General features: G+C 36.0%; 3 protein-coding genes and 1 pseudogene across 3 annotated transcripts; all 4 read left to right on the top strand.

Moving 5' to 3' along the window:
* The first annotated feature begins 17,167 nt into the window (after window positions 1-17,167).
* LOC124982805 (taste receptor type 2 member 125-like) lies at window positions 17,168-18,097 on the top strand. Its single transcript, XM_047549722.1, is given in 1 exon segment — window positions 17,168-18,097. A coding segment is annotated over 1 exon segment (930 nt).
* Window positions 18,098-36,837: 18,740 nt separating this feature from the next.
* On the top strand, window positions 36,838-37,758 carry LOC124982804 (taste receptor type 2 member 140-like). Its single transcript, XM_047549721.1, has one exon. It carries the CDS (start codon window positions 36,838-36,840, stop codon window positions 37,756-37,758), a length of 921 nt encoding a protein of 306 aa, XP_047405677.1.
* An 848-nt stretch (window positions 37,759-38,606) lies between these two features.
* LOC124982802 (putative taste receptor type 2 member 36) lies at window positions 38,607-53,221 on the top strand. The gene is made up of 3 exons (XM_047549720.1): window positions 38,607-38,643; window positions 52,682-52,840; window positions 53,004-53,221. Exons 1-3 carry the CDS (start codon window positions 38,607-38,609, stop codon window positions 53,219-53,221), a joined length of 414 nt encoding a protein of 137 aa, XP_047405676.1.
* Window positions 53,222-57,084: 3,863 nt separating this feature from the next.
* LOC124982801 (taste receptor type 2 member 140-like) lies at window positions 57,085-68,899 on the top strand (annotated as a pseudogene).
* Window positions 68,900-72,089: the final 3,190 nt, after the last annotated feature.

Here is a 72,089-nt window from a genome sequence, read left to right as displayed (position 1 = left end):
CATTTTTATGTGTAAAATTTTACTTGTTTCCTTAGCTTCTTAATATGAATTTGAATTCTGAACTAATATTCCAAACAAGTAAAAGTTGGTGGAACAATACTATTATCAAATGAAATACTCTCTAAGATGAAATGTATCAATACTGAAAGAGAGATATTTAAGTAACTCTAGGGAAAGAATAATAAACAAGACACAATAATTAGGACCATAGTTCTTTAAAAAATATAGTACCAGAATAAATTAATGAAATCATTAAAAATCAACAAAGTACTAAATCAATGCATAGTAAATATTTCACAAACTGACAGATCAAGCAAAATTAGTAATTATAAAGAGGATGTGAATAAACTAATATGCTTAATCAAATAGATAAATGTAGAGTCCTTTACAAACATGGAATATATGATCATTTCAATAGAATATTTAACTTTTGCAAACAAAGACCTTTAATAAGTCACAAAATTCTTAATTTATGTCAAAGAATGACTATTATAATTTATTTTATTATCATCACAATTCAAATAATACTTCAATGAAATAATAAGAGTAATGCTATTTCATGAGTTTGGAAAGTAAATTGCACTTTTATTCAATCATAGACAAAATTTTAAAAAATCACATTAAATCAATTCCCAAATTATAACTGAATAATAGTGATAATGAAAAGATAGAAAAAGCCTGCACTTGTGTAAATATGAGGCTTTTCCCAAATTGCCCTCAACCCCTCAGAAAAGTCGCAAAGTATTTTCGTCCTTTATTTTGTCTGTAAAGGCCAGGTGGCCCACCACCCTTCCCCTAGCGGTCAGGCTGACCCAAAAGCAAACTTTGCTGATACAAAAGCAAACTTAAAAATAACGACTACCCTCGTCTCGGTGGTCAGAGTGACCTAGAACTTAAGATAACATACTTTGTATGCAATTTTATATGTTAACCAATCAAAAAGAGCACTGTAAAACTGCTTACCTTTAAAAATCCTGCTAAACATGGGCTCTGGGCCTCTTAGTGTTACCAGTTACCGAGTGCACGGAGGACCAGGCTCGAGCTTGCTAATAAATGACTCTTTGTTGCTTGCATTGATCGTGGTCTCTGGTGGTTTTTGTGGGGTCTCGAAACACTGGGCACAACAATAACACTTCTTGAATTGATGTTTGAAAATTCAGCCAAATCTGGAAAATTATTGCCCCTGAGAGTATTTAGTGAAAAACATGTTTAGAGATGAATATTTAACACGAGCAGAGAGAAGTGGATGACAAAGTAATTTTTTTTTTTGTACCAGGGATTGAACTCATGGACACTCAGCCACTGAGTCACATCCCCAGCCCTATTTTGTATTTTATTTAGAGACAGGGTCTCATTGAGTTGCTCAGTTTCTCACTGCTGCTAATGCTGGTTTTGAACTCGTGATCCTCCTACTTCCTGCCTCAGTCTCCTGAGCCGCTGGGATTACAGGCAAGCACCACAGTGCCTGTCTCAAAGTAATCTTTAAAAAATTAGAAAGAAAGAAGTTAGGAAGGAGTAGAAAAATGTTTACTTAGTTTTATTGTACATAGACTAGTATACTCAGGGTTTCGTATGTATTATAATGTTTAACCCTGAAAACAATGACATAGTTTTTGTTATATAAAAACCAAAGCAAAAACACAACAGGTAAAATAGGTTAGGTACCTTTTGCAAGATCCCATAGCTAGAAAACAGAAAAAATCAAATGTTAGTCCAAGTCTCTCTACTAAACTTAACTACTGTGTGCTCTGCATACACAGCCATCCCTTGGTATCTGTGCAGTTTGATTCCAATACTCTCCACGGTGTCCCAAAATCTGTGGAAGCTTAAGTGCCTTATAAAAAAGGCAGCATTTGCGTATAAACTGTGGGTATCTTTCTGTACACGTTAAATCGTGTCTCAATTACTTGTGATTCCTAGTAAATATAAATAAAATGTAAATAGTTTTTATAATGTATTATTTAGGGAATAGTAGTAAGAAAAAGTTGCATATGTTCAGTAGTGCCGATAATTTTTTTTCTAATTATTTTTTATCTGCAGTTGCTTCACAGAGGAGGAGCTAGTGGCTATGGAAGGCTGACTGTAATAATAAAAGAAGAAATTAATGGTATAGAAAATGAAGTAAAATGTAGGTGAGGATAAAAGCAAAGATTTCTTGGTAAAAATCAAACAGACAACAAGCAAAATATAAATAACATTAGAAACACAATAATAGTCCATAAATAAAAGTATTTTGAACACCATTTTTCAACAAAATGCACAAAATTCAAATAAATCAAACATTTTTAATGCTTGTATTGGTGGCATGGGCAGCTTCTCTGTGCTAAGCTCCTGAAGTGCCCAGTGGACCACAGCATCCTGCTGTCAGCAGCTTTTCCCAACAAACCTCAAATAGTTTCACGCAGAGCAGCTCTGGCAAGATGTGTCTGTGAGCAACTTTCCCAACATGCACAAGGTGGAATTCTGAAAAGTGGATTTCCAGCCATTTCTGGTGACGCAACTGGATGAGCCATGGCTGGTTTTAATGGGGTCCTGTTCTTATTCTTGGATGGTGTGTGTGTGTGTGTGTGTGTGTGTGTGTGTGTTTGCATGTTTGTAAAGACTCCTTTTTGGTGTCATGTCTTTGTTTTAGGTATAACAGTTGTCCTTATATCTGCTATTTTGATATTCAATCCCTCATTATTCTACCCACTATTATAGTCAATAATTCTTTTTTTTTATTGTAAACAAATGGGATACATGTTTTTTCTCTGTCTGTACATGTAAAGGCATACCAATTGTGTAATCATAAATTACATAGGGTAATGTTGTTTGATTCATTCTGCCATTTTTTCCCTTCCCCCCCTCCCCTCCCACCCTTCCCCTCCATCTATACAGTCCTTCCTTCCTCCATTCCTGCCCCCCTCCCTAAACCCAAAACCCAACTCCAACCCCAACACTAACCCTTCCCACCCCCCATTATGTGTCATCATCCACTTATTAGCGATATCATTCTTCCTTTGGTTTTTTGAGATTGGCTTATCTCACTTAGCATGATATTCTCCAGTTTCCTCCATTTGCCTGCAAATGCCATAATTTTATCGTTCTTTATAGCTGAGTAATATTCCATTGTATATATATACCACATTTTCTTTATCCATTCATCAATTGAAGGACATCTAGGTTGGTTCCACAATCTGGCTATTGTGAACTGAGCAGCTATGAACATTGATGTGGCTGTATCTCTGTAATATGCTGATTTTAAGTCCTTTGGGTATAGGCCAAGGAGTGGGATAGCTGGGTCAAATGGTGTTTCCATTCCAAGTTTTCTAAGGAATCGCCACACTGCTTTCCAGAGTGGCTGCACTAATTTGCAGCCCCACCAGCAATGTATGAGTGTACCTTTCTCCCCACATCCTCGCCAACACCTGTTGTTGCTTGTATTCTTGATAATTGCCATTCTAATTGGGGTGAGATGGAATCTTAGGGTGGTTTTGATTTGCATTTCTCTTATTACTAGAGATGTTGAACATTTTTCCATATGTTTGTTGATTGCTTGTATATCTTCTTCTGTGAAGTGTCTATTCATTTCCTTAGCCCATTTGTCAGTTGGATTATTTACATTCTTGGTGTAGAGTTTTTTGAGTTCTTTATAGATTCTGGAGATTAGCGCTCTATCTGAAGTATGATTGGCAAAGATTTTCTCCCACTCTGTAGGCTTTCTTCGCATTACTGATAGTTTCCTTTGCTGAGAGAAAGCTTTTTAGTTTGAATCTATCCCAGTTATTAATTCTTGCTTTTATTTCTTGTGCTATGGGAGTCCTGTTGAGGAAGTCTGGTCCTAAGTCGACATGTTGAAGCTCTGGACCTACTTTTTCTTCTATAAGATGCAAGGTCTCTGGTCTGATTCTGAGATCCTTAATCCATTTTGAGTTTAGTTTCGTGCATGGTGAGAGATATGGGTTTAGTTTCATTCTGTTGCATATGGATTTCCAATTCTCCCAGCACCATTTGTTGAAGAGGCTATCTTTTCTCCATTGCATATTTTTGGCCCCTTTGTCTAGTATGAGAAAATTGTATTTATTTGGGTTTGTGTCCGTGTCCTCTATTCTGTACCATTGATCCACCTTTCTATTTTGGTACCAATACCATGCCGTTTTTGTTACTATTGCTTTGTAGTAGAGTTGAAGATCTGGTATTGCGATACCCCCTGCTTCACTCTTTCTGCCAAGGATTGCTTTAGCTATTCTGGGTTTTTTATTCTTCCAGATGAATTTCATAATTGCTTGCTCTATTTCTGTAAGGTACATCATTGGGATTTTAATTGGAATTGCATTGAATCTGTATAGCACTTTTGGTAGTATGGCCATTTTGACAATATTAATTCTTCCTATCCAAGAACATGGGAGATCTTTCCATCTTCTAAGGTTTTCTTGAATTTCTTTCTTCAGTGTTCTGTAGTTCTCATTGTAGAGGTCTTTCACCTCTTTTGTGAGATTGATTCCCAAATACTTTATTTTTTTCGAAGCTATTGTGAATGGGGTAGTTTTTCTAATTTCTCTTTCTGAAGATTCATTGCTTATATATAAAAATGCCTTAGATTTATGTGCATTGATCTTATATCCCGCTACTTTACTGAATTCACTTATGAGATCTAAAAGTTTTCTGGTGGAATTTCCTGGTTCCTCTAAGCATACCATCATATCATCAGCAAATAGGGATAGTTTGAGTTCTTCTTTTCCTATTCGTATCCCTTTAATTTCTTTGGTCTGTCTAATTGCTCTGGCTAGAGTTTCAAGGACGATATTGAATAGAAATGGTGAAAGAGGGCATCCCTGCCTTGTTCCAGTTTTTAGAGGGAATGCTTTCAGTTTTTCACCATTTAGAATGATATTAGCCATGGGTTTAGCGTAGATGGCCTTTACAATGTTAAGGAATGTTCCCACTATCCCTATTTTTTCTAGTGTTTTGAGTATGAAGGGGTGCTGTATTTTATCAAAGGCTTTTTCTGCATCTATCGAAATAATCATGTGATTCTTGACTTTAAGTCTATTGATATGGTGAATGACATTTATTGATTTTCTGATGTTGAACCAACCTTGCATCCCTGGGATGAAACCCACTTGATCATGGTGCACTATCTTTTTAATATGTTTTTGTATGCGATTTGCTAAAATTTTGTTGAGAATTTTTGCGTCGATGTTCATTAAGGATATTGGTCTGAAATTTTCTTTCCTCGATGTGTCTCTGTCTGGTTTAGGAATCAGGGTAATATTGGCTTCATAGAATGAGTTTGGGAGAGTTCCTTCCTCTTCTATTTTCTGGAATACTTTGAGAAGTATTGGAATGAGTTCTTCTTTAAAAGTTTTGTAGAACTCGGCTGAGAACCCATCTGGTCCTGGACTTTTCTTTGTTGGAAGGCTTTTGATGACTTCTTCTATTTCATTACTTGAAATTGGTCTATTTAAATTGTGTATGTCCTCCTCGTTCAGTTTAGGCAATTCATATGTCTCTAGAAACCTGTTGATGTCTTCCAAATTTTCTATTTTGTTGGAGTATAGATTTTCAAAATAGCTTCTAATTATGTTTTGTATTTCAGTCGTGTCTGTTGTGATATTTCCTTGTTCATTCCGAATTTTAGTGATTTGGGTTTTCTCTCGTCTTCTCTTTGTTAGTGTGGCTAAAGATTTATCAATTTTGTTTATTTTTTCGAAGAACCAACTATTTATTTTGTCAATTTTTTGTATTGTTTCTTTCGTTTCAATTTCGTTGATTTCAGCTCTCAGTTTAACTATTTCCTGTCTTCTACTACTTTTGGTGTTGGTCTGTTCTTCTTTTTCTAGGGCTTTGAGCTGTAGTGTTAGGTCATTTATTTTTTGAGTTTTACTTCTTTTATTAAATGCGCTCCATGAAATAAATCTTCCTCTAAGTACCGCTTTCATAGTGTCCCAGAGATTTTGATATGATGTTTCTTTGTTCTCATTTACCTCTAAGAATTTTTTAATTTCCTTCCTAATATCTTCTGTTATCCATTCATCATATAGTAGCATATTGTTTAATCTCCAGGTGTTGGAGTAGTTTCTGTTTTTTACTCTTTCATTAATTTGTAACTTCAATCCATTATGATCTGATAGAATGCAAGGTAGTGTCTCTATCTTCTTGTATTTGCTGACATTAGCTTTGTGGCATAATATATGGTCTATTTTAGAGAAGGATCCATGTGCTGCTGAGAAGAAAGTGTATTCGCTCTTGGTTGGATGGTATATTCTATAAATGTCTGTTAAGTCTAAATTATTGATTGTGTTATTGAGATCTATGGTTTCTTTGTTCAATTTTTGTTTGGAAGATCTGTCCAGTGGTGAAAGAGGCGTGTTAAAATCACCTAGTATTATTGTGTTATGGTCTATTTGGTTTCTAAAATTGAGAAGGATTTGTTTCACATACATGAATGAGCCACTGTTTGGGGCATAGATGTTTATGATTGTTATATCTTGCTGATTTATGCTTCCCTTAAGCAGTATGAAATGTCCTTCTTTATCCCTTCTGACTAATTTTGGCTTGAAGTCCACATTATCTGAAATGAGGATGGATACTCCAGCCTTTTTGCTGAGCCCATGTGCATGGTATGTTTTTCCCCATCCTTTCACCTTTAGTCTATGGGTATCTCTTTCTATGAGGTGAGTCTCTTGCAGGCAACATATTGTTGGATCTTTCTTTTTAATCCAATCTGCCAGTCTATGTCTTTTGATTGATGAATTCAGGCCATTAACATTCAGGGTTATTATTGAGATATGATTTGTATTCCCGTTCATTTGGTTCATATTTAAAAAAATTTTTGACACATCTTGGTTCCTCCTTTATTTGACAGTTCCTTTAGGATAATTCCTCCCTTTGCTGATTTGCTTCTTTGTTTTTTATCTCTTCCTCATGAAATATTTTGCTGAGAATGTTCTGTAATGCTGGCTTTCTTTTTGTAAATTCTTTTAGCTTTTGTTTATCATGGAATGATCTTATTTCATCGTCAAATTTGAAGGTAAGTTTTGCTGGGTATAAGATTCTTGGTTGGCATCCATTTTCTTTCAGAGCTTGAAAAATGTTGTTCCAGGCCCTTCTAGCCTTTAGGGTCTGGATTGAAAAATCTGCTGATATCCGTATTGGCTTCCCCCTGAATGTAATTTGGTTCTTTTCTCTCACAGCCTTTAAAATTCTGTCTTTATTTTGTATGTTAGGTATTTTCATTATAATGTGCCTTGGTGTGGGTCTGTTGTAATTTTGTGTATTTGGAGTCCTATAAGCCTCTTGGACTTGATCTTCCATTTCATTCTTCAGATTTGGGAAATTTTCTGATATTATTTCATTGAATAGATTGTTCATTCCTTTGGTTTGTTTCTCTAAGCCTTCTTCAATCCCAATAATTCTCAAATTTGGCCTTTTCATGATATCCCATAGTTCTTGGAGATTCTGTTCATGATTTCTCACCATCTTCTCTGTTTGTTCAACTTTGTTTTCGAGGTTAAATATTTTGTCTTCAATATCTGAAGTTCTGTATTCCAGCTGTTCTATCCTATTGGTTATGCTTTCTATGGAGTTCTTAATTTGGTTTATTGTTTCCTTCATTTCAAGGATTTCTGTTTGGTTTTTTTTCAATATCTCTAACTCTTTATTGAAATGATCTTTTGCTTCCTGAATTTGCTCTGTTAACTGTCGATTGGTGCGATCGTTCAATGCCTGCATTTGCTCTTTCATCTCATCGTTTGCTTCCCTAATCATTTTAATTATGTACATTCTGAACTCCCTTTCTGTCATTTCTTCTGCCATGCTGTCGTTGGATTTTATTGATGTAACATCTAGATTTGTTTGGGGCATTTTCTTCCCTTGTTTTCTCATATTGTTCAGGGATCAGTGGGTCATTAAGATGTTGCAGATTTCCTCTATCAACTTATAATGTCCCTGAAGATTGCTAGTATATCCCCTCTTATCCTTCAGTAGCCTGAAGTCTTGGAGGAGGTTGATAATGCAGAGCTCCACGAAGAAGCTGCCTCTCTAGGTGTGGTAACCCTCAGGTGGCGTATATTCCCTGCTAGTGGGCGGAGGTGCCTCCACTTGTTGACCAATGGTCATCCAATGGGGAACTAGACTGTGGGCTGAGGCAAGGCCTGTTTGTGCCTATGTCTCTGGCTTTACCGTCCCTGTGGGAAAACCTCCCCCGGCCGGGAAGAGTCACTCGGTGGGGATGTCTCGCTGGTCAGTTGCCCTCCTAGAGGTTCCCCTCAATCTACAACTACCACCAGGGCTGGGCTGTCTTCCTCTGCAACGATCCCAGGGGCCCGGACCTACGTCCTGGGCCTGGGAGCCTCACCCTTCGCAGGCGAGTCTCCTTAGGTTGCCTCTCCCAGAGAATCTGCCCGCCGCCCTGGAAACTTCGCTCCGCCCCTAGGCGTGTCTCTGTGCGGCTCTTCCAGCAAGAAGCCACCTAGCTCCTGGGACCCTGCTCTGCACCAATCGCCTGGCTATGCAGCCCCTCCCCTGAGCCACCTCCTGGAGCCCCGTACAATAGCTCCGAGACCCAGAGACCCGCCACACACCTCCTCCTCCGGACAGCCGCCCGGTTTCCGACGCAGTCACTAGGAGTCCACACAACTCACTTCAGGTCTCCTCCTCCCGCCAACCACCCGTAGCCCTAGGCAGTCACTCCAAGTCCAAGTGACCCTCCCTGTTCCTCCTCCTCCTCCTTGGGGTAGCCCCCCGGGTGTTCAGGAGCGGTGGCTCCGAGACCAGGTGACTCACCACGCTCCTCCTCCAGGCAGGCCACCGGTGTTCAGGAGCGGTCGCTTTTAGTCCAATCAACTCACCACTCGCCTCCTCCTCTGGCAACCGCCTGTGGTTCTGATGCAGTCACTCCCAGACCAAGCGTCCCGCCGTGCTCCTCCTCTTCCTCCGGGCAACCCCCCGGTGTTCAGAAGCGGTTGTTCTGGGTCCAAACAGCTCGCCACGCAGCTCCTCCCCAGGCAGCCGCCCGGAGCCCCAGCGGCTGCTTGAGTCCAAGCGCTGTGCTGAGCCGCCTCCTCTACGATGATCCCAGTTGTCCGTGTTTACCGCTCCAGCGGGGGGAGGGGCGTCTCGCCGAGCAACTCCACTTCACAAATTCCCTGCGTTCCGGGGCTACCGCCCCATCCGGGACGCCTCCCCAACAGGAGAGACTCATCCGGCAGCTTTGAGTTGGTCCCAAGTCTCTCACTATCTCCTCTTTTGAATCTTGCATCCTGGAGCAGCGTGAAATGCAGCTGACCTCTAGTCCGCCATCTTGGCCCGCCAATAATTCTTTATGTTAAATGTTTCTTGCCAAAATTCTCGTGTGGTTTGTCTCCTGATTGAACCCTGACCATTAACAAATGTTGAAACGTCATTTAATTAAAATTTCAGTGAACCAATACATGTGGAAGAAGGACAACAAACCAACAAAATACGTGAACTGAACAAATACAGAAACACTATGAATAATGGTGAAATGTGGAATATTGAGAGGCTTTGTATTAGAGTTATCAGACAGTTGCTAACACAGACAAAAGAAAAAAACTATAAAAATTGGATGAAGATGACAAAGTAATTTGTCATCTTCAGACAGAGTTTTGCCTAGGTATAATCCAGTAGAATCCACTAAGAAGTGGGCAGTGAGTGTATCAAATATAATCAGTAAGTATGACAACATTGCCAAATATGATATTAAGGTATGACTATTCACCAGTAAAGACAACTTAGAATATGACATTTGAAGCTGGACTTTTTCCACAGCACCAGCAAAAGCCAGAAGTGGCATGGAAAAAAGTCTCATACACCATCTTTTATTGAGATAGTTATTAAATTGTATAGAAGAAGACAAAAAAGATCTACATAAATGTATATATGCACCATGTCCTTGAGTTTTAGATTAATCACATCAATGTCCTAATGTGATTCTTGTGCCCAAATCCTCAGGTTCAATACAATTCCAATGAAAATCACAATGAATTTCAGAAATATCTGTGAAATTCCTGAATCTTTTCATGAACAGTGAATATTTAAATATTAAGTAGGGTTAGGAGAGAAACCTTTGTAAAGATGTAAGCATGGAGACTTATTATGGGCTAAGAAACTTGAGTGTGAAAGAAGGGATATAGGGCTTGGGGTGTGACTCAGTGGAAGAGTTCTTGTCTGGCCTGTGTAAGGTTCTGGGTTCAAATTTTCAGAACCCCTCTCCCCACTGAGGATTTAAATTTCAAGTTCTCTGAGTTCTCATTTTGAAAATTGCAAGATAAAATGTTTTCTTGTTGCTTAGAATGTTTTTCAGAAACCAAATGGAACATTGGTTGGTGGTGAATGTGTGTCTGTTTATGGCTTGGAAACAATGCAGCTATATGTCAATACTTGCTATCAATAGCTAATTGTAGGGTGGTTTGGCTTTCCTGGGAGTTCCTAGAAAAAAAACTAGGAAAGAGGAAAACCTACAAATCACTTCCTTTAAGCCTTTCTATGTGGATCCAATGTTTTCCTTAGAATAAATCCTCTGTGATAATAGGCCATTCAGGTCATCTCCACATGACTAGGTTTCATCTATCAATTTAGATATATCTGATATATTCTATGTATTAGGTTTTAAAATTTTACTAGCTGATATCCAAACCTGAGAAATGCAAATTATAGACAAGGCAAAAAACTTGAAAGAGAATATGTCTTAATTTGCATGCTAGCAAATGGGAATTCAGCTTTCACCCTACACCTGCTATGAAAGAACCCAGCTGGTGGCATGGAAATAAGTGAGGTGATATTTTGAGCTATTTAGGAATAACAATGATTTCTATAAAAACATCATTGAGTTATCCTTTAGTACACTGTCTGCTTACTGTTTGACCTTGGCCACAGAATGTAAAAGAAATCAAGATCTGTAGTGTACATCCATAAAAGTGGGACTAGTAGAACATTAGGTCAGGAGTATAAATCACCACTAGGATATTAAGCATAGATCCCCCTCCCTGAGAGATGTGATAGATTACTATGGAGCACCATTTCCATCTAAGAAATGGCAGAATTTGTCCTTAGAAACTTTGTCCCTGTCTTCATAGCACTGGTGAACTGCAGTGACTTGGGCAGGAGACTAAGTACTCCTTTAACTGATGGAATTCTCTCCCTGCTTTGGTCGTTCACAGAGTTGTTTTGCTTTGGGAAAGTTAATACACTGAAATGAAACTATGATTATCCAGGTATGTACAGTGGACAAGTAAGAATTATTGTTCTTATTGACTGAGAAGCAACCAACCATTTTAGTCACCTGGCTTACTTCTAGCTTCAGCACATTTTATTTGCTTAAGATAGCCTTTCTCCAACATCATTTTGCTTCACCTAAGGAGGAGAGAGAAGAGTGTCATTCTAGTGTCATTATTGTTGGGAATTTTTGTCATTTTGTTTTTTATTTTGCCATGGCAAGCATAAGTGAGATCATGCAAGTCTAAGAATACGAAGAACTGTGATGTGGAAGAGCAAATTGAGCAACATTGTACCCCTCCAATACACACTCTAGAGAAATACCTACTCTGTTACATCCCTAAGCTGTTTCTTCCTGGGTAATGGCCAGAAGGATGGACCAAGCCAGAAGGATAACCAGTTCTTTCAGCATTCTATCGAACTCTGAGGAACATGTAGCTCTATGACAAAGGATCCCAAGCACCAAGTTTTACATGAAGGCATTGTAAGCGTTGGTCTCTTTTCTCTTGTTATTTACTATGTCCTCTCTGCCTTTAATTGAATCGGTGGGCGTTCTAATAGAATGCTGAAAGAACTGGCCATTTTCTTGCCAGGTTACTGACTTGGTCTATCCTTTGGACCATTTGTTTGTCCTTATTTGGGGAAACAAAAGCAGAAATAGACCTTTCTATTGTTCCCATGGCCAAGAAAAATTGGAAATCTTCAAGTCCAATAACAATCAGATGGAATCAGCAACATTTTATGCTTCTTTTTGCAGATAAGAAGTATGTGTATGTTTTTGAGTAATTTTTAGGCAATTTTCTATAAAGTCTGCTACATAAGCTAATTAAGTATATACATGTGAGTATGTTTCTGTGCATGTACAGAAAATGAGAAAGATTGACCATAACATACAAACATTGTTTTTTGATTTAAACAATCTAATTATACAAAGTGTGGTAGGGTGTTTTCCAGATATATTTATGATCAGTAGTTATGCATTGTGTATGGTTATCTTAGGAAATTAATACTATTGTCCCCTGTACTTTATACTTTACTTAAAGTGCCACAGTGTGTTTAGATTTCATTTTTGAATTTCCAACATTTTGGATTGCACTGACATTCAATTATCCCCGCTGGAGTACTAGGGATTGAAACCAGGTCTTCATTCTTATTAGGTAAGTACACTACCATTGAGTTATATCCCCAGTTCATGGGTGTCGGGGTCTTAAGCCCCCTTGCTCTTCTGGACCAGCAACAAGGGAAGGGGACACTCCTCAACAAGGTCAGACCAGGATAGGTAGGGCCGACTGACCACCCGCTCCCAGCCCTCCGGGCAGAGGACAATCAGACGTGTTAGGGAGACCCGTCACAGCAGGAACTCGTTTATTGAGGAAATCATACAGCTTTTATGTAGGGTGGAGTCTAGGCGGGAACCAATCAGCTTAAAGGTCAGCAAGGGATAGGGGGGGTTCACGCAGGTGAGAGTCCCATAGGACTATATGGCAAGCACGAGTTGATCATGTTTGCGAAACTGTTGTTAACCAATCCCTGATGGTGGTCCGATTTATCGTCATTAACTTTTGAAACCGCCTTTGGGGCCTTGATCTTGCTCCCTCGCCAGGGAGTAAGGAGTCAGCCTGAGTAAGTTAAGGTGTCATTAGTCCCAAAACATGGGCATTCAATTTTAAATCACAGGTAGAGCAGTCACACAGTGGTGTTTGCCTGAAATCCCAGTGAGGCTGAGGGAGAAGATTATAAATTCCAGGCCAGCCTTAGCAACCTAGTCAGACCTATCTCATAGTAAAAAAAAATAAATAAATAAAAAATAAAAAGACCAAGGGATATAACTCAGGGATAGAGTGCCCCCCTAGGTTCAATCGGAATACTGCAAAGAAAAAAACTGTCCAGTCATATATCAAAGATGCATATTTGAAGTAGATCTTATGTCATGCTTAATAGAAATAACCAAATTGTTAGAATAAAACATGCACATAATAAAATTCAACAGTGACAAACAAATATACTGTAAATGTAGTATGTGACTACCACTAATAGTACTGAAAAATAATAGATGGAAAGATTTTTAAAAAAGCAGATGAAAAAGGAAGAACTGTGGTCATGATCTGATTTCAATGCTACTTAAGTTTCCACATGTAGCTAGAAAATTCATTTTTTAATACTTTTTGAACAATGAAGACTTTTTTTCGCAGTTGGGATCTGATTTTAAATATTTCCATTTTTTCCCCCTAAACTACATCTGTGCTCTTGAATTTCCCCAAATCTCATTCATTTTCCAGTTTCAAATACCCTTTAAATTATGATGTGAAGTTTCTAATCTTTCCAATGCTAAGAAAAAAAATGCCACAGAAAAATAATATAGAAATCGTTCTCCATAATTCAGTGAATATTTCTGCAACCATTAAAATTGCACCTATGAAATCCATATAATAATTGCAGGGAGTTTCCAATATACCTGTTTTATTATAATCTTGTGTAAAATGTGGAAGTGAGAGAAAATGTGTAGTTATCATGTATCCCCTCCAGTATAGTATAAGCCCTAAATAAAACTGAGATCATATCTGTCTTGTTTGTTGTCTACTTCTAGCACCTTGATTTTAGCACAAAGAATATTTGGTGAAAAATGATGTTTTATTAGTAAATGCAACAATGAGGTATATTAGGACCGGCAAATCAATGAAAATGGAGCCCACCATCAAATCTACAGGTTACACAGATTTCCTGCTTTTGGTTTCATGTTGAGGTTACAGGCTTACTCAACTAGAAGCATTTCTCAGAGTGAAAGCCTGATTCTTCTATACTTCTAGGTAAAATGTCATTAGAATATAGCCTTGATTCAACTATATCAGGAGTGGGAATTGAAGAGAGGTGAAACACCAAAAGCAGATGGTATTCATCACGATGTGGTATTTAAAAATATGTAATAGGTTTTTAAAATTTACTTATGTATTTTTATTTTGAGTGATAGATTATCATTATTTTTCTAGCTGGTTATTTAATACACAAAAGTGTCATTTGACTTTTTGAAATTTAGCTACTAACCAGCTTCCTTCCTAAAACATTAGTTTAGTGTAATATTTTTCCAATATTTTCTAAATAAACTTTTAAAATCACCATATTGTAAATTCATAGAGAAGTGAACAAATAATAATCATGCAATTCAATGAATGTTTTAGCTTGGGGGTTTCTAAAATCAGAGTCATTCCTGGTTTAAAGTGAGGGCATTTATTTGAGAAGGCAAATCAGTGCAGAACGGTGGAGGGCACGTGGAAATGGAGGCAAAGGAAGATATGAAACAAGGTGATGTGATGCCATTCTGCTGGTGACCACTTTACAACGAAGTGAGGAAACCACAGTGCTCAGCATGTGTGGGAACTTGGCCACCATGACTTTTCTAGGATAGTCCAAGGGGAACCAGATTGAGCATTAATCCATGGAAGAGAGGAGTGACTATTTATCTCAGCTCTCTTCTGTCTTCTAATGCATTGGTCAGAGTTTACCCAAGGGACAACCAAAGTCTCTGTTTTTTTTTTTTTTTTTTTTTTTTTCTTTTTTTTAAACCTTTTATTGTACTGCTCCCTGGTGGTCATTTACAGAGTCAAATCTTATACTCACAAAATGGAGTTCTGCAAAATAAAAGGATAACCTGGATCACACAAGATGTTGATCAAGAGAACAGGAGATAGTCAGGATATCTGAGAATATACACAAATTTGTGTCCAATACAGTCCACCCCTTGAGCACTCAGGTGTACTCCAGTCCTCCAACGGTGACTGACTTTGTAAATGTATGACTTGTGTAGTTGTTGAGGGCCCTGTACTTAGAGGGACCTTATGCTTGTTTTAATTATCTGCTCTTACCATTTTATTTCTCAGACACAGTGTACTCCTCGGCTGAAATGGGGAAGCCCTCATCCTAATTCGGTAGGTGGTTGGTTATCCCTTTTCCTACGAGTTGTGTCAGAGACATACACAGCATCCTTGCCCACTACAAACACTTCTATTAGCTTTGATCTGCTGAATCATCTGGCGGAGTAATGGGCAGAGCAGATTGGATATCATTCTGCACTAGCCGTACAACTGTCTCTTGCTTTTGGTCCTCTTGAAACCAGCAAATTTTAGGGAAATTCCATAAATGGTTCAGTGCAATATCCTCAAATGTAATATACTTTGACTTCAAAGCACAACATGTACTATGGAACCTTTTTAGTGATAGGAAATAGAAGATAGCACAACATGCTGTTTACTTTAGTAAGGATGTTTGCACATATAGATCAGACCACTGGACCCCTTAAACAACACTGAAGATGGAGGTCCCTAAATCCTTGTTTGTTCTCTTTCCTTGTAGTGTTTTCCTCTTCTCCACTGTTATGATATTTTACAATATTTCAGGAACTTGCCACTTACTGCTTATGGGTACTAATTAATAGAACATGACTAATATGTTATATTTAATGAGCACAAGGTTTGGAAAATGTTAATGAAACTGGAAGCAGAAGAAGTGATGTAATTCTGACATACCACTGTGAGGTGTGCTATAGCAATGTTATAAACAAATGTTAGATTATTTGATTTTTCCCCAAAACGGCTATAGATGGAAAATTATTCACCAGGTCAATACCCTGAAACCAAGCGTCAAAGGTGATTTTCTGCTCAGTTAAGATTCAGCTCTGAATGCATCTGGCTACGGCAGAGTCAGTATTGGTTAATTTAAAATAGTGGCATGAGAAGGAACACCACTTCTATAATTTCCAATGTTTTGATGATGGCAGGAATTAATTTTATTCCCTAGAGAATGCAGTTGTATTATCTTACTTATTATATTGTCTAACAGTGAGAAGAATTTCAGAGTCTTCCCCGTGGTCCTTCTATAACAATGTCCCTTACATGTCCCTGTAGTGAGGGTCATGGAGCAGATGTTGGTGGGAGGTGAGGGCAGGTGGCTAAGATCCGAAGGTCTCTATTGCTGATGGAGAAACGGTCCCTACAGGGCAAGGGAAAGACAGAAAATGAAGAGAATTCTTGTTCTTGGATGAACTCATTCGCTGCAGTGACTGCTTCAAGGAACCCGAGAGATTTCCACTGCTTTTCACATGCACAGAGTTAATAGTCCTAAGTATTACATTAATGCTGCATCAATTATACTTGAAAACATTTTTTGTCTTAACATCTATCATAGTACTATGTATGAGTCAGATGTATAATAAATGTTGAATAAACAAAAATTTTGAATTATTGAAGTGGACAGTAACTGGGATTTGAATCCAAATAGTGTTTACATGTGAATTTGTGTGTGTGTGTGTGTGTGTGTGTGTGTGTGTGTGTATGCATGACTTTGTACAAAGTAGAATAATAACTGAATACTTTAGGAATAATAATCTCCATGAGATCATTAGATAACTCTGGTAATTTATAGAAAAGCTTTGTACGAAGTGTGCATAGGTCCTTGTAGAGAGCAAATTTTCAAGTGGTTCAAGAACCTCAGTGCTTGGGAAGTTCCATACATCATTGAAATTCTCATTGTCTTTTATACACATCAGAATATTGTAATGCTGCTTGCCCAGAAGTCAAGTAACCAGATTAAAATATGTAGATAAGATAGAAAGAGCAAATCAATGCAAATAAATGTATCTTTATTTCCATGTTAGCACTTGAGATTTTAGTGCTTCCTTCTTCCTCAACTACCATAGACTCCCATCTACTGTGTGTGAGGCACAGTATTCATTGGATTGAAGCTCAACTGGTCTGTCTTGGAAAATGTAAGCTTTTCATGAAGAAAACTCTGAACTGGTTATTGACAAATCTTGATGTTGGCTTATTATTGTAGATGGGAATTTTAAAAAGTGAGAATGTTATGAACATTGACGAGTCAGATATACCTGGCATTTTAAATAAATGTGTTAAAAAAATCTTCAGCATATACTAGAAATTGGAGCATTCTTTTACAGACAATGAGTAGTGTTATACAGAACATATTTGGAATCATTTTAAATGTGGAATTTTTAATTGGGATTTTAGGAAATGGATTCATAGCACTGGTGAACTGTGTGGACTGGGTCAAGAGAAGAAAGATCTCTTTAGTTGATCAAATCCTCACTGGTTTGGCACTCTCCAGAATTGGTATGCTGTGGTCAAACATCATATATTTACTGATACCTGTACTGTACCCAGGTTTAATGATAAATGGAAACATGGTAAGAATCATTTATAATCCATGGATGGTAACCAACCATTTTAGCCTCTGGCTTGCTACAAGTCTCAGCATCTTTTATTTTCTCAAGATAGCTAATTTTTCTCATTCTCTTTTTCTTTATCTAAGGTGGAGAGTTACAATAGTTATTTCAGGAACACTGCTGGTATCTCTGGTTCTCTTGTTTTTAAATATTGTACTTACAAACACAGAAATTGATGTCTGGAATAGTGGATATAAAGGAAACCTGTCATACAGTTCCAGTTTGAGCAACGTTGCACATCTTTTCAATCTTCTTTTAATCATAAACACTATGTTCATGCTCCCGCCCTTTATTGTGTCCCTGATGACGTTTCTCCTGCTAATCTTCTCCCTGTGGAAACACCTGAAGAGGATGCAGCACAATGCCAGAGGGTCCAGAGATGCCAGCACCACGGCCCACGTGAAAGCCTTGCAAACTGTGATCGCCTTCCTGCTGCTGTATGCTGTTTACTTTCTGTCGCATTTTGTACAAGTTTGGATGTATATAGAGGGATCTCTGATTTCATTTGTCTGGGCTATTGGAACAGCTTTTCCTTCCGGCCACTCATTTATCCTGATTCTGGGAAATAGTAAGTTGAGACAAGTCTCTCAGTCAGTGCTGTGGTGGCTGAGGTGCAGGTCCTAAGATGTGGAACCAGTGGGTCCCTAAAACATTTTGAGGATTATCTTGTGTATTCTAAAGGAAAATTTGATCATAAGAAATTCTTATATTTATGAATTTATACTTTGTGATTTTTTTTGTTGTATGCAACTTTATCAAATTTACAAAATATGTTTGGATTAAGTAGTATTTAAGCATTTAACAACTTTAGTAAAATATATACAAGTATGTGTTTTAGAATACTTATAAAAGAAGGATATAAATATATCCTTTGCTTAAATATAAGAACTCTTCATAGTAACATTATGTAATTTCTTGTCACTCACTATCCTTAATACTTTAAAATTATTAACCTATAACATATATGTGCATGCGAGACATATAAAAAAGTAAAAGTTTATAATTGTACACACATAAAGATAATTTCCCAATCTGGAACATGTGCCTACAATTTCAGATAAGAAATGAAGAATAACATATGGACTTGGAAATTGGTTGCACTAATACGATGTTTTAAATATAAAACCCAATTTAGAAAAGTGTTTTAGAAATTTCTCAGAATCGTGAGGCTATTTTATTTCAATTACCTTACCTATATTATTAGTTTCATAATTAAGAATTCTTGGAACATATTAAACATTAACATTATTAAAAATATGTAATTTCTATTTGGAAATAAATATTTCCAAATATATTTTTCTGTGAATTTAGGAGTATCTCACAATCCATTTTAATTTGAATGCATGAGAATAGCAGGTCATGGCTAAAGATAACCTTGTAATTAAATGCCACACTGGAAAATTAGTTTTTTTGTTACACTTTGTATGATCACATATTTGTATTTTACCTATGTTTTACTAGAGTGGAAGATATTCAGGTTGTCTTAGGAACAAAAATTGAGAGTAAGGTATGAATAACTAACATATGATTAACATGGACTTTTGTTATGTATGTATGTTGTTAATATTGATTATATGGCAAAAAGGTAAACAAAATTGCATAAGTTTAATGAAATAGGTGAAAAACTTACAATAAATTAAGAAGGGAGGTAAAGAGAAGGCAACTTGGTCATGTGCCATGTGTTCAATACTGTTAAATTTTCAATAAGAAAATTCTATACATTTTTAGAAATGAATTCTTTGTGGTTTATTTTCATAACAAATTCCTTCAGTCTGCTGGGTTTGTGTATAAAATTTTTTTTCTCTATTGCAGTCCATTTAATTATTTTTTTCATTGAACAAATATACATAGAACACATTTTCTATGTTTTTTTTTTTTTAGGTATTTTACTAAGAAACAGATGGTATAAAAAGTGGATATGTAAAACAGGCAGACACTAAAAAAGAAAATGTTATACATGTGGCAGGTAATTTGTATATTTCATACCTTGTTAGTATTATGCACATATTTGTAATACTGAATGTTTAAACAGTAATTTGCCTTCATATGAGAATTCCAGCAGAAAGCTACTGTAATAACACCTGCATAGGGAGGCCCTCCCCCAGGTTCAGATTAAATGTCAACAGGAGGCCATTCACAGTCACATCCAGAGTCTGGTAGAAAAAAGATGCAGAAGCATATGTAATTTTGTTGTTTATATTTAACACTGTTAATTTTTCTTGTGATATTAAAAACCTGGTTAAGTGTGTACACATAGAGGTACAGATATTGCTTTTGTTTGTTTGCTGAATTGGAAACCAGCTGCTTTAATAATGTTACTAATGAGATTTGTGTTTCAAGCTTATTCTGTTTTGTTTTTTCAGATTGAAAACTGTATCATCACATAAAATTATTTTAAATGCTAATTTTTCTTCTTCTTTTTAATTATTATTCTATTTTGGGGGAGAGTCTTTACCAACGGCAATGAAATGGCTAGAACATTCCAAATGTTAAGTAATTATGGTGATGACTGGCATAATTTTTGTAAATGGAGCGTTCCCTAGTGTTTCACCATGAATTGTAATACTGTCTTTAGCTTTAAGGTGAATATTTTTAAAAAACTAATGTTCAGAGTGAATTTTTCTCACCTTTACTAATAAAACCTGTGTTAACTGTGTATTATTACCAAATGTGTATTATTATTATTTATAAATATGATTATATATTTCCCTCTGACCAATGAAAATAATTATATGTGTTAATAGTGTCACATGAAACATTGGAATGTATTTGAGAGCATGCATTTTTTTCTTTTTTGGTGGTAGGTATTGAACCCAGGGCCTTGTGCATGTGAGGCAAGCACTCTACCAAAGAGCTATATATCCCCTGGCCCCTAGAGTGTATATTTTTATATTTGATGAAAAGTCTTTATTAACTATTCACCTGCATGTATTTTAAGAAATTTTCAACCAACAGAGGCAAAGTGAAATTCAGAAAGTATCTACAAAGTAATGACAGATGATATCCTAAGGTGATAGAAAACCTGCTTTTGCTAAATGCATAGACTCTTCATTTAGGCCTGCTGATATCTAATAGGGAATTAGAAGTAGGATAAATCTTCAGATTCCTGCCCCAATCTGCACATAGGTATATTAGTCATTTGAGGAGTGTTTCTAAAAACTGGTAATATGAGGTTTTATTAGCTCTATGTTTAGCTTAACTTATCTACCTTTAATGCCAAAGACACCGAAATCAGAGTGACTAAGTTATTTTCAAGATTTTCAGGGTCAGCTTTACAACATTCTATTTCAGACCCTTGGAATGGCACTTACAAGTCTTTGGGCATTGCCCTAAACCTGAAGTCACCTTGGATCCCAGGTACAGCAGAGCCTCCCAGATAAGTCACCTTGATGAGATCACCTTCTAAATGGGTGCAATTACCCCATGAAAGGAACTGAGGCTGCCCCCCTAAGCAGGGGCAATCATCTCATGGGAATAGAATTGCTCCTTCTAGGATCACAGGTCTGATAGTGAACATCCTGGGCAGCAAATACAGATTGCCCCTCAAGTGATAGAGACTTCTCCATCAGAACTGAGGTAATGGTCAGCCAGAACACACTTGAACCAAGACTGCCTCGTGCTCCAAAGACCAACCTGAGATGCTTGACCTTCCTTTACCTCCCCATTATGGGCATATTGACTGAAGTCCCTTTCCTGCTTTTCTCCATTAGCTTTTCTGTTTGTTTTCGGGACAAGTGGCCAGACCCGATTTGTTGGACCTCCAGAGTCAGGTCTTTGATAGCCTTAAATTCTTGGCTAAAATATGTCTGTTGGGAGTGAATTAATTAATGTTATTTCATATATAAATTACTGGGGTCTTTTCCTACATACACCTCCTCACTGTAAATGCTGTAAGTGTACCTACTTCAGAAAGAAAGATTGCAACGGATTGAATTGTTTGCCCCTCGAATGTTAAATTCTAACCCCCAATATGACTTGATTTGATGATGGGGAAAGTATGGATGTCATTAAGGTTAAAGGAGGTCACAAGCTGAGTCCCTAATCCAGTAGGAGTGGCATTCTTATGAGAAGAGGAGAGACCTAGGCATCTGAGAGTACGGAGAAGGCCATGTGTGCTCACAGAGGACATGTCTTCCTGTGAGAAGGTGACCTGCTGACCAGTGGCAAGAGTGGCCTCACTAGAATCTAGCCCTGCTGGCCACTTGATTGGGGTCTTTCAGCTTCCAGAACTATGTGGAAATAAATCTGTTGTTTAAGCAACCAGTCCTTGGAGTTTTGTGATGGCAGTCTGGGCACACTAATATAGAGAGGTATAAATGAGAGGGACTGCTGGACCCAGTGGCACATGCTTGTAATCCCAGCAGCTTGGGGGCTGAGGAAGGAGGATTACAAGTTCAAAGCCAGCCTCAGCAACTTAGTGAAGACCTAAGCAACTCAGCAAGACACTATGTCTCAATAAAAAAATAAAAAGGGCAAGGGATGTGGCTCAGTGATTAAACACCCTTGGGTTCAATCCCCAGTACCCACCTCTCCCCCCAACCAAAAAAAGAAACAGAGAGAGAGAGAGAGAGAGAGAGAGAGAGAGAGAGAGAGAGAGAGAGAGAGAGAGAGTGTGTCTGGGGTAGAGGTGGGGAAGAAACAAGGGTCAGAAAAGGAAAAGCTTCAGATGAACTTCATTCTCACAATACTCAATTTATTCTTCATGAATTCTTCTTTTAATAAAGCTGGGTATTAAAGCAAAAATATTTATGTGACATATGGAAGGGTATTTTTAAGCATGTCAAGACCTTCACTTAGATTGAAAGGAGACAGTGATGTAATTCAGAATGATAAGAAAGAGAAGTGTTACATGTATTAACAATGTATTAATTAATAAAAAATGAAAATAATAAAAAATTTCTAAATAGAAGAGGGAGTGGGGGAGAGAGGGGCTGAGAGAGACAGAATAATGTCAATTCCATCAATCCAAGATAAAGCAGAAAAAAAGAATTGCAGAAGGCATGCCAGACTATAAAGAGTAGGACATCAAATAGTCCCATGAAATAAGTGGGCTCTCAGGGAGAGAGGAAATTAGAGCTTTAGTAGTTGGAGACTTGAATCTAAAACTATGCCCAGTCACACTTGCCTTTTAATTAAATAAACAAAACCTCCAGGGTATGCTATGTATGTACCAGATCAACTAGAACAAAAACATACTCAATTTTAAAAACACAGGATACAAAGATGTATACAAGGCACCCACAACTGATTTATGCTGGGACTGTTTAACCAAAAATAAACCAGAGAGATGATTGCCATGGGACTTGATTTTCACAGAAGCTTGCCTGAGAATGCACATTTCTTCCCAGGAAAAATCATATATATAGTCAGAGAGCTCGACCTTGGGTGCAGTCACTCCTCTTTTCTGAAAGACCAGGGACTCCTCCAGCCTGCCTACATGTGTATACACCTTCGCTCTCCTTAGATAAACCTTTGCTTGTGCCTTGCTTTTGATGGTCCTGGAATTCTTTTCAGGAGGAAAGTCAAGTCCTAGTTGAGGTCTCATTCTTCTCTTTGTCGGAACCTCCTCTGACCCCTGTCTGGTAACACAAAATTATCAGAAATCCCTGTATGAAGTACCCTGGTCATTAAAAAGAAAATGCACTCAGAGTTGAGATTAGCACATGCTTATTATGCATACCTATCTTAAAGACTACATATCCTACACTTTATATGATTCAATCTTTTATATTTTATAAATTCATGAACTTTATATGCATATTTATGTTTCATATATTACATCTTGTTTACAGGAATCATACCTAAAAAATAAATCAAAAGTACTCAGATTGGATCCCTTTGTTTGATGAGAGATAAATAAACTTTTATTTAATTAAAACATTATGTTTTTACTCCTCTATTTATGAACTTAAATTCTGTACTAGCATATCAACTAAATAAGGACTTATGGAAAAAATTAATACCAAATGAAAAATATTTAGGTAAAATGTGTCAATATTTAAACAGAGATATTTAAACTAATAAATGGAAAGAATAAAAGAAAATAGAGCCATGAGTGCTTTAAAAAATATAGTCTCAAAAGAAGTACAATCAATTTTTAAGTTTTCTCCATTAAATGTATAGTAGAAACTTTAAATATTTCACAAGCTGATGTATCAATCAAAATTAATATTTATAAAGAGATGTGAATAACACAATAAGTTTAATCTAATAGATAAATATAGAACTTTTTTAACCAATGCAGAATACATACCTATTTAAAGAAACCTTTAACTTTCATGAACATATACTTAAATTAGCCAAAAAATTCTTGATTATGTGTCAAAATGACTATTACACAGGATATATTTTTTATTACCATGACTCAATAATACTCTAATGAAATAATGGTAGTAACTCTAATAACAATGTTCAATAAATTTGGAAGGGATACTGCACTCCAATGAGTTAAAAATAAGACAACATATTAGCAGTATTCTCAAATTTAGAAATGGACAAATAATGACAGCACTACCTAAATTGAAACTTGAAAATTTCAACCAATTTGGAGAATTTATATCTATGATTGCATTTTGTAAAAAAAAAAAAAAAAAAAAAGTAGAAAAAATGAATGAGTAAAATATTTTCCTCATGTACACCAAAATCCATGGATTTTGTAAAATGAGTGACAAAATGTAAAATGGTGCAGTAATTGAACACAAGTACTGCTCTCATCCTTCCTTTTGCTTTAAAATCATCTCTAAATTACTTATAATACCTAATACAGGGTAAATTCTATGTAAATAGTTCAAACACTACCGTTTAGGAAATAATGACAAAAAAAGTGTGCACATGTTCAGCAAAGATGAAAATGTTTTTCCCAGTGATTTTCAGTACCCATTTGGATGTATCCACTGATGTGGTTTTGAAGAGCTGACTGTAATACTGAAAGAAGAAATTAATTACTTAGAAAACTAAAATAAAATATAGGCATGGTAAAAACTGAAGAATCTCTCTAAAATTCAATGAAGAGAAAGAAAGTAAATATAGAAAACATTGGGAATACAATAAGTCCTTAGAGGGGAATATGTATACACACATACTTAGGAAAAATACCAAATTCAGATTCACTGGGCAGTTATTGGATCCACAGTATGGTAAGGTCCTCCAGGACGAGCTCCCCAGGTGTGTGATGGACAATACTAGTTATGGGCAGCTTTTCTCACTCAGAGCACCTCTGCAAAGTGTGTGTCTCTGAGCAGCTTTCCTCACATCCAGGAGGAGGACTTCTGGCCAGGTCTATGTAGTGGATTTCTAACTGTTTTTGTTGGATCAGCTTGGAGAACAATGGCTGTATTTTCTTTAATGAGGTCTTCTTCTTACTCTTGTATTGGTGTGTGTGCCTCTGTGTGTGTGTGTGTGTGTGTGTGTGTGCACATGTGTGTGTGTAGAGGGCTCCTTGTTGGTTGCCACATGTTAGTCCTAAGGATAACAACTGTTCCTTTTATGTGTTATTTCTGTATTCAGTAGAGTCATCTTTCATTTCTCTCTATTCAATTCTTCATTATTCCCTCAATCCTATTATAATTAATAATTCTTTATGTGAACATTTCATGGACAAATTCCAGTGTGATCTGTCTCCTGATTGGACACACACCATTAACAGATGATGAAATGTTGCACAGCCAAATGTTTAGCTGAATCAATATATGGAGAAGGAAACAATATCAACCCAGTAAATTATGTACATTAAATGAATACAAGAATAGTATGATTACTGTTGAAATGCAGACTCTTTCACTTTGATACTAGTGTTAAGAAAAGTTTGTATTGGGTTTTTAGCTAGTGAAATGATGAAACACACAAAACAAACTCATGAAATTTTACATGCAAATGACAAAAATTTTATTTTTCTGACATTGCAGTAATTTTAATGTATGGATATTCTAATGTAATACAAAAAGAAATTAGTAACTTTATCAAACAGAATAAGAAGTTTAGGAAAATTAGCAATCATGATATTAAGATATAGTTATTCACCTAAAATACTTAATTAGAATGCAACATTTGAAACTGATCTCTTTCACAGTAGCAAAAACAAAAAAACAAAAAAACAAAAAAACAAAAACAAAAAACAAAAACAAAAACAAAAACAAAAAACCCAAAAATGAAACTAGAAGTTGCTTGGAAGGCAGTTTCATATGTTGCATTTCATTAAGACATGTTTTTCAATACTTGATTAAAAATCTGAAAAATGTAGATATAAATAGCATGTCCTTCAGTACATACAATCAATTTCCTAATGTAGATTTTGTGTTCATGATGATTCCTGGTGAAAATCACAATAGATTTCAGGAATCTGTGGAAAATTCTTAAATCTTTTCATAAATTGAGGAACACTTAAAAATTAAATATGACTTAAGTGTGAGAGACATGATTAGTAAATATTTTGGGCTAGGCCACCAAGGGTGAAGGAAGGGGATTTAAATTTCAGTAAGTGCTCAGAGACTCATTTTTATTTTGGAATCTACAGAGTAATAATTCATCTCTTTCAGTTCCTTGGAATTTTCAGAAACCAAACCAAATGTGTGTGTGGTAGTGGCAAGTTTGTGCTTATGGCTTGTGAACGATAAAGCTATGTATATGGACTAGCTATCAGCACTCAAGTTTAGAGAGATTAGCTTTCATGGGGTTCCTCAAAATAAGTAGGAAGGTTTTTTTTTTTTTAAATTTTTTTTTCTTGCTTAATTTTATTTTTTTTATTATTTTATTGTAAACAAATGGGATACATATTGTTTCTCTGTTTGTACATGGTGTAAAGGCATACCATTTGTGTAATCATAAATTTACATAGAGTAATGCTGTTTGATTCATTTTGTTATTTTTTTCCCTTCCCCCCACCCCTCACACCCCTCTTTTCCCTCTATACAGTCCTTCCTTCCTCCATTCTTGCCCCCCTCCCTAACCCTAACTCTAACCCTAACACTAACCTCTCCCACCCCCCATTATGTGTCATCATCCACTTATTAGCAATATCATTAGTCCTTTGTTTTTTTGAGATTGGCTTATCTCACTTAGCATGATATTCTCCAGTTTCATCCATTTGCCTGAAAATGCCATAATTTTATCATTCTTTATGGCTGAGTAATATTCCATTATATATATATAACACAGTTTCTTTATCCATTCATCAATTGAAGGACATCTAGGTTGGTTCCACAATCTGGCTATTGTGAATGGAGCAGCTATGAACATTGATGTGGCTGTATCTCTGTAATATGCTGATTTTAAGTCCTTTGGGTATAGGCCAAGGAGTGGGATAGCTGGGTCAGATGGTGGTTCCATTCCAAGTTTTCTAAGGAGTCTCCACACTGCTTTCCAGAGTGGCTGCACTAATTTGCAGCCCCACCAGCAATGTATGAGTGTACCTTTCTCCCCACATCCTCGCCAACACCTGTTGTTGCTTGTATTCTTGATATTCGCCATTCTAATTGGGGTGAGATGGAATCTTAGGGTGGTTTTGATTTGCATTTCTCTTATTACTAGAGATGTTGAACATTTTTCCATATGTTTGTTGATTGCTTGTAGATCTTCTTCTGTGAAGTGTCTATTCATTTCCTTAGCCCATTTGTCGATTGGATTATTTGCACTCTTGGTGTAGAGTTTTTTGAGTTCTTTATAGATTCTGGAGATTAGTGCTCTATCTGAAGTATGATTGGCAAAGATTTTCTCCCACTCTGTAGGCTCTTTCTTCGCATTGCTGATAGTTTCCTTTGCTGAGAGAAAGCTTTTTAGTTTGAATCTATCCCAGTTATTGATTCTTGCTTTTATTTCTTGTGCTATGGGAGTCCTGTTGAGGAAGTCTGGTCCTAAGCTGACATGTTGAAGCTCTGGACCTACTTTTTCCTCTATAAGATGCACGGTCTCTGGTCTGATTCCGAGGTCCTTAATCCATTTTGAGTTTAGTTTCGTGCATGGTGAGAGATATGGGTTTAGTTTCATTCTGTTGCATATGGATTTCCAATTCTCCCAGCACCATTTGTTGAAGAGGCTATCTTTTCTCCATTGCATATTTTTGGCCCCTTTGTCTAGTATGAGAAAATTGTACTTATTTGGGTTTGTGTCCGTGTCCTCTATTCTGTACCATTGATCCACCTTTCTATTTCGGTACCAATACCATGCCATTTTTGTTACTATTGCTTTGTAGTAGAGTTGAAGATCTGGTATTGCGATACCCCCTGCTTCACTCTTTCTACTGAGGATTGCTTTAGATATTCTGGGTTTTTTATCTTCCAGATGAATTTCATAATTTCTTGCTCTATTTCTGTAAGGTACATCATTGGGATTTTAATTGGAATTGCATTGAATCTGTATAGCACTTTTGGTAGTATGGCCATTTTGACAATATTAATTCTTCCTAAGTAGGAAGGTTTTGAAAGGAAAAACATGGCAAGCCTCTGGATTGTTTCCTTTCATCTTTCTACGCCTACGTGTATGGTGTTTTTGTTAAGATAAATCTTCAGGGATGATAAACCATTCATGTCATCTCTGTACAACTGTCTCATTTATCAGTTTATAGGTTGTTGGAATATTCTATTGTATTAGGTTTAAAATTTTACTAGCTGTCATCCAAACTTGTTGCACCCAAATTGTGCAGAGGTTAGACAAGGCAAAAAACTGCAAAACTATGAAAGAGAATATGTCTTCATTTGCATGCTAGCAAATGAGAATTCAGCTCTCACTCCAACATCTGCTCTGAAAGGTTCTAGCTCATGTAAAGACATTCAACATTTGAAAAGGAGATATTGGGTTGCTTTGAGAATAACAGTGTTTTCCCTAAGAGCATCATTGAATGTGTCCTTTAGCATACTGCATTAATTTCTGTTTAACATTGGTTACAGAATATAAAGGAAAAAAGAACTTAAGTGCACACCCAGAAACCTGGCTCTGGTAGAACTGCAGGTCTGGAGATTGTGAATCACAACCTGGATATTAAGTTGAGTCTTCCCTCTTCACACTTGTTAGGTTTACTACTGAGCATAATTTCCAAGTAATGGCAGAATTTGTTTTGGAATTTTTGCTTGCCCATGGTCTTCATAATACAGTGAACTTCAGTGACTGGGTCAAGAAACAAAATATTCCTCAGCCGATTGAATCCTCTGTGGTCTGGACATCTCCAGAGTTGTTTCCTCTGAGAAAATTAACAAAATGATACATAACTATAACTTTCTGGGTTCATGTAGGGAGGGGACAAGTAAGAAATATTGTTCTTATTGCCTGGTCATTTTGGCACCTGTCTTGCTACCAGCCTAAGAATAAATATTCTATTTATTCTAGATAGCTGATTTCTCCAGCCTTACCTTTTTTTTTCACCTAAAGAGAAGAGATAAGAGTGTTATTCTAGTAACACAGTTGGGAACTTTGGTCATTTTGTTTTCTCATCCTACTTTGAAAAACTAAAGTGAGGCCAAGCTGGTGAAGGAATATGAAGAAACTGTGACTTGGAAGACCCAATCCAGCAACAGGGTAAGCCTTTAAAATATGACTGTATCCACTCTAGAGAACTTCATATCCTTTATTAAATCCTGATCTGTTTTTGCTGTGAATCTAATACCTGTGTAAACATCCCAGAAAGATGCAGCTCCACAGAAGAGGATGCACAGATGCTGTAATCAAAGTCCACATGCAGTCTTTGCAAAATGTTGTCTTCTTTCTCTTACTTGCCATGCACTCTGTCTGCAGCCATATCAGGGTGGAGTTCTAATAGGCTTCTTAATGAACTGGTCCCCTTGCTTTGCCAGGCTTCTGGTATTGTTTATTCTTCAAACCATTCATATGTCTTGATTTGGGAAGGAAAAACTGCAACAGGCCTTTCTGTGGGTTCTGTGGCAGGAGAGGTGCTGGTTAAGGAAAAGAAATCATCAATGTTTATAGCAGCTCAGTTCACAATAGCTAAGCTATGGAACCAGTGTAAGTGCCCTTCAACAGATGAATGGATAAAGAAAATGTGGTATATATATGAAATGGAATATTACTCAACCATAAAGAAGAATGAAATTATGGCATTTTCCAGTAAATGGATGGAACTGGAGATGATCATGGTAAGTGGATGAAGCCAATCCCAAATAACAAAAGGACAAATGTTCTCACTGATATGTGAATGCTAACACAAAATTAGGTGAGTGGAGGAAGAATAGAAGTTCATTGGATTAGATAAACAGGGCTATAGGGAAGGGAGGAAGGATGGGAATAGTAGAATGAATCAAACATAACTTTCCTATATTTGTATATAGTACATGACCAGTGTAACTTCATATCATGTACAACCACAGCAATGGGAAGTTAAACTCCATGTATGTATAATATGTCAAAATACATTCTACTCTCATGTATAACTAAAAAGAACAAATAAAAAATTGAGAAAAAAAAAAAAAAGAAACCATCAAGTCCTTAAATCAGTAACAGAGTCATGGTGTGACTCCTAGAAGAAATCTAACTGGTGGAGTCTGTAATTTCATGCACTGATGAACTTACCCCTTTTTCCAGAGTGTGTGTTTGTGCAAGTTCTAAAGACATAGGCATAAAATCCTTTACTGAAGCTTATTAAATAAAAATATATGTGAATGTGCATGCTTATGTTTGTATATGGAACATAGCTTCACAATAACAAACCCTTAATTTTCTTTTGCAAATAACATAGTTATGACAAATACAGTAGGAAAAATTTCAGAATTATGAATTTATATGTTTCATATACACTCTATGCACTCCTTCAATTGAAGTATTTATGATGTATTTTTATACAGTATGAAGAACTGTCAGTTTTTCCTGAGAAATCATTTCTACTCTGCATTGTAATTTGTATCATATATATGTACTGCAGCATGTTTTGTTTTCATTATTTAAAGTTGAATTACTTTGGATGGCAAAACCATTCAAATTTAAATCACTTTTGAGGTTCTTTTGTTTGAGATAGACTTATTCCATCATTAATTCTTATTTCATGTTTAATAGAGAGTAAATGGAACTCATAGCATAAAAATGTGCAAACAAGAGTGTCAAATACATTTTAAATTAATTTAGTTTGTGTATACCATGTGCAGTACTGAAGAACAAGATTCAACATAAATAGGTTTAGAGCCTAGAAAAAGATCGTATCTGTGACAGAAAAGAAGGAAGGGCCATGATCTCAAGGGGACTACAATGCTGATGTGTGTTTCCACATGCAGTTAGGAAGTCATTTCTTCTACTTCTCAAATTCAGGAGAAACTTTTTGAAGTTGAGATCTGCATATGATTTTATATATTTCAGTTTTTTCCTGTACCACCTTTGGACCTTACCTACAAAATCATCTTGTTCATCTACCTTTCTTAAAAGGCTTTTTTTTTTTTTTTTTTTAGTTATTTCTTGGTACTGGGGATTTAATCCAGGGGCAATTTACCACTGAGTCACATTCTTAACTCTTTCTATTTTTATTTTGAGACAAGTTCTCACTAAGTTGTTTAGGACTTCATTAAATTGCTAAGACTGGCCTTGACTTTGTGATACTCTTGTCCTAACCTCCTGAGCTGCTGAGATTGTGGGAGTGAGACAACACCTGGCTTTAAAAAAATTTTTTTTGTATTGGGGATTGAACTCAGGGGCACTTGACCACTGAGTCACATCCCCAGCCCTATTTTGTATTTTATTTAGAGACAGGGTCTCCCTGAGTTGCTTAGCACTTCATCATTGCTGTGACTGCCTTTGAACTCGAGATCCTCCTGCCTCAGCCTCCCAAGCTACGAGGATTACAGGTGTGCACCATCATGTCCAGCCACACCCAGTTCTTAAAATGCTTTTTGTAGTTAACATGAGAATAATTTTTCCTATCATGAAAAAATGCCCCATATAAAAATCACGTAAAATTATATATAATTTAATGAGCCTTTCTACGAACATTGAAATACCATTGTGAAATCCATATAATGATAGGAAATTAAGTTTTGTTTCTTGAAATTTTATGTAAAATGTGGAAATCAGACAGTATTGACATATTCATTAAAGGCAAGTTCAATTATAAGTATGAAATATGCAACCTTCTTCAAGAATTGAGTTCTCTATGACTATAATGATTTGGAGGTTATGCAACTTTAACAGTATTATAAAAACAAACCCCAATACTACCTAAACTTTTAAGTGGATCACTTCCACCTCTGGTTTATCTGTTGATTTCTTTATCATCCATTTCCCGAGTGCAATGTGAGCACCATGAGAGCAGAAATGCTGTGCTGTTTACTGTTGACTTCCAGGACTTAAGGGCCAGCACACAGAATAGTTAGTCTAAAATGATGCTTTACTGAAGAATGAATGAATGAACCCCATCAGAACTGGTAAGGAAATGGAAATAAAACCTATCATAAAAAACAGGGGTTGCATGGGTTTTGGTTTCATGTATCCAAATAATGTACTGCAGAGTAAAAGCCTGGATAACATGTATAAGGTTTTGGTAAATTTGTGTATATGCACTTTTCTATAGTGAATGATACATAATTTTTATTGTATTTTCTGGGTAGCTATATTTAATCAAAAATGACTTTTGAGTTTTAAAAATATGTTCAGTAACTAACTTGTTTTCTTAAATAGTATTTTGATATATTTTTTATCCAATATCCTTTCTAATTAGAAGTGTTTAAAACATATTACCGTGTTGTAAACTTACCGAGAGGGAACAAACAAAAATTGTACAACTCAATGACTACTTTGCCTGGGGCTTCTAAAATCTGAGTGAATCTGAAAATCTTCAATTCTTAGATAAATATGATGTCATTTGTGTGTGAAGGCAAGTCCAGGGCAGAAATGTGGTGGACACATGGTGGCCTCTTCACCATGGCCTGGAAGGTATCATGGTGAGCAGCTCATGTGAGCACTTGGGCCCAGGACTTTTCCATAGGGTCAGAGGGGAAACCTGATCCAGCATCAATCCATGGAAGAGAGACAGCTGTGGATCTTCTCAACTCTCTTCTGCCTTCTATTTCTCATTGGCCAAGTTTTACTCTACCAGAACCATCATCTCCTCTTTTCTGCTTTATATCATCCAGCCTTTGGTGGCCATCTCAAAAATAAGGTCTGCTCATAGTGTGGAGTTTATGAAGGAAGGACAATCTGGAACCTAAAATGTGCTGACCAAAAGAACAAGATATAGTCTGGGAATCTGAGGAAGCACTCAAGTTTGTTTCCAAAATAGGGCACCTTTGTGCCACTCAATTGAGATGGAACCCTGCAATAGGTCCTGGCTTTATAAATGTATATGACTTGTGCAGTCACACACACACACACACACACACACACACACACACACACACACTGTTGGGCTCAAAGGACCCTATGCTTGTATTTGTTTCCTCTTGCTATTTTGGTTTTCAGACACAGAATAGTCTTGTATGGAACAGGGGATGGATGGCCTTGGAGTAAAGAGTTTGGTCTCCCTTTTTCCTGTGTCCTTTAGAGACAGGCATAGTATACTTGTACTATGTAAATACCTCTATCAAATTTGATTGCTGAATCATTAGGCACAAAGGGCAAAGCAGCTTGTACAACAGTCTGTATCAGCTATAAAGCCCTCTTTTGCTTTGGGTCCACTGGAAACCAACAGCTTTTAGAGAAACTCTATTAGTGGGTTAGGGCAATAATCCTTGAATATGGTGTATGTTGCCACTTTTAATAGGAAATTAAGATAGGGCAACATGACATTTACTTTAGCAAAGATGTTGCAGCATGTGAAATAGATCACTGAACTCCTAAAAATTCATTGATGTTGGAGTCTTATCAGGTTTTTATATATCTTCTTCTAGTATTTCATAACAATTAAGAAACTTGCCATTTCCTGCACATGGGTATCAATTAATATAATGTCATTAATATAATATATTTAATGAGCATGATATTTACAAAATATTAATGAAACTGAGAGCTGAGAAAGTGATAAGGCCTGACATAAAACAGCGAAGATATATTTTTGAATTAAAGACAAAAGCAAAGTGTCTTGATTTTCCCTCATCATGGGTTTAGATTAAAAAGCATTCACCAGCTCAACATTGCCAGAGACTACGTTTTGCTTACTAGAGATACTATCTCCTGGAGAGCATCTGTCAGTAAATTTATGATAATCTGCATTCATCCTATATCCCAGCTGTTTTTGGCAGAGTCTAGATACTTGAATTCAACAGAGATATGAAAAGGAACATGATCCCCTGCAACTTTTAAGGTATTTTTGTTGACAACAATCTATCCCATTCCTTCAAGAGTGTGGGTTTTGATTTTTATTCATTGTCTGCCAGGATGGGAGAGTTTCAGAGGCTGTCCCTTGGTCCTGCTCAAACCAGATCAGGAAGCAATGTGAGAGTTTGCCAATGGCCAGATCTGAACATTTTAACTACACATTTAAGAATAGGGAAAACTCTCAAATGCATGAAATCTGCATTAGGATGGACTAAAAGCTCTCAGGAGCATGTGACCTTTAGGAGCTCCCATTCCATGAAATGGACCATAAGGTCTCTTTGAGTTGATTCAGGCTCCATACCTAAGACTCCCAGAGAATGTGGATCTGTGCTTTCTCTGGGATGTTGGTAAATGGCTACAGGTTTTTGGGAAATGCCACATGAACATAGTCTAAACATACTTGTGGTGCACTGTTAGGGTACTTTATCAGGGACTGAGGGAAGCCTCAGTCGTTGGGACGCTGGTTCTTTACATGACTTTGGTTCTCTGCATGGGCTCAGTGCTCATAGCTGGGTGAGGGCCTTTGACTTTCCACTTCAAAGACTAAGCTCGAGAATCAACTGCTCTACTCTCTTTTCCTCTTGGTTTATAGTATTATTCAGACTATAACACCTCTTTGCTGTCGTATGAACTCATTTCACAAGGGTGTCACTCTCCCCACTTCCATGAATCTGACCTTACAGGGTCACCAGTGAATCTTTGCTGTCAGTGCTCAGGTTCACCCTGCATGGCCCATGAGCAGCACTGGAGGCAACTTCCTTGCTTCCCAAGACACTGTCCTCTCCTGGTTTATACTCTCACTCACCAAGCATGGTTTCTCAGTCATTTTTTGCAACTTCTTCCTTTTCCCCTTTGTTTCCCCAAACATAAAATATCAGGCAGCCTATCCTAGGGCTCAGTTCTTCAATTTGTAACTAGTTATGCTAACCTTGCTCATGATCTCACAGTCTCATTCCTAAGAACATAGCTTATCAATTTCACAGAGATGAACAAGGCTCATTATTCAAATACAGCTAATGATTTATCTACCTACCTACCTATCTCACGTTGGAAAGCATATTTTTTTTCTTCACGTGTCAAAGTTGAATTTAAATATAAAACTATTAAAATTCAGGGAATAAATGGAAACCTCAGTAACAAATTTGCTTGAATTTCTATAAAATCAGGGCAACCTAATTTAGTTTTATTTAAATTAATGGTATATGTGTTGATAGATTGATTGCGAGAGTATTACTATTATAGGTAAAGCCATCTAAATAGAGAAATGTTTAGATGAAACTATGGTGAATTTACCCCTTTTTGATTACTTGCATTTGGTGCAGTATATAAAGATCTGACATGAAATCTAATAACATCTAATTACACCTAAATGCAATATTGACAGAGAACTGGATGGAGAAACTGCTCCTCTCCCAGGGCTGACTTGTTAGTCTGCCTTGTGGATGAGATGTGTGGGAATTATCATTGATGCCACCCCTCCTTGTCTGGAAACACCTGTCTTCTCTAGAAGCTGGTGTTCAGGTGTAAACCTAAACCATTTCTCATCCAGAGTGAAAAGTGTAGTGTAGAGGCCTCAGGAAGAGCTGCTGAGGGCTGAGCACAACCCTCACTGGGACCCAACTTCGGTCTGGTCTCTTTTCTGAAAGCTTATGAAGCTCCTTTGCCAGTGCCCGCTCTACATCAGCTCCGCCCCAGGGTTGTTTGCATGGCTCTTTGTCTCCTTTGCGACCACTTTGTTACATGGAGGGAACCGAGCCAGAGGGAGCTTCTTCCGACCTCTTCATTTATGGTATACTTCTTCTTAGTTTTCCTTAAAATTTGCTCATATAGTACCATTTTTCTTTTTCAACTATCTCTCTCCTGTATGAAGGGCATCTGAGAGAAGTCTCAATATATATACAATTCATTTCCTTTGCTAAGGGTTGCTTCAGAGGATGGAGGATATGTCTGATGTTCACCATGCAATATCCCAAATCTTTCTCTGCCATGCCTGAAAGTTAGGATACATGTTTTTCTGCTGCTTCTGGTAGCTGTTGCTCTTGTCTGTCCCCTGCTTACTTCTCAACTGTTAAGGAGAACGATGTCTCAAGGATGTTTACTCCCTATCTTGCCCTGGCAGCAGATCATCCTTCATCTTCTTGGGTGCCTGTAGTGAGGGTCATGGAGCAGATGTTGGTGGGAGATGAGGGGAAAAGCATAAAATCTGTAGGTATCTGATTCCTACTGGGCAAGGAGCAGTCAAAGAATGAGGAGGATTCTTGTTGTGTGAATGAACTCATTTGCCTCTGTGACTGTTTCAGAGGACCACAGAGAGATTTCCAGCACTTTTTACATGCACAAAAGAATATTCCCAAAGTTAACTCAATATTCACATTTAATAAGGTATAATATCAACCAGGAAGCATTTTAAAAGGAATGACTTATCCCTGTACGCAGTATGAGGCAGATGCATATTGAATGTTGAATCTGAAAATCTTCAATTGGATTCAAGTAAGTGTGTTTCTGTGAGTGTGTTGTATGTGCTACCAATGCATTGGTAAAAAGTGAAATGATAAATATTATTTTCAGTACCCAGCATTATAAACATAAGGAGCTCTATGATGTTAGACAACCCTGACACTTTGTACAAAGAGCTCTGGAAAACACATGCATAGGCTTCTTTGTATACCTAACTTTAAAAATATTAAAAATCCTTAGGGCTTAGTAAGTTCCACATACTTATGCATATACTTGTTGCCTGGCATGTTATTAGAATTTTGTAATCTTACTTGCTTAAAACTCCCTTTGCCAGACTAAAATATGTAATTAAGAAAAAAATATCAAAATAATGCAAATAAAAGATCTGTTTGCATGTTAGCAAAACGGGAGCAGTGTTTCCTTCATCATTAAGTACAAAAGACTCCAGGCTATTGTGCGTGAGGCACACAACATCTCAGTGAAGCTCAGCTGGGCCATCTGGGAAATGCAACATTTTCATGATGAAAGTGCTTAATCAGAAAATTTTTGATGTTTGCTTATTTAATGCTGTATATGTGAATTTTTAAAAGTGTGCTATGAATGAATATTCAAGCATCAGATATACATAGCATTTTAGATGAGTGCCTTAAGAAATCTTCAGCAGTTGATATTAGACTTTGACGCAGTCTCTTACAATGGGCCATGTCATACAGAGCATGTTTAAAATCATTTTAAGTGTGGAATCTATAATTGGGAGTTTTGGAAATGGATTCATAGCACTGGTGAACTGCATGGACTGGGTCAAGAGAAGAAAGATCTCTTCAGTTGATCAAATCCTCACTGCGTTGGCACTCTCCAGAATTGGTGTGCTCTGGTCAGTACTCACAAGCTTATTTGTACCTTCATTTTATCCAGGTTTCTCAATGACTGCAAAAATGATAAGAATGATTAATATTACCTGGACAGTGACCAATCATTTTAACCTCTGGCTTTCTACAAACCTTAGTATCTTTTATTTTTTGAAGATAGCCAATTTTTCTAATTCTATTTTTCTTTACCTAAAGTGGAGAGTTAAAAAGGTGGTTTTTGTGATACTGCTGATGTCCCTGATCCTTTTACTTTTAAATATTGTATTGATCAACATTCCTAATGATGTCTGGATTGGTGGAAATGAAAGTAACATGTCTTACATTTCCAGTTCAAGGAAGTTCGCACAATTTTCCAGGCTTCTCTCATTTACCAATTGTATGTTCACATCCATACCCTTCACTGTGTCCCTGCTGGCTTTCCTCCTGCTAATCATCTCCCTGTGGAAACATCTGAAGAGGATGCAGCACAATGCCAGAAGGTCCAGAGATGCCAGCACCTCGGCCCACGTGAAAGCCTTGCAGATTGGGATCACTTTCCTTGTACTATATGCCATTTTCTTTTTGTCTCTTGTCATACAAGCTTCGGGTTCTGAATTTCAGGGAAGAAAGCTGGTCATTCTGTTTTGCCAGGCTGCTGGAATTGTGTTTCCTTCAGGGCACTCTCTTGTCTTGATTTTGGGAAATGGGAAGCTGAGACGGGCCTCTCTGTCAGTGCTGTGGTGGCTGAGGGGCAGGTCCAAATGCTGAGCCACCAGGTCCATAGACCATTTTGGGATCATTCAGAGGAAAATTAGTTCACAAAAATTCCTGCATTTGTGAATTTATACTTTTCTAATATTTTCCTTTTATTGACTTCATGAATTTTATAAAATCTAGATAGCCACTAACCACATTACAACTACAACCACATTTATAATCACATTACAATTAATAAGTGTATTAATATACTTATATACAGAAATATAGCTTATGGATGTTTTAAAGATAAGAGATATTTAAAAAAATATATTTAGCTGCAGATAAACACAATATCTTTATTTTATTTATTTTTTTTATGTGGTTCTGAGATCAAACCCAGTGCCTCCCACATGCTAGGTGAATGCTCTACAATGGAGCCACAACCACAGTCCCAAGAGAGCTTTATAGTAGCAAATAATGTGAATTTTGTGTCAATAATTAACCTTTTTGAGATTTAAAAATGAGAAACCTATTATATGTTATACTTGTGTATGTATACATGTGAAACAGTTACTAAAAATAGAACTTTATAATTTTATACACATAAAAATGAGTTTTTACATAGTAAATGTGCCTAAAACTTTAGATAATAAATAAAGAATAAAATATGTACTATAAGAAATCAGATATTCTAAATCTATATTTTAATTCTAAGTTCCAATTTACACATTAAAAATAATTTCCTCAGAATTTCAAAACTTTTTACCAAGTTATATGTATATTTTGAGTTTCAAATTCAAAAATTCTTGAAACCTATTTATCATTATTTACATTTATAAATACATTGTGTTTTTCAATATAGTTTTCAAATATGTAACACAATCTGTTCTGATTTTAATATACACTAATATCAGATTATGGCTGCAGATAGTCTTTTAGTTGAATATCACACTGGTACATTGGTATTTTTGATTTTATTTGTCTCACCATGTACCCATATTTTGTTATATCATCTTCATATAATTATTTCAAATGATTATTTTATAATCTCAAAAATGAGATTATAAAAGGAACAGAAATTTTGAAAAACTTATAGGTGGCCATCACATAATTAACATGGAACTTGATTATGTGCATATAATAACAATATTGGTCATGTAACAAAAATAAAAAGTAACTTAAATAATGTGAAAAATATAAAATAAATAGGTTTAAGTTGTGGGATGAAGAGAGGGAAATGTGGTCATGTATACTCTATTCAATGTTGTTGAAACAGTAAGTTAGAATCCTATGTATTTTCAGAAATGAATTCTTTGTTCATGGCTTATTTTCACAAAGAAATCCCTTCTTTCTTTTTTTCTTTTTTTCTTTTTTTTTTTTTGCAGTGCTGGGGATTGAACCCAGGGCCTTGTGCTTGTGAGGCAGGCACTCTACCAACTGAGCTATCTCCCCAGCCCCATAATCCCTTCAAATTGGGAGTTTGTGTTTGGAATAGATTTTCTTGTTCTCCTAATGTTGCTCATTCATTCATATATTTGTTGAAAAAAATACGTGTTGAACATCTTTTCTATGTAGATTCTATTAAATAAAAAGTGGGCATTGAAATAAGCAGCAAATAAAAAGAAAATGTTGTTTTATTTATTAGCAGGTTAATCTGCAGTCTTTATAACTTTTTAATATTCATGTATTGTTTTTCGTGTGAAGAACCTGGTTTCTGAGATGTTAAAAGACTTATCCAGCAGTTCATGAAGAGGTCAGCAAAAAGCCAGAATAATAATCCCCAGAAGAGGGAGGTGGTCCCCCAAATTCAATGGAAATATTGGTAGAAAGAGGTTACTCACAGACACATCCAGAATCTAGTGCAAAAATACCCATAAAGCTATATGTAAATTTGGTGCTTATATTAAATATTAAATATTAACAATATAATACATATTGTTAAATTTGGTTAATGTGAACTCAAAAAAGTACAATAATTGTTTTTATTTGCTCATTTGGTGAATTAGAAGGTAACGTGCTAAACTATAGCATATACTTTATTTTTTAATCTTATCCTCTTTCCTTTTGCAGATGAAAAATCATACCATCTTCACATAATTATTTATAATGATTATTTTGTTATTTTCTTGAAACAATTTATCACTTTGAAAATTTTTGTTGGTTTACATAATGAAAATGCTAAGCAGTTGTGGTAACAACTGGAGTCTTTGTAAATGGAGAGTTGACATTTACTCTCCAATAGCAATAATAGCATAATAGTCACTTTAGTTTTGAGGTACTTTTGAAAATAATGTTTAGAGAGAATCTTTATTTTACTTTTCTGCATGTGGTACTCCAATCGAACCTGTGTTTAAAGTAGCAACTATACAGTTCTATGAGTTTAATACAGGTATAAAATCATATCTCTACCACCAACCTCAGAGCAGATCATCCCAAAGACTCCCATATGCATCCCCTGGGTGGTCAAACCTTCTTCTCACTCTGATTCCTACAAATGCTTATGTGGTCTTTGTTCCTATGTGCCTTTTCCTGAATGTTAAATAAATAGGATCATTCAATATGTATCAGGAGATTGCCTTCTTTCACTCAGGATAATGCCTTTGAGATTAATTCACTTTTTTGCTTTGTAAGGCTGGGTAGCATTTCCTGTATAGATGTACCATATTTGCTTTCTATTACCTGTTTAAGGATATTTGGGTTGCTTCCAGTTTGGGGCACTTATGAATAAAATTCTAATAAAAACAAACAAAAATATCGAATATGTTTTGTTAATTATTAGGATGATAACATTATTTCCCTTTTCTCTGACTAATGAAATTAATGATACATGTTAATAGTGATACTTAAATAATGTATAGAACATATAGTCCTCTAGTCTATATATTCTAGTTAATGAAATATCATACACATATTCACCTTTGTACATATTTTAATAAAATTACAACTATCATAGGCAAATCCAAATTCAGAGAGTATCTACAAAGGAATGGGAGGTAATCTCCAAAGAAATAATCAATCTGAATCTTATGAGAAATCTCATCAAAAAATTATGTATCACATTCAAGTGATTCATATTTTAAAAGTGCCAAGGAATTAAGCTGTAGTCTTTAATTCTTGGCTAAAAATATGCCAGAGAAATTGACTTAATACAATTTCAGAGTAAATACAATTAATGCTATTTCATAAACACACCTCACTGAAAATGTTACTGATGGGAATAGTATTATGGACTTGATCATTTGCAGGAAAAATTCAGTGTTGCTGCCCTAAACCCCAGTGTGACTGTATTTTAGGATAGATTCCTTATGGATATAATTAAAGATTAAATGAGGTCATAAGGAAAAATCCTAATCCAATAGGACTTGTGCAGGAATCTGAGTGTGCAGAGAGGGTCATGTGAACTCACAGAGGACAGTTGCTATGAGAAGGTGACCTGCTGACCAGACAGCAAGAGCAGCCTCAACAGAATCCAACTCTGCTTGATCTTGGACATCCAGACTTTGAACTGTGAGGAAATAAATTTGTTTTATAAACATCCAGTTTGTTATGTCAGGCCAAGTCCATTAATACAAAGACAAAATTTTAAAAAGGAAAGAATAAAGTTGAGCAAATGGAATGTTTAAGTAAGCTGAGAAAATAACTAACCTTTGTCTGTATATAAGGTGTAATAAAGTTGATATTTTATAATTTGAAGCAAGTTAATGTTAAGATTCTACATAAATAGGAAAGTTATGTCCAATTCATCCCCCTTCCCTTCTCTTCATTCCCCTTTGTCAAATTCAACGAACTTCTCTTCTTCCTTCCCTCCCCAATCTCCCATTATTGTGTGTTAGCATCTGCATATAAGAGAGAACATACAGCCTTTGGGTTTTTGGGATTAGCTTACAATGTATAACCACCAGAGTGGGAAGTTATACTTCATTTATGCATAATATGTCAAAAAACTCTACTGTCATGTATATCTAAAAAGAACAAATAAAAAAAGACAACTTACTTACCATAAAAAAGATTCTACATAAAATAAAGTGTAACTCAAAATGACTAAAATTTATTCTACATAGATTATTCTGTTAAATTTGGTTAATAAAACAAAAATAACTACATATGTGTACTGGAAGTCTTGACCAGTACAAACAGATTTCAAAACATGTCAAGATCTTTGCTCAGATTGACAGAAGACAGTGATATAACTAGACATGATTAGAAAGAGATGTGGTATGTATATTGCAAAGTGTATGTTACCTAATAAAAATTACGATAATAAGTAAACTGCTAAATAGATAGCTTAGGAAAAAAAAGAAAGAAAGAAAGAAAGAAAGAAAGAAAGAAAGAAAGAAAGAAAGAAAGAAACAGTAATTCCAAGACAAAGCAGACCAGGATATTTAGAGAAGAAAAGAGAAAGCATGACGAACCACTGAGGAGGTCATTTGAGCTTAATATAGTCAGAAATCACTTAATGAATTAAGTTAGTCATTAACAAAAACATTCAACTTTTAGACTAGCCTGTATTTATTAAACACATACTAAAGCAGAATTATACATATTTTATATGATAAAATTTCATGTATTTTGTAAACTTATAAATTGTGTATGTTTTGTTTCATATGTTACATCCTATAACATCCTAATAGAGTTGCATCTAAAAAAATGAAAATTGGTTAAAAATATGTGAATAACTATATAAGAATTAAGTGATCAAGGGACTGCTAGCTACTTTCGAATATTCATTCTTCCCCTTCTGGTTTGTAACAGAACCCTAATGTTATCATGTGCATTTTGGTGTCTAGACTACTAAATATTGCATGCTTTTGTTAGATGAGTGATAAACTTTCATCTAATTTAATCACTAAATTTTATTCACTTATTTAACTTTGCAATACGATGCTGAATTCTGAAATTACATATCAATTAAACAAAAGCTGGGGAAGCAATGCAAATAGCAGATGAAATATTTATTAAAGTGAACTTCATCAGTGTTTAAACAAAGATGTTTAAATTATAAAAGGAAATAGCAATAAATAAAACACAGTTAGGACCAGGATTGCTTCTAAAATGTACATGTATTTTTAAAAATGGAGAAAATACTGAATTAATATACAGTGGATATTTAAGGTATTTCACAAACTGATAAAGATGAAGTAGAATCATAAAGGGGGCATGAATCACATAACTAATAAGATTAATCTAACATGCAAAAGTAGAGTCCTTTACTAACATAGAATACACTACTGTCTCAGAGATATACATATTTTTTACAAACAGACTATTGATAAACCACAACTTCTCAATGAATATTAAAGAAGGCTATTATAAAAATAGTCTATTACCTGGTGTAAACAGTAATTTTATTAAAAAATGATAATGATAATAATAATACCTAATCTTGTAATAAAAATTGCTCTTTATCATAGATAAAAGACAAAATGTATCTTGGGGTCAATCCACAATTTAGAATTAAACAATCCTGAAGGTACTTCCTAAACTGAGGCTTAAAGATTTCATTCAAATCTGGAAAATTCATAACTATGGAAATATTTGGCAAAAAAAAATGTTGAAAAGATGAATGGGTAGAATATTTTTCTCAATTTTTGAAACTCACTTTGTTTATTTTTTATTGGTGCATTATAATTATGCGTAGTAGTGGAATTCAATATGCCATATTAGTAGGTGCACATAATTGAACATTTAAATCAAGAAGCTACAAATAAATGGCAAAGTAATCTTTAAAAAAGAAGAAGGAAGTTAGGAGGGAGTAGAATAGTCTAAACTTGGCCTAACCGTATACAGACAACTATACTTAGTGCTCCATATGCGAATCATATTTAATCCTGAAACAAGAGTATTACTTTTGTTGCATAAGGAAACTGAAGGATAAAAGAGGTGAAGGATTTTGCACAAGGTCCCATAACTATTGATTGGAAAAATTTGAAATGCTAGCCCAAGCAATCTAATTCCCAAGACTTGCATTCTTAAATACTTTATAATCTGCACAGTCATGTCTTGGTATCTGCAGGGGATTTGTTCTAGGACTCTTGGAGGACCTCTAAAATCAGAGGGTTCTCAAGTTCCCTTTGTAAAAAGACATAATATTGTCATATAACCTACCTATAACTTTTCGTATATTTAAATCACATCTAATTTACTTACAATACTCAACACAATGTAAGTGTTACGTAAATAATAGCTATGCTATATTTTTAGGGACTAATGACAACAAAAGTTTGTACATATTAAGTACAGATAAAATTGTTTTCCAAATACTTTTTATCCATATTTGGTTGAATTCAGTATTTGGTGGATACAGAGGGACAGCTGTTATAATGAAAGAGACTAAGGAAATAGAAAACTAAAAGTGTAAGTAGGGTAAAACCAAAGAGTTCTAGGTAAAAAATCAATGAGCTGAAAGAAGCAAACAAAAACAATATCAGAAACATAATAATAATCTGTAACAAAACAGAATAAAAATATATAAACACAGTTTCTCACCAAAAGTACGAAATTCAGGCAAATCACACATTTTTAGTGCTTGGATCCATAGCGTGGGTGGCTTCTCCATGCCAGGCTCCCTTGGTGTGTGACAGACCAGAGTACCCAGCAGTTGGTCGCTTTTCCCAGCAGCCCCTGGAATGTCTTTACATAGAGCACCTCTGGCAAGACATCTGTCTGAGAAGGTTTTCTATATACTATTTCTTTTTTTGTGTGTGTGTTCAATAGATTTATTTATGCTGACTTATTTATTCACAAAAAGAGGTTTCCATTTTGATAATTAACAAGTTCCTTAGCAATTGAAGTATTTCTTAGCAAGGATTCCTGTGAGTTTCTCAACAAATGTACAGAATTACCAAGATGAATTCATCTTTCTGCAGTCCTGCAATCAGGTACTTGTTTTTCCCTCAAAACATTCAAACAAAATTGTCTGACAGATAACACCCATGTAGGAACCATGTTTTATCACTTTAGATTTGCAAATATTTAAACAATATATTTCAGATTATCATATGGAATGTGAAAATGTACATTTATAAGTATATGGAGATACAAATAAGAGCTCATTCAGTCTGTGTAGTGTCATTTAGCCCTGGGGTTATGAACCATTTGAGAATCCAATACATACCATTTTTTATTTCTCAGCCTACTGCTCAGGTGGCATTAGGTTCCTTGTGTGTGTCCCCAGTCCAGAGCCAGGTTAGTGAGCATACACCATTTAATTTTCTCAACAGGAATAAGACCAGCCCCAACCCAAGTTTAAAATGCAGTTCACCACAATCATGCAAATCCCTTATCTCTAGCCCTGAAAGTTATAGCCTCAAACAGCCATAACAAACAGGATTACCCAGAGTCCCCACTGCACATGGTGATATATTATTCTCAGTATCCTCCAGCTTTATTCCACTGAAACAAAACATTTCTTATATCTCCACTTCTTGTCTTCCCAACTGGTTTCAATAAATATGCTCTTAGTCTTGTCAGTGGAGGATTTTCTTCCACTCACCTAGGTTCTTCCAAAACTGCCCTTCAGGTGTGTGCAGCATTTCCCAGCTGGACCATTCTTTTGACAAATCAGGTGACCTTCACAGTTCCAAATCCATCTCCTCACTGGCCTTGTTCTAGCTTCTCTTGCAGACATTCACATAAGTTAAGATACACAAGTTTCAGAATGCTCATGACTTGACAGGGGCTGGCAACCCCTACCATTCTGGGACTTCTCCAAGGGCAAGTCCATTATGATGTCAAAAATAATTTGTGTTACACACTGGAAAAAGTTGGTGTGTAAGACCAAAAACACATACAGTGCTAGGACTTTTATACTCTGACAGGCAAAAAAAAACTTCCCAGACTTATTTCTTTTTTTTTTTTATTTTAATTTATTTTTATTGTAAACAAATGGGATACATGTTGTTTCTGTTTGTACATGGAGTAACAGCATACCATTTGCGGAGTCATACATTTGCGTAGGGTAATGATGTTTGATTCATTCTGTTATTTTTTCCTTCCCCCCATGCCTCCCACTCCTCTCTTCCCTCTATACAGTTCCTCCTTCCTCCATTCTTGCCCCCCCCATGTGTCATCATCCACTTATCAGCGAGATCATTTGTCCTTTGGTTTTTTGAGATTGGCTTATCTCACTTAGCATGATATTCTCCAATTTCATCCATTTGCCTGCAAATGCCATAATTTTATTATTCTTTATAGCTGAGTAATATATATATACCACAGTTTCTTTATCCATTCATCAATTGAAGGACATCTAGGTTGGTTCCACAGTCTGACTATTGTGAATTGAGCAGCTATGAACATTGATGTGGTTGTATCTCTGTAGTATGCTGATTTTAAGTCCTTTGGGTATAGGCCAAGAAGTAGGATAGCTGGGTCAAATGGTGGGTCCGTTCCAAGTTTTCTAAGGAATCTTCACACTGCTTTCCAGAGTGGCTGCATTAATTTGCTTTCCCACCAGCAATGTATGACTGTACCTTTTTCCCCACATCCTCTCCAACACCTATTGTTGCTTGTATTCTTGATAATCACCAATCTAATTGGGGTGAGATGGTATCTCAGTGTAGTTTTGCTTTGCATTTCTCTTATTACTAAAGATGGTGAACATTTTTTCATATGTTTGTTGATTGCTTGTTCATCTTCTGGGAAGCATCTGTTCATATCCTTAGCCCATTTGTTGATAGGGTTATTTGTATTCTTCGTGTAGAGTTTTTTGAGTTCTTTATATGTTCTGGAAATTAGTGCTCTATCTGAAGTATGAGTGGCAAAGATATTCTCCCACTCTGTAGGCTCTCTCTTCACATTACTGATAGTTTCCTTTGCTGAGAGAAGGCTTTTTAGTTTGAATCTATCCCAGTTGTTGATTCTTGCTTTTATTTCTTGTGCTATGGAAGTCCTGTTAAGGAAGTCTGATCCTAAGCCAACAAGTTGAAGGTTTGGACCTACTTTTTCTTCTATAAGATGCAGGGTCTCTGGTCTGATTTCAAGGTCCTTGATCCATTGTGAGTTGATTTCTGTGCAGGGTGAGAGATAGGGGTTTAATTTCATTCTGTTGCATATGGATTTCCAGTTTTCCCGGCACCATTTGTTGAAGAGTCTATCTTTTCTCCATTGCATATTTTTGGCCCCTTTGTCTAGTATGAGAAAATTGTATTTATTTGGGTTTGTGTCTGTGTCCTTTATTCTGTACCATTGATCTACCTGTCTATTTTGGTACCAATACCATGCCGCTTTTGTTACAATTGCTTTATAGTATAATTGAGGTTCTGGTATTGCTATACCCCCTGCTTCATTCTTCCTGCTAAAGATTGCTTTAGCTATTCTGGGTTTCTTATTCTTCCAGGTGAATTTCATGATTGCTTGCTCTATTTCTGTAAGGTACATCATTGGGATTTTAATTGGAATTGCATTGAATCTGGATAGCACTTTTGGTAGTAGGGTCATTTTGACAATATTAATTCTGCCTATCCAAGAACATGGGAGATCTTTCCATCTTTAAGGTCTTCCTCAATTTCTTTCTTCAATGTTTTGTAGTTTTCATTGTAGAAATCTTTTTACCTCTTTGGTTAGATTGATTCCCAAGGATTTTATTTTTTTGAGGCTATTGCAAATGGAGTTGTTTTCCTCATTTCCCTTTCAGCTGTTTCATCACTTGCATATAAAAATGCTTTAGATTTATACATATTGATTTTATAGCCTGCTATTTTGCTGAATTCATTGATGAGATCTAGAAGTTTTCTGGAGGAGTTTTTTGGATTCTCTAAATATATCATGTCATCAGCAAATAATGACAGCTTAAGTTCCTCTTTTCCTATTCGTATCCCTTTAATTTCTTTAGTCTGCCTAATTGCTCTGACTTGAGTTTCGAGGACAATGTTGAATAAAAGTGGTGAAAGAGAACATCCCTGTCTTGTTCCTGTTTTTAAAGGGAATAGTTTTAGTTTTTCTCCACTAAGAACGATGTTGGCCATGGACTTAGCATAAATAGCCTTTACAATGTTCAGGTATGTTCCTACTATTCCTATTTTTTCTAGTGTTTTGAGCATGAAGGGGTGTTGTATTTTGTCAAATGCTTTTTCTGCATCAATTGAAATAATCATATGATTCTTATCCTTAAGTGTATTGACATAATGGATTACATATATTGATTTACAGATGTTAAACCATCCTTGCATTCTAGGGATGAACCCCACTTGATCGTGGTGCATGATTTTCTTAATATGTTTTCGGATACGGAGTGCCAATATTTTGTTAAGGATCTTTGCATCTATATTCACCAAGGATATTGGTGTAAAATTTTCTTTCCTTGATGTGTCTCTGCCTGGTTTGGGTATGAGGGTGATATTAGCTTCATAGAATGAGTTCAGTAGGGTACCCTCTTTTTCTATTTCCTGGAATACTTTGAGAAATATTGGAATGAGATCTTCTTTGAAGGTCTTGTACAACTCGGCTGAGAATCTGTCTGGTCCTGGGCTTTTCTTGGATGGTAGGTTTTTAATGGCTTCTTCTATTTCATTGCTTGATATTGATTTGCTTAAATTGTGTATGTCCTCCTGGTTCAGTTTGGGAGGAGCATATGTCTCTAGAAATTTGTCAATGTCTTCGGTAGTTTCTATTTTGTTGGAATACAGATTTTCAAAGTAGTTTCTCATTATGTTATGTATCTCAGTGGTGTCTGACATGATATTTCCTTTTTCATCATGAATTTTAGTAATTTGAGTTTTCTCTCTCCTTCTCTTTGTTAGCGTGGCTAAGGGTTTGTCTATTTTGTTTACTTTCTCAAAGAACCAACTTTTTGTTTTGTCAATTTTTTGAATAGTTTCTTTTGTTTCAATTTCATTGATTTCAGCTCTGATTTTAATTATTTCCTGTCTTCTACTACTTTTGCTGTTATTTTGTTCTTCTTTTTCTAGGGCTTTGAGCTGTAATGTTAGGCCATTTAGTTGTTGACTTTTCATTCTTTTCTGGAATGTGCTGTATGCATGAATTTTCCTCTTAGTACTGCTTTCATAGTGTCCCAGAGATTTTCATGTGTTGTATCGTCATCCTCATTGACCTCTAAGACTTTTTTTTATCTCCTCCTAATGTTTTCTGTTATCCATGTTTCATTCAATAGCATATTATTTAGTCTCCAGGTGTTGGAATAATTTCTCTTTTTAATTTTGTCGTTGATTTCTACTCTCAGTCCATTATGGTCTGATAGAATACAAGGCAGTATCTCTATTTTTTTGCATTTCCTAAGGGCTGCTTTGTGGCATAACATATGGTTTATTTTCAAGAAGGTTCCATGTGCTGCTGAGAAGAAAGTGAATCTGCTCGTTGATGGATGGAATATTCTATATATGTCTATTAAGTCTAGGTTATTGATTGTGTTATTGAGTTCTATGGTTCCTTTGGTTGGTTTTTATTTGGAAGATCTATCTAGTGGTGACAGTGGTGTGTTAAAGTCACCCAGAATTATTGTGTTGTGGTCTATTTGATTCCTGAACTTGAGATGGATTTGTCTGATGTACAGGGATGCACCATTGTTTGGGGCATAAATATTTACTATTGTTATGTCTTCCTGATTTATGGCTCCCTTAAGCAGTATGAAATGTCCTTCTTTATCCTTTCTAACTTTGGCTTGAAGTCCACTTTATCTGATATAAGGGTGGAAACCCCTGCTTTTTTTACTGAGTCCATGTGTGTGGTAGGTTTTTTTCCCATTCTTTCACCTTTAGTCTGTGGATGTCTTTTTCTATGAAATGAGTCTCTTGCAGGCAGCATATTGTTGGTCTATTCTGCCAGTCTATGTCTTTTGATTGATGAATTTAGGCCATTAATGTTCAGGGTTATTATTGAGATATGATTTGTATTCCCAGTCATTTGGCTTATTTTTGGTTTTTAAGTTGGCTTGGTTTCTCCTTTGAGTGGTTTTTCTCTAAGGTAGTTCCTCCCTTTGCTGACCTCCATTGTTGTTTTTCATTTCCTCCTCATGGAATATTTTGTTGAGAACATTCTGTAGTGCAGGCTTTCTATTTGTAAATTCTTTTAACTTTTGTTTATCATGGAAGGATTTTATTTCATCTTCAAATGAAGGTTAGTTTTTCTGGGTACAGGATTCTTGGTTGGCAACCATGTTCTTTCAGAGCTTAAAATATGTTGTTCCAGGCCCTTCTAGCTTTTAGAGTTCGGGTTGAGAAGTCGGCTGCTATCCCTATTGGTCTCCCCCTATATGTAATCTGATGCTTTTCTCTCATGGCCTTCAAAATCCTATCTTTATTTTGAATGTTAGGCATTTTCATTATAATGTGCCTTTGTGTGGATCTGTTGTGATTTTGTGCATTTGGTGTTCTGTAAGCCTCTTGTATTTGATTTTCCATTTCATTCTTCAGGTTTGGGAAGCTTTCTGATATTATTTCACTGAATAGGTTGTTCATTCCTTTGGTTTGCATCTCAGTGCCTTCCTCAATCCCAATAATTCCTAAATTTTGTCTTTTCATGATGTCCCATAGTTCTTGGAGATTCTGTTCATGATAGACACCTGACAGTGAGCAAGCTGCACTCAAAAAAGGCATCGATAAGCTGGTAGACTGCAGGCCATCACAGCAGACAAATGGGATAAACACCAAGGGATCGATAAGCAGCAAAAACTGCCTCACCAAGAAACAGATATCCTTTGCTTGAAACCGGAGTTACGGAGCGACAAGTAATACAGCCTCCCTCTAGTCCACCATCTTGGATCTCCTCTATATACTATTTCTATATTCTGCAGAGTTATCTACTTCTTTCTAATTAATTTTCCACCCTTTGTAATACTTACTAATTCATTATGTTAAATGCTTCTTGGTCAAATTTATACATGGTTTGTCTCCAAATTGAATTCTAATCATTAATAGTTGTTGAAATATTATGTGACCAAAATTTTCACTGAACCTATAAGGAAACAATAATAAAAGGTATGAGGAAATGATAATAATCCAAATAAAAAGGGTATATTAAACAAATACAGGAATATTATACTTAATGGTGAAAAGTAGACATTAACAACTAAAGCTAGAATTAAAAGAAACAAAGTTATTGATCAAAGAAATGAGAAAAAGATAAAAAATGCATGAAAATTTGAATGCAAATTACATTTATTTTTCTCACAGACAGTATGTTTACCTATTTATGATCAATGTAATCCATGAAGAAATAAGTAATTTGTCAAATAGAAAAAGTGAGTTTAGAAAAATTGCCCAAACCAGCATTAAAGTATAACTATTCACCAGCAATGTCCATTTAGATTATAACTTTTGATACTGGACTTTTTCATAGTAGAGAAAAATAATAGAAGAAGTGCTGAGGATGTAACTTGGTGGAAGAGCACTTGTCTAGCACATAGGGGACCTGGGTTTGAGCCCCAGTACTGCAAAACAAAGAATCAATTTAGGGAATGACAGTAAGTCTAATACATTATACATTATTGAAGTATTCATTTAATTGTATTGAGAAACACAAAAAATATGATTAAATGTTGATATTTACCACCTTTTTTGGGTATACCTTTTTTTTTTTTTTTTTTTTTTTTTTTTTACCACTTTCCTAGGTTACATAGGACACAATCCAATCCAAATCCTTGCATCCAATTCCAGTGAAAATCACAGTGGATTTCAGGAATGTCTGTAAAATTTGTGAATATTTTCATTAAATAATGAATTTTTCATTAAATAATAAAAGTATTTTTGATACTAGGGGTTGAACCCAGGGGTGCTTTACCATTGAGCTACATTCCTAGTTCTTTATTTTATTTTATTAATATTATTTTTTGAGACAGGGTCTCTCTAAGTTGCCCAGTCTGGTCTTAAACGTCTGATCCTCCTGCCTCGAGTCACTGGGATTACAGATGTGTGCCACTGTGCTCAGCTTGTATGGTTAAATATTAAAGAAAGTCAGGAAAGAAGCTTTGTAAAAGACCTAAGTTTGAGAAACATGCTTGATAAATACTATAGGTTAAGAAGCTTGAGTGTGAAAGAAGGGGATTTAAATCTCCATAAGCACTCTTAGTTTTGGAAGTTTTGGGAAAATGATTCATACTTTGTTGTTCCTTAGAATGATCTTAGAAGTTTCGTGAAATATGTGGATTTTATGGTAGTGGTGAGTGTGGGTCTGTTTATGTCCTGTAAACAATAAAACTATGGATATGTACTAGTTATCAGCACCTGATTTTATGGAGGACTGGGTTTCCTGGAGGTTCCTAAGGAAACTGTGAAGCTTTTGATTGGAAAACATAAGGAATCTATAGATTAGGTCTTTAAGATTTTCTACATGAATCGAAGGTTTTTGCTCAAATGAATTCTCGGTGATAACCAACCATTTAGTTGATCACCAGATAACTAAGTTTCTTCTATCAGTTAGATTTTTTCCTACATAGTCTATGTATTAGATTTTAAAATTTACTAGCCAATATGTAAATGTAGTAAATTCAAATTATGTACATATTAGACAAGGTGAAAACTGTAATCTCATGAAAGAGAATATGTCTTCATTTGCATGCTAGCAAATGAGAACTCAGATTTTCACACCATCATCTGTGAAACACTGTAGCCTGTGGGAGGGATATAAGGTATATGCATAGGGGTTATTTTGAGCCGTTTTGGGAATAACACCAAACTCATCCTTTAACATACTGTGGTCCTTTTCTATTTGACATAGGTTACAGAATGTAAAAGAAAATAAGAAGTTTAGTGCACATACAGAATCCAGGTGTTGGTAGAACTCAAGGCAAGAGATTATAAATCATAACCAGGGTTTATTTATTCAACACTAGACTTGATAAATTTACCACTGAGCATCGTTTCCATCCAAGTAATGGCAGAATTTGTTTTCAGAAACTTTATGTCTTTATAGCATTGATGATATGCAGTGACTGGATCAAGAGGAAAAATATTCCTTTTCCTGAAAGAATTCTCTCTGTTTTGGTCATCTGGTTTGTTTCAGGAAAGTTAATTCACTGATATAAAACTGTGATATCCAGGTTCGTATGGTGGACAAGTAAGAATTATTGTTCTTATTGCCTGGGCAGTAATCAACCATTTTAGTAACTGGTTTGCTTCTAACCTCAGCATATTTTATTTGCTCAAGTTAGTCAATTTCTCCAGATCATTATTTCTTCACCTAAGGAGGAGAAAGAGGAGTGCCATTCTACAGATTCTTTTGAGGATGATGGTGATTTTGTTCTTTCATGCTGTAGAAACAATCATAGAAAATAGCTATATGGTTGAATATGAAAGAAATTGAGTATAAAAACCAAATTGAGGGATGTCGTAAATTTTAAAATATGATGGCATTTACTGCAGTAAATTTAATACATGTGATCTGTTTTCTGCTGTTAATCTACTCCCTGTGTAAATGTGTCAGGAAGATGCAGCTCCATGACACAGGGTCCCAAGATCCCAGCACCAAGGTTCACATGAAAACCTGGCAAACTGTGGTCTCCTTTCTCTTGTTATTTGCCAGGTACTCTCTGTCTACAACCACCGTAGTTTGGAATTCTAGTAAGCTGTTGCTGCACTGATTTCTTGGTGTTGACTTGGTACTAGCATCTGTCCTTCAGGTCATTCATGTGTTCTAAATTGGGGAAGAAAGAAGCTGAAATAAGCCTTTCTATCATTTCTGTGGCAGGAGAGGGGCTGGCTGAAATAATGGACAACTTCAAGTACATAGACTGATGTCAGGATCATTGCATGACTTCAGGCAGAAATCCAACAGATTGAGTCTGAAACGTTATGCTTACTACCACTTTTTCAATAGTTTAGTGTTTGAGTAATTTCTAAAGACATGCTTCAAAAGTCTGGTACCTAAATTTATCAAATAAAAGGATATATGGTCATGTGTATTTGTGTGAGTATATTAAAAACATGAGAAAAACTGACAATAATATGCTCTTAATTTTTTTTTCATGCAAATGACCTAATTATTCAAAATGTGGAAGGAAATTTCAGAATTATGAAGTCATGTGCATTTCACATGCCTACTCCATATTGACCCCCCCCCCCTTTTGGAGTATTTATGATTTAAAATTATATGTTATTGTAGGACTGTCAGCTTATTTCAGGAAATCACTGCTATTTACTCTTGTACTTTGTAACACACATGTGTATCACAGTGTGTTTAGATTTCATTGTTTGAGCCACCAACTTTTTTTTTATGACAAAAAACTCAATTCTAAATGGAATGTTGAAGTGGATTTATTTCATCATTAACTCTTATTTCATGTTTAATATGAATTGTTAAATGGTATTGTTGTTACAAAACATGCACACAATCTGATTCAAGAGTGGCAAAAATTTTAGAGTAAATTTAGTATATTTGAGCCATAAGTAGTGCTGAATAATATTAGACTTAATGCAAAGAGGTAAATTCTTAGAAGATCATTTTTATGACAGGAATGAATGAAAAAGGACCTTGATCAAGATTGATTGGGAAAGTCATTTTTTTCCAATTGTTGAATTAAGAAGGACCTTTTAGTAGTTTTTTTTTTTTGTGTGTGTGTGTGTGTGTGATATTGGGGGTCAAACACAGGGCCTCATGCAAACTAGGCAAGTGCTCTACCCCAGCAAGGAAGACCTTTTCAAAGTTGAGATATGATTTTAAATATTTCAATTTCATCCCAAACCACCTCTGAGCCCTTGATTTCCAAAAACTCCTGCATCTTCCATTTTTGAAATGCTTTTTAAACTTAAAAAGTCTAATCTTTACTCACTTAAGAAAATAATATAAAAGTAATATGAAAATCACGACATATTCAATGAACCTTTCAGCATCCATTAAAATGACATCTAAGAAATTTGTATTTTAATTATATTTCTCATATGACTGTTCTGTTACCATATGTAAAATGTGGAAATGAGAGAAAGTATATTGATATTACCATTGAGAGCAAATTCTCAGTCTCTTTTGCTGGTTTTCCCTAAAAAGTAAAATGTCCAACCAAAGGCTTAGATTTTCCAAATGTAATCAATTATGTGATTTCACTAGTAATCTCATAGTCTCTTTACTGAGAATGTAACTATGCAGTTTCTTAGAAATGAATAAAGCTGATTGATCAAATCTACATCTCTATTTATCTCACATTGGAAGAAATGCTTTTGTTTCCTGAAATGGAAAAAGTATGTTTAAAAGTAACACTACCAGAAACTAGAGAAAAGGGTGCTTTAGTACTAATTTTTGTATGAATTTCTGCTAACCTATTTTGATGGTGATCAAGAAACTAGTTTTATTTAAAAGAAAAATTCAGTTATTGATGATTTATATGTAGGGGATTATAATTATAAATCATGATATAAGTAGAGAGATACCTAGATTTTTGGTTGGTTTAACCCTTTTTGATTATTTGGTACAGTCATACAAGACTTGCCATGAATGAAAAAAAACTAACATGAAATGTACTAACTTCTAAACACACCTGAACATAATATTGATAGAGAAGTGCTTGAAGACACTGCCCCTCACTGAGGACCTGACTTGTTTTGCTTTATGGATGAAATGTGGGGAAATTGTCCTGGGTACCATCTTCACCTTGTCTGGAAAAAGCCTGTCTTCCCTAGAAGCTGTTGTGCAGGTGGAAACCTAAACTGTTTCCCAACCAGAGTGAAAGGTGCAGTGTTGGGACCTCAGGGAGAGATGCTTTGGAGACACTGAGTTCTGTCTCTTTCCTAAAGGCTCCTGAAGATCTGTACCAGCACCCCGCCACGCAGCCCCACCCCCAGGACTGTTCGCGTTGCTCTTTGTCTCCTTTCCTACCTACTCTTTGTTACACAGAATGAGGCAAGCCAGGGAACCTTCCCGACTGTACAAGGATGGTATGCTTGTGCTTCTATTCTTAGGAGTTTTCTCTAAAAACGTTCTCATGCTGGCTAATTTATTTTCTCAATAGATCTCTCTTTTACATGTAGGTTATTTGTGGATATTTTCAAGTGATCTTGGTTTCAGTTCTTTATTTTTATTTTTTATTTTTAGTAGTAGATGGACACAATACCTTTATTTTATTTTTTTATTTTTATGTGGTGCTGAGGATCGAATCCAGTGCCTTACACATGTGAAGCAAACACTTTACCACTGAGCCTCAAGCCCAGGCCTTGGTTTCATTTCTTAATGCTCAGAGGTTGGGGGTCTACCATTTACAGTATATACCCATGTCTTTCTCTGCCATTTCTGAAACATGTTTTTCTGCTGTCTTTGGTAAAATTGCTGCATACATTTCATTTGTTCCTTGATTATTCCTTAGTAAGTGAAGAATGATCATTTCATGTTACTCATTAAACATCTTGACCAGGCAATGTTTCATTCTTCATATCCCTGGGTACCTGTACTGAATGTCATGGAGCAGGTGTTGATAGGAGGTGAGGGGAGGGAGATAAAATCTGAAGGTTTCTGATTCTGTTGGAGGAATGGTCCCTACCAGGAAAGTGGCAGGTAGAGAATGAGGAGGATTCTTGCTCCATGGATGAAACTCATTCACCTCAGTGACTGTTTCAGGGGACCATGAAGATGTCTATTGCTTTTCAGATGCACAGATTTAATAGCTCCAAGTTTACTGAATATTCACATTAATACTGCCTCATTATACTGGAAAGTATGTTTAAGCAATGTCTGAACAACTATCGTAGTACTAGACATGAGTCAAGTGCATGAAAATATTGAGTAAATGAAAAATTGAAGTGGAAAACAAAGGAGATTTGGATCCAAATATATGTGTATTTATGTGTGAATTGTGTGTGTGTGTGTGTGTGTGTGCGCATGACTTTGTAGAAAGTAAAATGGTTAAGAAGTCTTATTCTCAGTACTGAATATTTCAGGAGTAATGATCTCTACAAAATTCTGATAGTTTGTAGGAAGAGTTTCGGACAATATGTGCTTATCTCCCTGAACAGGTCAAATTTTTTGAAGTATTTAAAGAAGCTCAGTGCTGAGGAAGTCCCAAAGAAGTCCCACACGTGGTTAGATTCCTCTTACCTTTTACATATATTAGGATTTTGTAATGTTGCTTGCCGAGAACTCAAGTAATTAGATTGAAATATGTAGAGTTTTACAAAACAGCAAAACAGTACTAATAAATGTATCTTTATCTCCATGTTAGCACATGATGTTCCATCATTTCCTTTATCCTCAACTACAAAAGACTACTGTCTATTGTGTTTGAGGCACAGTATCTAGATGAAGCTCAGCTGGTCTTTCTGGGAAAACACAAGATTTTCATGAAGAAAACCATGAACCCAGTTATTGACAAATCTTGATGTTTGCTTGTTCGTTATTTCATATGAGAAATTTTAAAAGTGGCAATGCTGTGAATACTCCAGAATCAGTTAAGCATAGTCTTTTAAATGAATGTTGAATCTTCAGCAGTGTATTTGAAGTTGGGTCATTCTCTTACAGGTAATGGGTGAGATTGTACACAGAATATTGGAAACCATTTTAAGTGTGGAATTTATAATGGGGGTTTTAGGAAATGGATTCATAACAGTAGTGAACTGCATGGACTGGGTCAAGAGAAGAAAGATCTCTTCAGTTGATCGAATTCTCACTGCTCTGGCAATCTCCCGATCTGGTCAGCTCTGGTCCCTACTCACAAATGCATTGATCTGTGTACTATACCCAGGCGCATTTATGTCAAGAAAAATGATAAGAATAATGACTGCTACCTGGACAGTGACCAACCATTTCAGCATCTGGCTTGCTGCAATTCTCAGCATCTTTTATTTTCTCAAGATAGCCAATTTTTCTAACTCTCTTTTTCTTTACCTAAAGTGGAGAGTTAAAAAGGTGGTGTCAGTGATCCTGCTGGTTTCTCTGGTCCTCTTGTTTTTGAATATTGTTTCCGTGAACACTCAAATTGAAGTGGATATAAAGGAACCCTGTCTAACAGTTCCAGTTTGAGTAACACTGCACAGTTTTCCAGTCCTTTGTCATTCATCAACGTTATGTTCACGTTCATACCCTTCACTGTGTCCCTGGTGACTTTTCTCCTGCTAATCTTCTCCCTGTGGAAATACCTGAAGAGGATGCAGCACAATGCCAGAGGGTCCAGAGATGCCAGCACCTCGGCCCACGTGAAAGCCTTGCAAACTGTGACGGCCTTCCTGCGGCTGTATGCCGTTTTCTTTCTGTTGCTTCTTGTACAAGTTTGGATCTGTATGGCTTTTGATAGGTATCTGATGGTTTTATTTGTCTGGTCTCTTGGAATAGCTTTTCCTTCAGGCCACTCATTTGTCCTTATTCTGGGAAATGGTAAGCTGACACGGGCCTCTCTTTCAGTGCTGTGGTGGCTGAGGTGCAGGCCCAAAGATGTGGACTTGTTAGTCCCTAAAACTTTTTAGTGATTATCTTTTATAGTCTAAAAGAAAATCATATCAGAAGAAAATCTTGTATTTATGAATTTTTATTTTCCAAATATTTTTATTGAATGTAACTGAATTTTATAAAATATGTAGCAATAGTTAAACAAAAACAAAGAGCATAATAGATACACAAGTATGCATATTAATGTACTAAGAAGGATATGAGTGTGGACCACTTAAATATGAGCGTGAGTGCTTTTTTCTTTTCATGAGGGGTACCGGGGATTGAACCCAGGGGCATTTTACCACTGAGCTACATCCCCAGTTCTTTTTAAATTTTTATTTTGACACTGGTTTTCACTAAGTTGCTTAGTACCTCCCTAATTTGCTAAGGATGGCCTTGATCTTGTTATCCTCCTGCCTCAGCCTCTGAAGTCACTGGGATTACAGGTGTGTACCACCATACCCTGCTAAATACTCTTTTTGTAACATAATTTTTGCATCGATATTTGTCCATTTGGAAATTATAAAATGATCAACTTATAATATATGAGATATATTTATGTGTACATCTAAGACATAGTAAAAATAAAGTTGTATAGTTATATACACACAAAAATAATTTCTTATTGTAGAATATGTGCCTAAAATTTCAGATAAGAAATTAAAAATAATATAACATACAGATTAGGAAGCCATTTCTATTGAGTCTGAACCCAACAACCCAAATTCAGTAATATCTGTGACCTGGTAACACAAATTTCTTGAATTTTTTTTGCATATGCGGATTTTTTTTTTTTTTTTTTTTGGTGGTGTTATGGATTGAACCCAGAGCATTATACATTCCAGGCAAGCATTCTAACTCTGAGCCAGGCCTCCAATGCTAGGCTTGGAAATCAGTTGCACTAAATACTATGTTTCTAATATAAGACCCAATTCAGAAAAGTGTTTTAGAAATTCCTCAGAATCATAAGGCTACTTTATTTCAATTACCCTATCTATATTGTTAGTTTCAGAACCAAGAACTCTTGGAGCATGTGTGATATTATTAGAAATATATAATTTGTTTTTGGAATGCCTTGTGATTTTCTAGGTAACTTACAGGTACATACCACAATTCATTTTAATTTTAATGTATAAGAGTAATAAATCATAGATTTTAAATTGAATATCACACTGAGATTGGTGTTTCTCTTGTACTTTAGGTCATCATGTGCTTTTATTTTACTAGGGTGAAATATATCCAAGTTTTCATAGGAACAGGAATTTAAAGTAAGGTATGAGTGCCCAATTCATAATTAACATGAATTTATGTATATGTATTATTAATGTTGATTGTATGGCAGAAATGAAAGGTAAATAAAAGTTACATAAAGTTAATAAAATAGGTGAAGATTTTACAATAAATTAGGTTCAAGAGAGGAGATTGAGAGGGAAATATGTGCCTGTGTTCACTGCTATTAAATTTTCAGTACAACAGAAGTCTATAAATTATAGAAATGACAAATTCTTTGTGACTTATTTTCATGAAAAATCCCTTTGAACTGCTGGTTTGTATTTGGTATGTAGATTTTCTTGTTCCTCTATATATTTCATTTAACTGTTTATTCATTGAGTAAATGTATATAGCACATATTTTCTATTTGTCTTTTTGAAATATCTAAGAAACTTTTAATTTATAAAATAAAAAGTGGATATATATAATAGATAGCTTCTAAAAGAGAATGTTATATATGTGGCAGGTGATCTATATATTTTATACCTTTTTAGTATTATACACATATGTGTAATACTATTTTTCATGTGAGGAGACGGAGTTTCTGAATGATAAAAGACTTATCTGGTGTTACCTGAGAACTACAGTGGAGACTTACAGTAATAACTGGGTACAGGGAAGGTCTCCCCCAAGTTCAGATTAAAAGTTAATCTGAAAGAGGCTGCTCACAGCCACATCCAGAATCTAGCAGAAAAAGACATAAAAGAATATGTAATTCTGTTTCTTATATTTAATGCTGTTATTTTTCTGATATTAAGAATTTAGTCGAGGAGGCGGCTCAGCATAGCGCTTGGACTCGAGCAGCTGCTGGGGCTCCGGGCGGCTGCCTGGGGAGGAGCTGCGTGGCGAGCTGTTTGGACCCAGAACAACCGCTTCTGAACACCGGGGGGTTGCCCGGAGGAGGAGGAGGAGCACGGCGTGTTGCTTGACCTGGGAGTGACTGCATCAGAGCCGCGGGCGGTTGCTGGAGGAGGAGCTGCGTGACGAGCTGTTTGAACTTGGAGCAGCTGCTCCAGAACACTGGTGGCCTGCCTGGAGGAGGAGAGCGGTGGGACGCTTAGTCTGGGAGTGACTGCATCAGAACCACAGGCGGTTGCCAGAGGAGGAGGCGAATGGTGAGTTGATTGGACTAAAAGCGACCGCTCTTGAACACCGGTGGCCTGCCTGGAGGAGGAGCGTGGGACGGTAAAGCCAGAGACATAGGCACAAACAGGCCTTGCCTCAGCACACAGTCTAGTTCCCCATTGGATGACCATTGGTCAACAAGTGGAGGCACCTCTGACCACTAGCAGGGAATATATGCCACCTGAGGGTTACCACACCTAGAGAGGCAGCTTCTTCGTGGAGCTCTGCATTATCAACCTCCTCCAAGACTTCAGGCTACTGAAGGATAAGAGGGGATATACTAGCAATCTTCAGGGACATTATAAGTTGATAGAGGAAATCTGCAACATCTTAATGACCCACTGATCCCTGAACAATATGAGAAAACAAGGGAAGAAAATGCCCCAAACAAATCTAGATGTTACATCAATAAAATCCAACGACAGCATGGCAGAAGAAATGACAGAAAGGGAGTTCAGAATGTACATAATTAAAATGATTAGGGAAGCAAACGATGAGATGAAAGAGCAAATGCAGGCATTGAACGATCGTACCAATCTACAGTTAACAGAGCAAATTCAGGAAGCAAAAGATCATTTCAATAAAGAGTTAGAGATATTGAAAAAAAACCAAACAGAAATCCTTGAAATGAAGGAAACAATAACCAAATTAAGAACTCCATAGAAAGCATAACCAATAGGATAGAACAGCTGGAATACAGAACTTCAGATATTGAAGACAAAATATTTAACCTCGAAAACAAAGTTGAACAAACAGAGAAGATGGTGAGAAATCATGAACAGAATCTCCAAGAACTATGGGATATCATGAAAAGGCCAAATTTGAGAATTATTGGGATTGAAGAAGGCTTAGAGAAACAAACCAAAGGAATGAACAATCTATTCAATGAAATAATATCAGAAAATTTCCCAAATCTGAAGAATGAAATGGAAGATCAAGTCCAAGAGGCTTATAGGACTCCAAATACACAAAATTACAACAGACCCACACCAAGGCACATTATAATGAAAATACCTAACATACAAAATAAAGACAGAATTTTAAAGGCTGTGAGAGAAAAGAACCAAATTACATTCAGGGGGAAGCCAATACGGATATCAGCAGATTTTTCAATCCAGACCCTAAAGGCTAGAAGGGCCTGGAACAACATTTTTCAAGCTCTGAAAGAAAATGGATGCCAACCAAGAATCTTATACCCAGCAAAACTTACCTTCAAATTTGACGATGAAATAAGATCATTCCATGATAAACAAAAGCTAAATGAATTTACAAAAAGAAAGCCAGCATTACAGAACATTCTCAGCAAAATATTTCATGAGGAAGAGATAAAAAACAAAGAAGCAAATCAGCAAAGGGAGGAATTATCCTAAAGGAACTGTCAAATAAAGGAGGAACCAAGATGTGTCAAAAATTTTAAATATGAACCAAATGAACGGGAATACAAATCATATCTCAATAATAACCCTGAATGTTAATGGCCTGAATTCATCAATCAAAAGACATAGACTGGCAGATTGGATTAAAAAGAAAGATCCAACAATATGTTGCCTGCAAGAGACTCACCTCATAGAAAGAGATACCCATAGACTAAAGGTGAAAGGATGGGGAAAAACATACCATGCACATGGGCTCAGCAAAAAGGCTGGAGTATCCATCCTCATTTCAGATAATGTGGACTTCAAGCCAAAATTAGTCAGAAGGGATAAAGAAGGACATTTCATACTGCTTAAGGGAAGCATAAATCAGCAAGATATAACAATCATAAACATCTATGCCCCAAACAGTGGCTCATCCATGTATGTCAAACAAATCCTTCTCAATTTTAGAAACCAAATAGACCATAACACAATAATACTAGGTGATTTTAACACGCCTCTTTCACCACTGGACAGATCTTCCAAACAAAAATTGAACAAAGAAACCATAGATCTCAATAACACAATCAATAATTTAGACTTAACAGACATTTATAGAATATACCATCCAACCAAGAGCGAATACACTTTCTTCTCAGCAGCACATGGATCCTTCTCTAAAATAGACCATATATTATGCCACAAAGCTAATGTCAGCAAATACAAGAAGATAGAGACACTACCTTGTATTCTATCAGATCATAATGGATTGAAGTTACAAATTAATGAAAGAGTAAAAAACAGAAACTACTCCAACACCTGGAGATTAAACAATATGCTACTATATGATGAATGGATAACAGAAGATATTAGGAAGGAAATTAAAAAATTCTTAGAGGTAAACGAGAACAAAGAAACATCATATCAAAATCTCTGGGACACTATGAAAGCGGTACTTAGAGGAAGATTTATTTCATGGAGCGCATTTAATAAAAGAAGTAAAACTCAAAAAATAAATGACCTAACACTACAGCTCAAAGCCCTAGAAAAGAAGAACAGACCAACACCAAAAGTAGTAGAAGACAGGAAATAGTTAAACTGAGAGCTGAAATCAACGAAATTGAAACGAAAGAAACAATACAAAAAATTGACAAAATAAATAGTTGGTTCTTCGAAAAAATAAACAAAATTGATAAACCTTTAGTCACACTAACAAAGAGAAGACGAGAGAAAACCCAAATCACTAAAATTCGTAATGAACAAGGAAATATCACAACAGACACGACTGAAATACAAAACATAATTAGAAGCTATTTTGAAAATCTATACTCCAACAAAATAGAAAATTTCGAAGACATCAACAGGTTTCTAGAGACATATGAATTGCCTAAACTGAACGAGGAGGACATACACAATTTAAATAGACCAATTTCAAGTAATGAAATAGAAGAAGTCATCAAAAGCCTTCCAACAAAGAAAAGTCCAGGACCAGATGGGTTCTCAGCCGAGTTCTACAAAACTTTTAAAGAAGAACTCATTCCAATACTTCTCAAAGTATTCCAGAAAATAGAAGAGGAGAGAACTCTCCCAAACTCATTCTATGAAGCCAATATTACCCTGATTCCTAAACCAGACAGAGACACATCGAGGAAAGAAAATTTCAGACCAATATCCTTAATGAACATCGACGCAAAAATTCTCAACAAAATTTTAGCAAATCGCATACAAAAACATATTAAAAAGATAGTGCACCATGATCAAGTGGGTTTCATCCCAGGGATGCAAGGTTGGTTCAACATCAGGAAATCAATAAATGTCATTCACCATATCAATAGACTTAAAGTCAAGAATCACATGATTATTTCGATAGATGCAGAAAAAGCATTTGATAAAATACAGCACCCCTTCATGCTCAAAACACTAGAAAAAATAGGGACAGTGGGAACATTCCTTAACATTGTAAAGGCCATCTACGCTAAACCCATGGCTAATATCATTCTAAATGGTGAAAAACTGAAAGCATTCCCTCTAAAAACTGGAACAAGGCAGGGATGCCCTCTTTCACCATTTCTATTCAATATCGTCCTTGAAACTCTAGCCAGAGCAATTAGACAGACCAAAGAAATTAAAGGGATACGAATAGGAAAAGAAGAACTCAAACTATCCCTATTTGCTGATGATATGATGGTATACTTAGAGGAACCAGCAAATTCCACCAGAAAACTTTTAGATCTCATAAGTGAATTCAGTAAAGTAGCGGGATATAAGATCAATGCACATAAATCTAAGGCATTTTTATATATAAGCGATGAATCTTCAGAAAGAGAAATTAGAAAAACTACCCCATTCACAATAGCTTCGAAAAAAATAAAGTATTTGGGAATCAATCTCACAAAAGAGGTGAAAGACCTCTACAATGAGAACTACAGAACACTGAAGAAAGAAATTCAAGAAAACCTTAGAAGATGGAAAGATCTCCCATGTTCTTGGATAGGAAGAATTAATATTGTCAAAATGGCCATACTACCAAAAGTGCTATACAGATTCAATGCAATTCCAATTAAAATCCCAATGATGTACCTTACAGAAATAGAGCAAGCAATTATGAAATTCATCTGGAAGAATAAAAAACCCAGAATAGCTAAAGCAATCCTTGGCAGAAAGAGTGAAGCAGGGGGTATCGCAATACCAGATCTTCAACTCTACTACAAAGCAATAGTAACAAAAACGGCATGGTATTGGTACCAAAATAGAAAGGTGGATCAATGGTACAGAATAGAGGACACGGACACAAACCCAAATAAATACAATTTTCTCATACTAGACAAAGGGGCCAAAAATATGCAATGGAGAAAAGATAGCCTCTTCAACAAATGGTGCTGGGAGAATTGGAAATCCATATGCAACAGAATGAAACTAAACCCATATCTCTCACCATGCACGAAACTAAACTCAAAATGGATTAAGGATCTCGGAAATCAGACCAGAGACCTTGCATCTTATAGAAGAAAAAGTAGGTCCAGATCTTCAACATGTCGACTTAGGACCAGACTTCCTCAACAGGACTCCCATAGCACAAGAAATAAAAGCAAGAATTAATAACTGGGATAGATTCAAACTAAAAAGCTTTCTCTCAGCAAAGGAAACTATCAGCAATGCGAAGAAAGAGCCTAAAGAGTGGGAGAAAATCTTTGCCAATCATACTTCAGATAGAGCGCTAATCTCCAGAATCTATAAAGAACTCAAAAAACTCTACACCAAGAATGCAAATAATCCAACTGACAAATGGGCTAAGGAAATGAATAGACACTTCACAGAAGAAGATCTACAAGCAATCAACAAACATATGGAAAAATGTTCAACATCTCTAGTAATACGAGAAATGCCAATCAAAACCACCCTAAGATTCCATCTCACCCCAATTAGAATGGCGATTATCAAGAATACAAGCAACAACAGGTGTTGGCGAGGATGTGGGGAGAAAGGTACACTCTTACATTGCTGGTGGGGCTGCAAATTAGTGCAGCCACTCTGGAAAGCAGTGTGGAGACTCCTTAGAAAACTTGGAATGGAAACACCATTTGACCCAGCTATCCCACTCCTTGGCCTATACCCAAAGGACTTAAAATCAGCATATTACAGAGATACAGCCACATCAATGTTCATAGCTGCTCAGTTCACAATAGCCAGATTGTGGAACCAACCTAGATGTCCTTCAATTGATAAATGGATAAAGAAAATGTGGTATATATATACAATGGAATATTACTCAGCTATAAAGAACGATAAAATTATGGCATTTGCAGGCAAATGGAGGAAACTGGAGAATATCATGCTAAGTGAGATAAGCCAATCTCAAAAAACCAAAGGAAGAATGATATCGCTAATAAGTGGATGATGACACAATGGGGGGTGGGAAGGGTTAGTGTTGGGGTTGGAGTTGGGTTTAGGGAGGGGGGCAGGAATGGAGGAAGGAAGGACTGTATAGATGGAGGGGAAGAGTGGGAGGGGAGGGGGGAAGGGAAAAATGGCAGAATGAATCAAACAACATTACCCTATGTAAATTTATGATTACACAAATGGTATGCCTTACGCCATGTACAGACAGAGAAAAAACATGTATCCCATTTGTTTACAAAAAAAAAAAAAAAAAAAGAATTTAGTCAACATGTACATGAAAAAGTACAGGTTTTGTTTTTGTTTATTTGTTGACTTGGAAACCAGCTACTTTACTAATGTATCACATGTAGTTTGTGTTATAAGCTTATTCTCTTGATTTCTGCAAATGAAAATGATATCATCTGCATAAAATTATTTACAATCATTATTTTACTTCTTCTAATCATTCATAAATTATTTTTGGTTAGTTACATAGTGAAATGACTGGAACATTCCAAAGGTTAAATAATTGTGGTCTTATCTGGCATCTTCATTTGCAAATAGAGTTTCATAATAAGTATAGCAGTAAGCATAGCGCTGTGTTCAGTTTTAAGAGTTGTACAAGTTATCTGAAGAAAGAATCATTCTCTTTTTATATTTTCTGATAATACCTGTATTAAAAGTATCAATTGTTTACTATTATGTATGAGGATCATTATGTATTTCTTTCTTACCAATTAAAGACATGTTAATAGTGGCATATAAAACAGTGGTATGTCTTCTAGTGTGTGCATTCTATAGTCAGTGAAATGTCTCATATATATTCACTTGTATATTCTGTAAGAAATTTGAAATCTTCAGAGGCAAAGAGAAACTCAGAAAGTATCTACAAAGTAACGAAAGGCAATATCCCAAGGTGAAAGAACTAAATTGAATCACATGAGAAAAATTTTAAAAGGATGCCAGAAGACAACTGCTTCACATTATTGAAGCGCTGAGGAGTATAACCATAACCCTAAATTCTTGGCTAAAAGTACATCTGTAAGGATTCAACTAGTTAATATAATTTCCCACAAATTACCTGGAGTAATTTCCAATACATGTTTCATCAGTATTCATCAGTAGCTTTTCTGATGCAAGCTATTAAGTCTGTCCTTTTTTTCCTTCTTAACACCAGCAAAGATCATTTTTGTTCAGGGGTGAACTTTGTGGGATTCTCTAAATAATCCATCAGTGTATCTTCTCCCCAGGTGACGACTTTGTGCTCGGTGGTGTCAGTGTAAGAGTCCAACGGCCTGACCTGTCTCTGCCCACACAGCCCATGGAGATTTGGTCCCGTCTTGTGTTTTTGCCTTTCCTTTCCGCAGTGTGCCACCAGGTACATTTCAGAATAAAATTGCCTTTCCTAACCTCACCCATTTTTAATTCTGCAGTTTCTGCAGTTTTTGCTCCTGGTACTCACAGCTCTTTTATGGCTCTGAAGTTCCTGCTCTGAAGCCAGATATCCAGCCATGTCTGGCTGGACATTTTATTGAGCCAAAAAATTCTTGATATACGTCACAGTGTTTATTACACAGAACACATTTTATCACCACAATTCAATAATACTTTAATGTAGTAATGTTAGTAATTATTACATTTTATACATTTGGAAAGAGAATTGTACTGTAAGTCAATGAATTAAAAATAAAATAGCATCAGTCTTAAATTTATAACTGTGTAGTAATGTCAGCACTTCCTAAAGTGAACTTTGAAAAATTTGACCAAATTTGAAAGTTTACATCCAGGATAGCATTTTGAATAAAAAGAATGTTGAAAAGATGAACAGTTAGATTATTAAAAAAAAAAAAAAAAAGTACAAGGAGCCCGATGTGATGGCACAGGCCTATAATCCCAGTGGCTTCAGATGCTGAGGCAGGAGCATCACCAGTTCAAAGCCAGCTTCAGCAATTTATTGAGGCCCTAAGCAATTTAGCAAGAACTCGTTTCAAAATAAAAAATAAAAAGGGCTGGGGATGTGGCTCAGTGGTTAAGCACACCTAGGTTTGATCCCAGGTACCAAAACAACTACAACAACAAAATAAAAACCAAAACCACAAACAAGGAAAGTAGGAATAAGTACTTAATTTTGAACAGAAAACCACACTTGATGCTCCACATATATTATCAAGTTGAAGTCTGATAACAGCAATGACACTTTGGTACATGAAGAAACTGAATAATAAAAGAGGCTAAAAACCTTGCCACGTTTCCATATTAGATGATGGAATAATCAAAACATTAGCACAAGACAGCTGATTCTCAATCTTATGTTCGTTACTACTATATAGACTGTTGTGTCATCCTTTGAAAAAGTGAAGAACAGTAAAACACCATGTTCTTGAGATGCCCCTTTTAGTTCCCAAGAACCTAGCCAAACTTAAGGAAACAATGGGGGTGGGCCCAGGTTATAAGGCCTAGATAAGTTTTTTTTTGAAGGACGCTGACTTTCTCTCAAGCAGCTGGGAAGTAATTGGTGTTGTCTTTGTAAATTTGCTTTTTTGCACGTACACAGGAAAACTGCTCCTTGGAATGCTGGTTATGTAGGGAGCAGAGCAAACTAAGGATGTCACTGCATCTGCAACAGGACTTGTAAAACCCCACTCCCTGTGGTAACTGGTGTGGGATAGAGCACCACAGAGTAGGAAGTACTCATAGAGCCAGCTCTCCCTGGAAAAAGCATACGGAGGGCTGGAGATTCTATTTTCTGGCAAAGTTCTACAGGCACTGTGATAAATGGAGATATACCAGTCCAGCCTTTGGCCATGGAATTTTCTGTCCAGCCCATAGCCACTGACCTTTTCCATAATATTTTTATATAAACCTGTGTCTCAGCTCCACTTCTGAGTGTCTTCTTTGGTTTCTTGGCAACCTATCTCACTGGTCTAGCAAGAGTAAGCTGTGGCCATTATCTCTACATGTATAGTTATTATCCTTTGGTATCTATAAATGCTTGATCTAGGCCTCCTCAGGGACACCCAAATCTGAATACACAAGTTCTTTATTTAAAATGGTATAATAATTGGATATAACTGCTATCCTTTGCTTTTTTATATTTAAAATGCCTCCAAAATATGTGTAATACCTAATACAATGATATATTGTATAAATGGTTTCAACATATTACTGTTTAGGAAATAATGAAGTTGTGTACATGTTCAGTGTAAATGAAAATGTTTTTCCTAATGCTTTTTCAGTTGGCTGTATCCACTAATGTGGAGCCTGTAGAGATTGAGGTCTGATTACAATTATGACAGAAGAAATTACTTATTTAGAAAACTAAAATAAAGTATAGATGTGATATGAACCAAAGAATTCTTTCTAAAAAATCAGGAAACAGGAAAAGCAAATATAGAGAATATTAGAAGCACAACAAATCTATAGGAAAAAAAAATAAAAGTGTATGCATATGCTTATTCAGGAAAAATACAGAATTCAGAGAAATTGAACATTTTTAATTTTCGAATTGATAGTGTAGGCAATTTCTCCATGCCAGACTCCTGTGGTACCTGGTAGACCACAACACCCAGCCATTAGTGCTTTTCATTGTAGGCCCTTGAATAGTTTCACTCAGAGCAACTCTGGCAAGGTATCTGTGAGCAGCTTTCCCAGAACCCATGAGGTAAATATCTAGAAAGGTATAGACAGTGGTTTTCCAGTCAGTTCTGGTGGATCAGCTTGGTAAGTCATGGCTGTATTGTCTTCAGTGGCGGTGTTGTTCTTAATCTTGGATGTGTGTGTGTGTGTGTGTGTGTATGTGTGTGTGTGTGTTGCCATATGTTAGCCCTAGGGATAATGGCTGTTCCTTATATCTGCTATTACTATATTCTGTGTAGTCATCTTTACTTCTTTCTATGTAATTCCACATTATTCCACTCACCTTGTTATAGTTAATAATTCTTTATGTTGAACATTTCCCAGTCAAATATTAGTATAGTCTGTCTCCTGATAGAACACCAACCATTAACAGATGTTGAAATTTTATGTAACCCAAGTTTTAATTGGATCAATTTATGTGGAAGGAAAGATAGAGATCCCATAAAAGATGTATAGTAAATGAATACAAAAACCGCATGCTTAATGGTGAAATGTAAAATCTTTTATACTGATACCAGGATCAAGGGAAGTTTTGTAGTAGAGTTATTAGCCAGTGAAATGAGGAGACAAAAAAACACAAACTCATGGTAATTTGAATGCCAATGACAAAACAGGTTTATTTTTCAAGGACATTATCAACTGTGGATAATATATTATAATCTGTTATTATTTGGATTCAGAATGTCCCCCAAAGGCTGATGTGTTGCAGGTTTGGTCCCCAGTGCAACTGTGTTCAAAGATTGGGCTACAGGACATGTGATTGGATCATGTGGTGTCTAACCTCATTGGTGGATTAATCCACTGATAAATTAATAATTTGATGACATTATTGGGAGGTGGTAGAAACTGTAGGAGATGAGGCCTCATTAGACAAGCAGGTCACTGGGGGTGTCCTGGAAGGACATCTGGCCCCTTCTCCCCCCTCTCCCTGCCCCTTCCTGACTGTCATGAACTGAGTAGCTTTCCTCTTCCATACCCTTCTGTCATGAAATTCTGCCTCACTCAGATCCAAAGCAATGGAGCCAACAACCATGAACTGAGGTCTTTGAAACCATGAGCCAAAATAAAACTTTCCTCCTGTAAGTGGTTTTCCTCAGGTATTTGATCACAGAGACAAAAAGTGGATAACACAAAATCTGAAAATACACAATAGGTAATTCTATCAAATAGAATAATAAGTAAGTTTAGGAAAATTACCAATTGTGATATTAAGATATAGCTATTCACCAGTAATACCTAATTATAATATTTGAAACTATACTGTTTCACAGTAGTAACAAAAGCTAAAAGGTGCCTAGAAAGGGGTGTCATGCTATATTTTATTAAGTCATTTATTAAGTTGTACTGAAAAACTTAGAAAAAGAACCTGAAAAAATGTAAATGTGCACCATGTTCTTGAGCAGAATCAACTTCCTACTGCAGTTATTGCATCCTATTCCTCACATCGAATATAATTTCAAGGAAAAAGCACAGTGATTTCAGGAATGTCTATAAAATTCCTGAATCTTTTCATTAAAGAAGGAAAACCCAAATATAATCAGGGTAGAGCCTTTGTCGGACTTCTAAGTGTGAGGGACCAGCTTGATAAATATTATGCACTGAGAAACTTGAGTCTGAAAGAAGATTTAAATTTTAGTAAGTCTTCAGAGACTAATTTTTCTTTTTGGAAACTATAAGACAATAATTCATCTCTTAAATTTCCTTAGAACTGTTTTAGAAACCTAACGAAATGTGCAGGTGGTGCTGGTGAATGTGTGTGTCTGTGCTTTTGACTTGAGAAACAATAAAGTACTAGTTGTCAGTACCCAGTTTTAGGGGGAATTAGTTTTCCTGGAGCTTCCTTGAGAAAACTAGGAAGGTTTTGAAAGGAAATCTTGACACACCTATGACTCATTTCATTTAAATTTTCATATATGGGTTTTTTTATACAGGTAAATCTTTAGTGATAATAAACCATTCAGGTCATCTCCACAAGACTAAATTTTCATTTATCAATATAGACACTTCTGGTAAATTCTATGGACTAGGTTTAAAATTTTACCAGCTGTCATTCAAACTTGACAAACCCAAATAATGTAGAAACAGACAAGAGAAAAAGATAGTAAAACCATGAAAGACAATATATCTTAATTTGCATGCTAGCAAATGAGAGCTCAGTTTTCACTCAACACCTGCAGTGAAAGAAACCAACCCAGGGTAAGGACATGCAGAATGTGGATAGGAAATATTTTGAACTGTTTTGAGAATGGCAGTGTTTCTCATGAAACACCACTGAACTCCTTCTTCGGCATACCATATGGTTTTCTGCTTGACATTGGTCACAAAATGTAAATGAAATTAAGAACTTTAGTGTATATCCAGAAAAGTGGTGCTGAAGGTACTTCAGGTCAGGAGAATATAAATCACAGCCAGAATAGAAGGCCTGCCCCATGACCCAGACTTGGTAAGAGTACTATGAAAAATCATTTCAAACCAAGTAATGGCAGGATTTGTTTTGCCCTTATCTTCATAGCAATGATGAACTGCAGTGATCGAATCAAGAGATGAAGTAGTTCCTCAGCTTATGGAATTCTTTCTCAAAGTTGTTTGCTTTGGAAAAGTTAATATAATGATATTAAACCATGATTACCCAGGTTATAGTAGATAAATAAGAATTGTGGTCCTCATTGCCTGGTCAGAATCAACCATGTTGACGCCTGACTTGCTACTAACCTCAGCATATTTTATTTGTTCTAGATAGCCAATTTCTTCAATATTATTTTTCTTCACCTAAGGAGGAGAGATAAGAATATTATTCTAGGGACACAGTTTGGTCATTAATTTTCTCATCTTGCT

This window comes from Sciurus carolinensis, chromosome 4, assembly GCF_902686445.1.
Source record: "Sciurus carolinensis chromosome 4, mSciCar1.2, whole genome shotgun sequence".
Taxonomy (NCBI): domain Eukaryota; kingdom Metazoa; phylum Chordata; class Mammalia; order Rodentia; family Sciuridae; genus Sciurus; species Sciurus carolinensis.
The sequence above is the reverse complement of the archived record's forward strand: the minus strand, read 5'-3'. Positions and strand labels throughout refer to the sequence as shown.

What these genes read in the sequence shown, in the direction of transcription:
- LOC124982804 (XM_047549721.1), top strand. Translation starts at nt 36,838, where the DNA reads ATGGGCCATGTCATACAGAGCATGTTTAAAATCATTTTAAGTGTGGAA.
- LOC124982802 (XM_047549720.1), top strand. Translation starts at nt 38,607, where the DNA reads ATGGCTGCAGATAGTCTTTTAGTTGAATATCACACTG. An exon ending in TTTAGTTGAATATCACACTG is followed by an intron (nt 38,644 to 52,681) that starts GTACATTGGTAT and finishes TGTGATATCCAG; the next exon opens with GTTCGTATGGTGGACAAGTA. An exon ending in CCTAAGGAGGAGAAAGAGGA is followed by an intron (nt 52,841 to 53,003) that starts GTGCCATTCTAC and finishes CATTTACTGCAG; the next exon opens with TAAATTTAATACATGTGATC.